This window comes from Ixodes scapularis, unplaced genomic scaffold (genome assembly GCF_016920785.2).
Source record: "Ixodes scapularis isolate PalLabHiFi unplaced genomic scaffold, ASM1692078v2 PGA_scaffold1__304_contigs__length_218370807, whole genome shotgun sequence".
In the NCBI taxonomy this organism is placed as follows: Eukaryota; Metazoa; Arthropoda; class Arachnida; order Ixodida; family Ixodidae; genus Ixodes; species Ixodes scapularis.
The window spans coordinates 127,915,384-127,987,472 of NW_024609846.1; the positions used below are offsets into that span (position 1 = coordinate 127,915,384).

Below are 72,089 nucleotides of genomic sequence, written 5' to 3' on the forward strand. Positions count from 1 at the left end.
AAAAAGAAGAGGGACAGAACACACATCATCCCGTTCAGTGTTGGCACTCCTTTTTTTGTGTCTTCTCCTTTCTGTCTTCCTGCGCCTAAGATTTAGTAATGTTTTAAATTCGCGGTCTTGCCTGTGCCCTGATATGAGACAATGTCTGCTATGTTACAAGTGAAGAGAGATGCCTAAATTGTTGCCATAGCACCCTATTTATAATGGCATGCAATAGCGTTTTAAATGTTTGGGATGTGTATGTATGTTGCCATGACGAAAATTGTATAAATTATAGGAGGCATGTTGTCTCTACAATGTTGTGTTTTATAAACTTTACTATAACTTACCTAATGCAGCATAAAATGCCCCAGGTTAACTTCTTTGCCTTCCTTTCTGCCCCTCCTTCTAATGCAGCAGTAGTCAATACTAACCATTCATGTTTTTAACTTTCCGTGACGCATGACACATCATTTCGATGCATTTCTACTACCCGCCATTGCGATAGGCAAAATATTTGCCTTATTTTTTTTATCTCTGCCATTCCATGTGCCATAAAATGCTGAGCATGTGCTCATATCGCAATAGGTGCCCACCCCCCACTTTTGAACATTTAAAAAGTGATTAAGAACATATGAAGCACCCAGGCCAGTAAATTTCTGAATGTATTGAATGAAACAAGGCGCTCCTCCACATCAACCACATTTCCCAGTGCGCTGGTGCAGAGCGGTGAAGCTTTCCATGCTCACTCTGGTAAGAAGCAATGAAGCTTCACATGAGAGTGCCAGCACAAAGCTGGCTGGATGCAAACTGTGCAACTGCTTTAAGAAAATAGGGGTCCCATCAGACTACAACACTGCTCCTGCACCGTTCTGACTTTCAGCACTGGAACCTGCAAAGTGCCCATCTCATATTTTTTAAAATTATCTCCAATCATTTGATGAGCGCTTTCTCAATATTTTACGGCACATAGCTTCTGGCAGGATTGCCAGTTTCTTTGTCTTAAACACCAGCTGGTGGAGTACCTGCGAAACTCTTAAAAACCCATAGACAAACTTGGGGATTATGATTCTAACCCATTGTTCATAAAGCGATTGTGGTAAGATTTGTTTGTTATACCAAGAGCACAATAACACTGATCTTGGGAAGCTGTTTTTAACCACATTTTGATATCATACATGCATAACATGCCATTTACTGCAAAATTAACAGGACACCTGAGCATGGTAAGTCATCTTGAGGATTTATCATTCTCCTGTTCTTTTTGGGATGAGTTTTGAGTGGAATCCCCTTGCTTGAATGGGAACAATACAAGGCTTAAAATTTCACTGTTAATTATTTTTCAGTAATTTTTAATACATTTTAAATAAACTTTTTATTACTAATGAAAGACACAGGACTTGTTTATACTAACACTTCTTTTTACTGTAGGCTGCAAGTCTGCGAGCAAGTATCAAAACTTGCCAATTTTAAATTAAGGAGTGCACAAATCATTCTTCTCTAAGAAGCTTAAAGGCTTTACTGAAGATTGGTACTCGGATAACTGACACTGCCTCACACTCTTTATAATAAAATGTCATGCTTTTGCTTTAACATTTGTGGTACACTGTTTCCCCTCTAATGTGTGGTACATGCCTTAATGCTTTCTATAACTCTAATGGGATGTCTGGATCACCAAGTGGAGAAAGGTAATGTACTCCAAAATTTATGAAGGGGCAACAGGCTCTCAGAATTTATTGTTAAAGGTTCGCCTTTTGCCACCAGATTTAAAAAAACAAAAACAAAAAAAACATGTGCACAAGAAGTGGCGCCGATAATGGTAGAAGAGTGGCGTAGTAATTCCGTAAACACAATAATTAGGAGGTCCATCCACCAAGGACACGCTGTCGATATAATTGAGCATCCAAAACAACAATGTTATTCTTCTATGTATTATCATTGGTGCAATTTCCTGCGCTTTTTCCAGTGCGTCATTTGACCGTTAACCAACAAGCTTGCTCTTTTTATACCTTTTGTAATTGACTCTCGAAATAAATTTGCATACTGGTAGCTGTGTGTGTTTGTTTTTATGTAGCACCACATTATAATTCGTTGGGAGTAGTTTATAATAGACTCCGAGACTAATGAAAGAAGTTCAGGCATACTAAGATGTGATTCTCAGTATAGTGGGCACACCTCTGTAATGCAGATTTTTTTGTTAAAGCCAGGAGTGCAAGTTTTATGGAGGTGCTAATAAAACATTTGGCACGATGCATGTGTTGCTGAAAAATTATTGGCCCATTCACCTCGTTTGGACAGAAGGTAAATAAAAAATTATCATACTGACGGACTGCCAGCGCATCGAAGCAAAAGTTTTGCAGCAGGTGAGTAAGGCACAGGCACAAAAAAGGTACGTGGACACGAAACTTTGTGCACATGCCTGTCTGCCCAAACGTAACTTTACATTTTAGCTCTGATATAGAAAGATTTATGCTCCGCTCATAGAAAGAGGTACTTCGCCCATTGCCTTTTTACTTGATTGCAAACAATGAGCTACAACAGCCTTTTTTTAGAAAAAATCGTAAGGGTGCAGGCGAGCTGGTGAATATTAACCATGTTGAATTAACCCGAGACTGGGGTAGAGAAGAAACATCAAAACGTAGAAGGGACAGAAAATAGACAGGACGACGTCTCAAACTCGGCTAACTCGTTTATTTAATCCACCTCCTAATATAGTCTCAATCTCAAGGTCATCTCCACCAACACAAAAGGACGAAGTCTATACAGATCAAGCGCCACAGCCTTCATCACACAATGCAAGAACGTTGACAACGTTTACAGGTCGACGCGATAAGGCAACATCCATCCACCCTCAAACTTGAAGAGAAGTATGAACTGTGTATAGAATAGTAGTGGAAGAGAAGCCACCTGGTTCGGGCCTTCGGCCTACATGCTCTACCCCCGTCTCTCGTGAGCAAAAGAAATGACATTTTTAAATTAACTGATGTCGCTTAGATGAAGTAGTGGTTCGAAAATATTTACTGACACTCTGCTTCCTCTATGCACTGGTCCAAATGAGAGTCGTCTTTGTCCTAAACGATCGAGTGACTTTACATGACGCGAACTTTGTGAAAAAGGCAACCTTCACTGGACAAAACCGCAACACCCGGGGAGCTTCATCTCTAGCTTCTTTACTCCCGGTGTGGTAGCGGAGTCTGCTAAGCATACTTCCGAGGCAGAAATTATTAAAGTGTTAGAGAAATTTCAATCAAACAAGCCGCTTGTGTGGCTCAGAGGTGTAGATTCTTTTCCGGCGCCGCTCATCGGGGCTCTGATCGAGGCATCAACCACTTCGGTCCACGACGAACACTCGAGCAGCGCAGGTGGGTACAAAAACGAGGTGCTCGCCCTCGCAAGATAGCATGATACCGCTAGCTTCCGCCGGTTGCGAGTTGCTTTTCACTACGCGCTCCGACACCGGGCGGGATGTACTACAGTCACTACAGTTCACTCTGGTGCAGAATATAAGTTCTGTAAGCAAGGCGCTGCACAGAGCCGTTAGGTGTCAGCGGAAATCCCGATGCCTTCTCTCTTCGATTAGGTTGGCGCTCACTCACCTGTTATTGACAAAAAAGGAAGTCTAATTTCCACGGAAGAGAGACTACCGTCTCGATTACGGGAACGTTTTTATCAGTTTCTTATCAGCCTCAGTCACGTCGCACTCAATCGGCGACCACCGTTGCTTTGTCGCCGGTTGTGTCATCGACCGCTACCGGCTGCACCGCTGCACCGACTGAACCAGACTGAACGCTTCACTTACACGCCTTCAACGTCGTTTCCAATGTTGTGACGTAACGGTTTGCTGATTGGTGCAAATGGCTTACATAAAGTTCGAGCTATAACCGCTTGGGGAATAATTGGCACTGGCGGCAGCCCTTGCACCTCCCAATGACCCAACTCTCCCAATATACGGCTCTGGGCACAATGGACCTTTAGCGCCATCTCTCGGCGGCCGCGAAAAACATCGATCCTCCGCGCCATCTTTGACGCTTCCCAACCGTCCTTGCCCTGCCTGCATAGCGTTCTTTGATCTAGATTTCACAATGTTGCTTCTCTAAGATGAGATGGAGACGTTAGGCACTTCTCAATTAAATACATAAGAAATTTGTGTTTAGAAAGTAGCGTTGCTTTTGTTTAGAAGGACCGAAACGACAACAAGATTAAAGACACAGGGAAAACTGTTTGCGCACACAGCGTGACAAACAATGAACGAAGTAGACTCGTGTAAAAAACAAATAGCAGCGACTTTTACCTTGAAATTACTATAATGCATGAAATGCGTTACAGGGAATTGGTAAATAGGTGACAAGACGTGAAGTTTCCCGCTAAATTTAGCGGGTAACTGAATTGGTGTGTAGGTGCCGTGACGTCAGGTGAAGTAACGTAGCATCACTTTCCTTGCTGAATTTAGCGGAAAGTGCATGGACGAACGGACGGACGTACAGCATTTTAGGATTGGGCGTAGCCTTAAAAAGCATTTCATGCTTCAAAGGAGAAAGGAAACGATTTTTCTGCGTTCGCTAATTACTATTTAGAATCACTTCCTAACGTTAATAACTGAATAAACTTGTCTTCGTTTTGCTCTCTGAGCATTGGCAGTGAGCAAATAAATTCGAGAAATATGAACATCGTTTATCCCCTCAACTCGGAGCCAGAACTAGTGGCCACATGGTCTGATGCCTATTGGCCTCGGGACCCAGATTGCATGGTGTGGAAGCGTCTTTTTGTTTATCCATGCTTCTCTATGAGCCACGTGGAGATTCCCTGTGTCCACAATACGGCTCGCGACAAAGCATCTACAATAGCGGCACAGAGCACGGGCAAGGGTAGGGGGCACGAGCTTTTAGCAGTTGAATCCAATGTGCTAGCGTTGCATTGGTGCCTCCCATGACTTCGGCCTCGCGTGCGTAGCGTTCGTTTCGCTCCAAGTAAGTGTAAAGCAAAGCGCAGTCCTGTTGTTGACCACATGAGCCGTTTCGATCCAATCTCGAGGGGATTCCTACGCTGCCAAAGTTAATCATCGCCACGCGCTCGGGATTGCAAAGTAGGAAATGCGTGCTGAGCTCCAGGCATTGTTAGAGTTCGATTATTCTCATAACCGCAGTGGTTGGACACGAGCCACTGTACCTGAGTGTCCGTCAAAGCATTGATTGTTATGAGCCTAAGTCGAGTTGTCACGCATTTTTCGTGTCCAATCCCTGAGCCGCGCTCGACTGTTTACGCGGGTGGTTTGAATCCCGCCATTACGTCATCAAGCTTTGCGAGGGCAACACTGGAAGAAACAGTCCCCTTTTATCCACGCAATTTCACCGCCACAAAGAAGGTTCTGAATCAGTGGCGGCCTGTACGAGCATACTTGGGCCAGAGTTGGACCAGTACGTATCTGCAAACTCATCAAAAATCCAACCCAATATTGTTTCATGACCCCTTTGAAAAGTAATGAGCCGTAGTTGTTCCGGTGCCTTCACTGTTGCTGTCGTTTTGGCCGTCGTGGACGTAACCAGAAAAACTATGTAAAGGAGCTTTCATCAGCCATTAATGCAATAATGGGAAGACTTATGTGTGAAGAGAAATTGACCGAGGCCGCGGTAGAGGCAGGAGCCGCGCGCCCAGCCATTTCGCCACTCGGATAGTCCCAGTAAAACGCTGCGATGATTCCAAGGCTCGCTGAAGAAACTTCAAGATGAAAAAAAAAAAAAAGCGCAGTGCGTAAATTTACTTCGGTTCGCTTCTCAAGCGGTATACCGAGACACATCAGTAGTGCGACATCACATTTCCTTGGCAGGGCGCTGCCCGTAACCTTAAACATGGGTCGCCTTGTTTAAGACTACAGACGAAGGTTGGCGCAGCCAATATCCGACAGATGGCGCGCAAATCAAAATAAGAACTATTCCGCCATTGCGTGTGGCAGGACTTGAAATCATTACCGTGGGATGATACATTTTCATCATCGATTTCCTCCATATTTTTCAAGTAGCTACTTTCCCTGAAATTAGGTCCTCGGAAAAGTTAAGTTGTGCAGTATTTCATAAGCTCACAATATGTAGCATTGAATCGTAATTTTTACTGGTATAGATTGTCGCCCACGTTTCTTGCTTGAACATGCATCATTTGTATTTTTATTTTGGAATAATATCAGTAATTCTTAGAGTTCTAGGAGCGAGGACTAAAATTGCTCAAACGTATTCTATACTCCGCCCGTTGCATCTTTAGTCGGAGCGCAGCCGATGCCACGAGATGAGAAAAATAAAGCAAAGTTAAAACTGCAACATCACCTAGACCGTCATCTTTCAGTGCCGTCGGTTCAGCATATCAAGCCCAGTGAACAGTGAATGTGTGTCTGTCCGTTTGTCTACTATACAGTCACTGGCACCTTAGGAAACGCAAGGTTATTTTATATCTTCAGGCTTCATGGGTCCCATGACGCGGTCTTAGATGTTCTTTTTGGTTAACCCTGTATTTTTCTAAGCTGCCAGTGACTTAGTTTTTGACTTCCCTTTGTCATTTTCTGAAACAGAATATAATAGACATCAGGTAGGTTACAAGGTTGTTTTTCTACAATGGTGACGTCTCGTTAATTTACGACAAATTTGGAGCTTTGTGGAGATATCAAAGGCAAATACAAACACAAAAATTATAAAAAAATAACAATTTTTTTTTTAATGCAGCCGACTTCTTGTTGAAGTGAAGAAAAATGTTTCGGGCGCTATTCGTGCTTTTGCTGTGAAAAAAGGTGGCATGGTAGGCGAACGGAAATGGGGATTTTTCGTTCTTCAACTGTTTTTGTAAGGGAATGACCGCTATGACCAATTATAATTAACGTTTCTTTATTTGGCATGGAAAGGTATCAGCATACCCGTTATTAATAAACCCTTTATTTGCGCCAATTGCCAGAGCGCTCAAAACTCCACACTTCTTCAATGATGCAGTATAGAGGTTTTTTGTGCGACACAGGGGACAATTACAAGCGAGTAGACACGGACAAGCGCTTGTCCGTGTCTACTCGCTTGTAATTGTCCCCTGTGTCGCGCAAAAAAAAACTCTATACTGCATCATGAACCAACTAGGCCAACAACAAGTTTTAATTGACTTCTTCAATGCTTTACCCCGAAAAGTCATGAGAGCACAGCAGTCTAGTGGTAAGCAACCGTGGCGAAAGCGAAACGGAGCAAACCTGTTCGAACCTCATGAGATCACGTTGAAAACGAAGAAACTTTTGGCGCTGCACTCGGTCGTGGATACGTGACGAGCAGAGCGTCGGTGGTTCAGTGGTAGAATACTCGCCTGCCACGCGGGTGGCCCGGGTTCGATTCCCGGCCGACGCAATTACTTTTTGCCTCTTTCGAGAATTTGTGGTCATCCGTCTAAGTTCCACATCAAGGCCGACCGCAGCCAATTTTCCGATTCGTTGGATCCAATCGAACTCCTCCACAGATGGCTAGCTAAAACAGCCTCTCAGCTGAGACTGGGCGAGAGTGCTTTCTTTTACCCAGTCTCAGCTGACACGTCGTTTCTAGCAAGCCGGCCCAGATGTCTATCCTGAAGGCGCTCTTCTTTGTACGTTTCCCACCTCTCACTAATTCAATCCCGCAAAGTAAAAACGTTGCAATCCTTCGTCTTTCTTTGTGATTGGTGGTTTTACCGTGGTTGTAGCAAACGCGCAAAGACGCCAAGCGCCATGACGCTGGACTTCTGAGACCGCGTCATTGCGTCCATCGGATCGTATAGCACCGGCTGCGGTCGTGATTCGTTATTCGGTGTCAATTATCGGCTAATGCCTCAACGTCATTGGCCACGGAGAGATAATGAGATGTTTGGGACTGGCCGAAGCCTATACGTTTTGAAGTTCTCGTTGACTATATATAGTATTTGACTGCGATTTGGCATATGGTAAAACAAAGTACACTCTACTTTAATGAATTCACATAACTTTCTTTCGCTATACGGCACCACGTTAGTTTGCGAGAATTTCGAGGGTTGTATTACTCATCGACTTTGTTGAGATATCTTAGGCAAATTCAAGCGCAGAAAATACAAATTGCAATATTCTTTTATGAGTAAAGCCTGCTTCTCGTAAAATTGAAAATAAATCATTTCGGGCTATTCCCGTGCTTAGCTCAAAAAGAAATGGGCGAGTGGAAAAGGTGAAGAGTTGTCATTCCTCAGATTTTGCTGAGTCAAGTACATCTGCGATCAATTGTAATTTTTTTTTTACTTGGGTACGAAACAGTGTTAGCATGTATCTTCCTTAAAGACATCTCAGTTACGCTAATTCTTACAGCGCTCAAAACTCCAGGCGCTTCTCAAATCGTCTCCAAAGTGAGTTCATAATGAGACCATAGCAGCCTGAGTGTAAGCAACCGTGGCGGTAGAGAAACGGAGCAAACCTGCTCTCATCTCAAAACGAAATCACCTTGTGAACGGAGTAACGTTTCGCCGTTCAATTGGTCACGACAATAACAAAAAAAAAATTTGACTGATCACGAATTTTCGGCGTACTAGGCGTCGGTGGTTCAGTGGTCTACTCGCCTGCCAGGCGCATGGCCCGGGTTTGATTCCCGGCAGTTGCAATTTCCCTTTCACCTTTTCTGAGGATGTTAGTGTAAAAAGGTGCCAAAAGAAGGCCATCCAGTCATATTTTTCAAAATGCAATGGTCGGTTTGGTGGGTTTCAGAAAACGTTTCGTGCTCGCATTCGCAACACACCCCACGTAGAATCACTTGTCGATCAGCAGTTGACATGCGTCGTTTTGTTTTATTTAGTCGTTATGTATTCGCTTTCTAGGAGAGAGTGATAACAAATGTGGGTATATAACAGGCAGCCACATCTAGCTTCACTTATAATCATGTACTTTCTTAAGTGTATATTATTATAAAGCATTAGAAACACACGACAGGTCTTTACTTAGCTTGACTTCCAACGTCTTCCAAGGACAAAAAAGGCTTAAAATTACGCCAAGTTTAACCAAACTTGAACGAACTTGTAAAAGCTACACTTTTGCGAAAGCTCGCGAAGGGAGCAAACCAGTCTTAAACGAGGTAACCTGGAAAGCTAACGGCTCGAATGAATTGCCTTTGACTCGGAATGCAAGCGTCGGTGGTTCAGTGGTAGAATACTCGCCTGCCACGCGGGTGGCCCGGGTTCGATTCCCGGCCGACGCAAACGTTTTTATTTGCTGTTGACGCCTGGTTACTCTAGGTCTCTTGAAATACCTTACACGGCACAAGCTCGGTGCTCCGCCCGGCTGTCCGTTTTTACTTTCCCAGACGCGGCTATGAATTTACAACATGGTTTTGGTCAGCTTCTACGTGGCGCGTAACATTGTGATTTACACGTTATCATTAGGCAGCATTTCAGCCTTTGAATCCGGCTGCTTTTTTATGCCTTGCCGGAACCCGTTTCTGGTAGAGTCACTGACAGCTTCAGGAACGCGCAAGGCGTGGATTGTTATGATTACGCCTCTTGCTTCATGAGCGGTTCTCGGAGATTCTAATCGGCTGATGTCGCAATCACATTGGCTTCGAAGCGATAATCAGATGCCCGGGACACGCCCCGCCCTGTTTAAGCTGATTGTTATTATAGTGTGTCACGACGACGACTGAACTACACTCTAAAAAAAGTCTGTGCGTCTACTTTCACGCACACAACTCGGAGTACCAATCACCACAACCTCGGAGGCAGCTCAGGGAGTGACGATGCCGAAACATATGTTTAGCCCCAAAAAAAGCAGTCTGAGTTATGACATTAAGCAATGTAAAACGTCACGCTTGCATTGGTTAATGTCACAACTCAGACTGCGTTTTTTGATCTAAACATATGTTTCGGCATCGTCATTCACTGAACTGCCTTCGTAGGCTGCGGTGATTGGCTCTCCGAGTGTTGTGCGTGAAAGTAGACGCACAGACATTCTTTAGAGTGTATTCCACCAATGACCGCGAAATGGCCTCTACACAATTTTTTTTTTTGTTTTTTATTATATCCGCGAAAGTGTGAGAATGATACTGGGCCATGGTTCGACCGCCCGCATACACGACCCAATGTCTAACGGCCAAATCTAACCAAGCGCCTGCCAATCATGGCATTCCTTGCGTTCGCGGCAGGTCGTGATTAGCTGGCAACTGGTCATGTTTGCCCATCCCTTCCAACGCGTCGTACGAGCTGTTGGACGTTTGGTTGTGCATGTCTAAGGTCCAACCTGGCCTCCAGGAAGCATCACTTCTTGGGAACAGTGAAAGGAAATCGGCAAGCGATCTTTGTCTCCAAAGTCATATATAACGATTTTAATGCTGCATTCAAGGAAGTGATCGTTTCAGTTTGTTCACGAAATATTAATCATTCGTAACGAGAGTGCAAAATAACCTATATTTTGATCAACTTTTCCGGCAAATTTAGCGGGGAAACTAAATTGGTTTATAGGTTACGGACATTATGGGGATTAGGCGTTTTTGTTCAAAGGCATTTTATGCTTTAAAAAATAAACCTGAAATAAATCTGCGAGGACGTTATATTGCGATCATCAATTAGCTGGGAGCAGTTATGCAGGCCTGAGTGTGACGCACAACCAAACAGGAGGGACTCAAACTGTAACCGAAACCCTAACCTAAAACCGTTGAGGAACGCAATTTTTTCGGGTATGTAATGGAAACGACACCCCTATTTTCATACGGCATGAGACGTAACCGCAACATATGAATATTAACCGGAAAACCATTTCTGAAGTCGGGTTGGCACAACTTCCATGAACAACAAATTGAAACCTTTGGTTAGGATCTTCAGCTACCATTGGTGTTTGCAGACGGCGTCGGAAGTGTTGTCTCCCGTTATAATTAAATTAAGAACTGAATTTTAATTGCACAACTAATTAACAACTCAACTTCAATGGACGTGCGATTGGTACAATAGGTCACATTGTGTCAGTAGTGTCCTATGCCTGTTTCGTTTACAGCTTTTTTTCTCAAAGTATGAACATGTTAGGAGACTTGTGCTCGTTACTTGAAAGAAGTAATGGATTACAATTACAAATTACCGAGCCTCAAATGTAAGGAATTGCCGTTACGTAATACTTTTGCTGAAAAGTAACGGATTACTTTACTCGTTAGTTACAAATTACTTTTATGTTACTTTTTCCGTACAGTTATCCAGAAAACAATATAAACAATTTTGATATAAAAAAAATGTTTTGCAACAGTGCCTTTCATTTCTCGTACGCCCGGATTATGGCAGCCCTTGTAAAAATGAAATAGTTTATTTAAGAAAAAGAGTGTCGGTGCACTCCGTTAACCTGCAAGCTGACAAGGCACAAAAGCTGCAACCATGCACACCCGCCATCCCGCTAGCCTACTGCCCCTCAAAATGATCTCTGGAACTGTACAGACAAACCTAGCGATGTGCATGCTCAGTAGCAGTGTCTACCTCCGCTAAAAGAATCTGAGCTAAAGAAGCCATCCACGAAAGCTCCCTTTTAACTCGGGTGTTTCGCCTGTTATTCACAAGAAAAGAAAAACTTGGTTCTAACGTTACAATGTATAGCCAATGCGGAATGCAAGTGTCCCAGCTTACCTCAATGTGTTTTTAAAAATTAGAGTTTGTTGTTCTTGCTGATGACAATGTGTGTTATTTTGGCAAGCAAAGTATGCACTGAAACTCTAGGTTCCCGTTGTCCTTAATGCCCTGAATTGTGAACATGTCATTGTCACGTTCGCCCGGTCCGACACGCGAAACGATTGAGACAAGACCAGGTGAGACAAAGGCATGTACATACGTAATAAAATAATGAAAGGAAATCAGGAGGTAGTTATCAAACAATAAAGAGAGAAAAGGAAAAGTTCAAAGCAGACCGGAGTCCCCGTGGTCAAGTCCCCACAAAAGCTCGACTCACGCCTGATGTGGCGGGGCTTCAGGAGCGTGGCGGGGCTCGTCGTGGCCTCAGGAATCGGAGCCTTGCCGGGTTCTTCGTGGCTTGAGGAGCTGTAGCGTTGCTGGGCTCTCAGGAACCGGAACGGGGCCGGTTTCGGTGAGGCTTCAGTAGCCGGAGCGTGGCCGGGGTCTCAGGAACCGGAGCGGGGCCGGTTTGTGTGAATCTTCAGTAGCCGGAGCGTTGCCGGTTTCAACAAGCGACGGGTCAGAACTCCCGCACCTGCCCGTCGTTTCTCGCGATCCTCTTCTTCCTCTCTTCTCTTCTTTTTCTTCTTTTCTTCCCAGCTCCACACCCGTGACAACTTTGAGAAGTTCATCGTTGAACTTCTTCTACACCGTCAATCTTGAAGTCCATTGGCAAAGTCTCGGACTGACGGTAATTCCTGCCGGCACTTGCGCAGCACTCACTCTTGGCCTGGGCGATCTCGAGCCTTGGTAAAGACCGTATCCGTTCTCGTAGCACTCGCACGCGCAGCACCAGTCTACACTTTTGACCGTCCCCGATGTAACATAGTTCCTTCATTTCACGCTCGCGCACAAAGTACGAAAAAAAATCATGCGTGAAGAACTTCGAAATAAAACTCAACTTACATTAAATCCCGTCACTTTTCCCCCCTCAAAAAAAAAAGAGAACCATGTTTGCACTTCGAAACCAGTAACTCGATCCCCGTATTACCCCATGCGCTATCGAGCAAGAAAAAAAAATAGGCACGAGGACATTCTAAGTCTAAATTCCTCATTAACATCCAACTAAAGTAGTCTGCACCTACATTATCTTTCCCCTTAATGTATTCGACGTGGAAACTATAGTCTTGCATCTTCATGCTCCATCGCATGACTCGACTGTTGGTGTGTTTAGCCTTATTTAAGAATTCCAACGGCTGGTGGTCAGTTTGCACTCGGAAATGCTTGCCATATAAATATAGTGCAAACTTCTCAACGGCCCAAACTAGTGCCAGGCATTCCCTTTCAATCGTGGCATAGTTCTTTTCCGCCTTGGTTAACCGTCTGCTTGCGTACGCGACAGGGTGCAGTATGCTATCTTTTTCCTGTAGAAGGAGTGCTCCCAAACTGACCCTTGAGGCGTCTGTACGTAGCACAAATTCCTTGTCTAGGTCGAGAGCCATGAGGATGGGAGGTTTACACAATTCCTCCTTCAGGCGCTTGAATGCCCTTTCCCGCTCGTCGTCCCACTGCACCTCGTTGCGAGTTCCCTTTTGGGTCAACACTGTCAGAGGAGCCGCCACCTCTGCGTAGTTAGGAATGAATTCCCTGTAGAATCCAGTCAAACCAAGGAAGGACCTGACCTGTCGTTTTGATGGCGGCCTTTGCGCCTCTTGGATCTTCGTCAGGATCTCCTGTCTTGGGGCTACTTGGCCTGATCCTAATCTGTGGCCGAGAAAGCTGATTTCGTGAAATCCAATTTCACACTTTTTTGGCTTGACTGTGATTCCCGCATCGCAGTCAATACTCTGCCCAACCACCCAGGGTTGGGCAGAGTATTTCTGCCCAACCCTGGGTGGTAGCAGACGCACAAAGACGACGAGCGCCATGACTATGGGCTGTTGACCCCGCGTTATTGTGTCCATCGAATTGTAGCACCGGCTACGGTCGTGAGTCGTCCTTCGGAGTCACCTATCGGCTATCCCTCAACGTCATTGGCCACTGAGAGATAATCAGATGTTTGGGACTTGCCGAAGCCTACGTTGTTAAGCTCTCATTGGCTATATAGCACTTGACTGCGATTTGGCATACACTCTAAATAAATTCCTGTGCGTCTACTTTCCCGCAAAACATTCAAGGAGCCAATCTTTGCGATCTTCAAAATCAGCTCAGCGAATGATGAGGCGGAACAACTATTTATACCTCGAAATTTAGTCCGCGCTTTTGCATTACGCAATGCAAGCATGACGCTTTGCATTGCGTAATGCCACAGCGCAGACTTCATTTTTAGGTAATGGTTGCTCTGCCTCATCGTTCGCTGAGCTGATTTCGTACATCGCAGCGATTGGCTCTATGAGTGTTTTGCGGGAAATTAGACGCACAGGCATTTTTTAGAGTGTATGGTAAAACAAAGTGCAGTCCACTTTAAAACACTCACATCAGGTTCTTTCGCTATACGCTGCTGCGTTAGTTTGAGAGAATTTTGAGTATTGAGGGCATATCTGCTCTTCAGAATGATATTAGCAACGTCACCCGCGGGTGCAATAATTGGCTTATGGAACTTAACACCTTTAAATGTAGATCCATGAGGTTATCCCGTCAAAATAAGATTTGTCCCTCCTACTGTATTAATAACTCCACCTTGATTTCTGTGTCCACCTATAAATATTTCAGTGTTCATATAACTAACGATCTCTCCCGGAACATCCATGTCGAATATATCACTAACAACGCTAATCGCTTATTAGGCTATTTCAGAAGAAACTTTTCCCTTGCCCCTGTTTCACTTAAAATTCTCCTATATAAAACTTTAGTGCGCACAAACCTTGAATATGCAGGCTCCATCTGGAACCCTGGCGTATCCCTAGCATCATCCATTGAATCCATTCAAAATCGCTCCGCACGTTTTATATTCTCTAACTATCACCGTACAGCCAGCGTCACATTCGTAGAAGCATCTCTACATTTGCTCAACCTCTCCGATCGTAAAAAAAGAAAAAAAAAATTTGCCTCTGCTTTTTTCAGAAGATTTATCACTATAACCCAGCACTTCGAACCTCATTATTTGCAGGACCATCATACATATCGCCGCGCACCGATCATCCACTAAAAGTAGGAATCCCCTACTGCATCACCTCCACCTTTTATGCCTCCTTCCTGCCCCTGACCGGCCGTCGACTGGAATCGCCTTCCCGCATCCGTAGTCTTACTTACTGACGCTGCTGATTTTAAAACCGCCATATCTGATGTTCTTAATAATTTTCCATAGCGATTCTGTACCTTGTGTTCTGTTTTTTGCGTTTAATTTTCATTGTTCACTTTATATTGATGTATAATTCCACTCCTCTCTGTAATGCCTTCGGGCCCTGAGAGCATAATAAATGAAATGAAATATAACTCATCGACTTTGCCAAAATAGCTGAGACAAATTCAAGCTCAGAAAATGCCAAATGCAAGATTCTTTTATGAGTAAAACCTGCTTCTCGTCGAACTGAAGAGAAAGCGTCGTGGGTCATTCGCGTGCTTAGAGCGAAAAGAAATGGGCGAGCGGAAAACATGAAATGCCGTCCTTCCTCGGGTTTCGATAAGTCAGGTACATCTGCGATCAAATTATAATTAGTTTTTTGTTTCACTTGGGTACGAAAGAGTGTTAGCATGTTTCTTCTTTTAAGACATCTTAATTACGCTAATTCTCACAGCGCTCAAAACTCCAGGCACTTCACCAATCGTTTCTACCGCCAGTTCATAAAAAGACCTGACTGTAAGCAAGCGTGGCGGTAGAGAAACGGAGCAAACCTGCTCTAATCTCAAAACGAAATGACCTTGTGAACGGAGTAAAGCTCCGTTCACACTCTTGCGACCGCGTATTCAGAGAGAACAGACCGGTTTTTAAGCCTCTTGCGATCTCTTAGGACCAGCTCCGCTGCAGCGCATCCGGTCCTAAGAAGTCACAGAAAGCTTAAAAAACGATCTGGTCTGTCTCGGTCTTACTCGGTCGCATATGTGTGAATGGCGCTTAACGTTTTGTCGTTCGATTGGTCGCGGAAATAAAGAAAAAAAAATCGATTGGTCACGAATTTTCGGCATATGCAGCCGGTGGTTCAGTGGTTTACTCACCTGCCACGCGCATGGCCCGGGTTCGACTCCTGGCAGTCGCTATATCCTTTTCACCTTTTTTGAGGATGTGAGGTTAAAAAGGTGCCAAAAGAAAGCCATGGAGCCATATTTTTCCAAATGCTATGGTCGGTTTGTTGGTTTCAGCTAAAGTTTTTGTGTTTGCATTCGCAACTCACCCTATCTTCCCACGTAAAATCCCTTGTCGATCACCAGTTGACATGCGTCGCTTTATTTTATTTTGTCGCCATGCATTTGTTTTGTAGGAAAGAGTGATACCACATGTGGGTATATTACAGGCAGCCACATCTAGCTTCACTCATAACGATGTATCTTTATTAAGTGTATAATATTGGAAATCATTGAAAAAACACGACAGGTCTCCACTTAGCTTGACTTCCGACGTCTTTGAAGGACGCAAAAGGCTGAAAACAAGAATCCGGAACCGAGCGCCATTCAAAGCTTTAATGTTTTCCAGACATCTCAAAAGGCCGAGATTACTCCAAGTTGAACTAAACTGGGACAAACTTGTGAAAGCTTCACTTTCGCGACAGCTCTCCATAAACACTAATAACTTACATTGTCAGAGATTACAATAGGAAGTTTTTATACTCTCAGCACACTGCAAAATAATAATAATGCAGTACAGTCAGTGCTATACGCACAACCTTCTTAAACATGATGTGTGTTTTTCGTTTATGACTCACCCGCATTCTGTCCAAGTTCATATATACAGTGTGGAAGTCAGTGTAGTTAGACATAATTTTAAAAAATTCAAAGCCGTTCACAACTCCCTGTAACGCAGAATTAGAGCGCAGCTCTTGAGGTGGAGGAGGGAAGGATACTGAGGGGAGGGTATACCCCTCCTCGTCCTCCTTCTCCACCTCCTCCTCTCATTCTTCAATCTCTTTTGGGGGGGGGTCACGTGACCTCAGACATCGGGGGGAGGGGGGTCACGTGACCTCGCCGTTACGCTGACGGCGCCGGTGACGTTGACGCCGACGGCGACGCCACTCAAGCCGGAAACGGACCCCTAAGAGCTGCGCTCTAAAAGTGCTACCCATAAAAGTACGTAACACCAAGTGCTCCAAACACGTACTATTTAATTGAATTATGCCAGGTCTCAGAGTTTCCAGTTGTCTGAAAATTCTTGTTTTTGAAGAAACAGGACAATTTACTTAATAATGCAAAATGCTATAGCGTCGACATAGCACATGTGCTGTATGCCGCGAGATGCCCAAGACGACGAATTGTTCTTATGCAAAAATATTACACGGTTGTTTTTATAGCTGCGGATATACAGCAGCTGCCTGGCTATTTGTCGTCCTTTCCGAAAGAAAGAAGGGAGCAAATCTGTCTTAAACGAGGTCACCTGGAAAGCTAACGGCTCAAATGAACTGCCTTTGACTCGGAATGCAAGCGTCGGTGGTTCAGTGGTAGAATACTCGCCTGCCACGCGGGTGGCCCGTGTTCGATTCCCGGCCGACGCAAACGTTTTTATTTGCTGCTGACACCTGGTTATTCTAGGTTCAGCACCCGGCTGTTCGTTTTACTTTCCCAGACGCGGCCGTGAATTTGCCACATGGTTTTCGTCACCTTCTACGAGGAGCGTATCATTGTGATTTACACGTTATCATTTAGCTGCAGTTACCAGCAATTGAGAGGTCTGTCTACATGTTCATATTCTCGACGTGTTCCTTCTGGACTGAAATGCACTTGTGCCTTTGGATTCGGCATCTTTTTTATGCCCCCCCCCCCCCCCCCCCCCGGAACCCCTTTTTGGTAAAGTCACTGACAGGTGCAGGGACGTGCAAAACGTAGATTATTATGATTACGCTTCTTACTTCGTCATTAGTTCTTCGAGGTTATTATCGGCTGATGCCGCAATCGCATTGGCTTCGAAGCGACAATTAGATGCACGGGACACGCCCCGCCTGTAATTATAGTGAGCCCATCAGTGACTGCGAAATGGCCTCTACGCAGTTTTTTTCTTTTTGTTTTGTTTGTTTATTATATCCCCGAAAGTGTTATAATTATTCTGGGCCAAAGAGTAAAAATGTCTGTGCGTCTACTTTCATGCACAACACTCGGAGAGCCAGTCACCGCAACTTTCGGAGGCAGCTCAGGGAATGACGATGCCGAGACATATGTTTAGACAGAAACGCAGACTGAGTTGTGACATTCAACAATGCAATACGTCACGCTTGTATTGCTAAATGTCACAACTCAGGCTGCGATTTTTGTCTAAACATATGATTCCGAATGGTTATTTGCGGAGCTGCCTCCGTAAGTTGCGCGCTGATTGGCTCTCTGAGTGTTGGGCGTAAATGTAGATGTACAGACTTCGTTTAGGGTACAGGTTCGGCCGCCCGCATGCACGACCAAATGTCTAACAGCCAATCACGGCATTGCTTGCGTTGGCTGCTGGCAGGGTGTAAGATGGACAGGTGGGGAAACGGCCCATAGAAGCCTACCGCAGCGCCGTGACCGGATTGTGTTCTCGTCTGCTTGCAGGTACCCCTGATTTGCGACAGATGGCGCTGTGGCGAGAGGAAAAAAATTAGAATCGGATTTGCATGAAACTCCATGGGAGAGCGCGAAAAATAAACTGATAGCACGACAGTCCTTCATTGAAAATACACGAGAAACCATCTCCGTCAGTTGAGCCGGTCGCCACCGGTCGCCCACCCAGAGTGAGAGTTCGCAATGCTCCACATAGATGGCGCCACAGAAAAAGAGAAAACCGAGGGAGACACAATAGGGTCGCTCATTTGGCTCTCGTTTCCCCACCTGCCTATCTTACACTTTGGCTGCAGGTCGTAATTAGCTTGCAACTGGTAATGTTTGCCCACCCCTTCCAATGCGTCGTCCGAGCCTTTGGACGTTCGGTTGTGCATGTCTACGGTCGAAAAAGGCCCCTAGAAAGCATCACTTGTTCGGAACAGTGAAAGGAAATCGGCAAGCGACCTTTGTCTCCAAATACATATATACCGTATTTACTCGAGTAATAGCCGCACTGTTTATGAAGAAAACCTGAGGGTTCATTTTTCCGCGGAGCACGCGGATTTCCAATCAGCTCGATCGACAGCATGACTCCAGCGGTTCACAGGACAGAGATAACGTCTTCGCGCGAAGATACCATATGTGAAGATATCATTTGTGTGGAGAATCGTGTGCTTGATCTAGTCATTCGCAATGTTATTTATGCACAACGCGATGATTGACTGTACACATTAAAAATTTCAACCCCCATGTTCGTGTTAAAAGGGTGTTTTTCCGAGCTCACACCCTTCCTACACCATTTTTACATGATTTTTGAATATTCAAGGGTGTACGGAAAGACCTACACCCTTCGTACATCCTTTTTACACCCTACGGCTACCGAAATCGTGTTAAGAGGGTGTTGCGGTGGTACACCCATGATTTCCGAATCGTCGAACTCGGAAACCGCCGAATTGCAGACATACGCGCCGACAGCAGAAGTCAAGAAGCAGCCTGCTCAATTTAGAGGATTTCGTGAAGTTCAGGTAAGCACAATGGGCAGCTGACATCCAAGCCAAGCCAACGCCCAAGTTGTTTTCAAGCCAGATGAATGCCGGCGTTGTGTACAAGCTCCTTGGTTGTTTACGTGCAAGCAACCACGAAAATAGCATCGGTTACTCACGCACTTCTGCTCAGAATGGTGAGACCACATCGGTTCTATTACGATACATTTCGTCTCATCCTGAGATGTACTAAAGCGAAGGCTAGACGTGCGAGACGGTTCGGGCTCACAGCTTTACTGTGAGCCTGTACCGTAAAGGTCGGTTCCGACACTTGCGTTTGAGTGTGTTTGTCTGCGTTGCGTTTAGAACCGAAAACGAGTCACCGGCACATCTGTGCTTCGTATGAAGCGTGGATTCCAATTCAAAGAATCATCTTGGCATGCGATATAAGCAGCAGGGATGTCCTGGTTTCTCGCAGCCGCAACGCGGTCAAACGCAACTGTTTGAACCAGGCTTTACGTGGTTGTCCTGGGCTTGTCCCTCGCGCTTTATTCTTTCGATTTTAAGTATTCATTTTCAACTCGCTCGCTTTTACCAGTACTAGTAGATACTCAGGCTGCACTAGGGTTCGTGCAGTGCGACCATCTAGCGATGCTATGAGCTTGTGCTCGAGCCTTGGCTTTAATGCATCTTAGTGGGGAAGGCAATCATCGGGGATATATGACACACGATGATGCCAAGTCTGTTCACGGCGGACTCTCGTGCTGTTATGATTGGAGGAGAAGGGGCGTGTAAAATATTGGCAAATGGAACATGGTTAGCGACAGCGCAAATATATGTTGGAAAAAGTTCAGAACGTTGAAGTGCAGCAGCCTGAAACTTTGGAGTTAAGCAATTAGAGAATCGTTTGAAGACATCTTTAGAGGTTCAGCCTTCTCTCCCCCCACACCAATATCGAAGGCTGCTAGGATATTGGTTCAGGCTAAGCCCTCTGTCTTTCAGTCAGCGAACTCGAGCCATTCCACCTGACCTTGTTATTTCATAACAGATATGTTAGAAAATGGAATGCAGATTTTCTTTACACGGCCAAAACATAAAGTGTTATCAAATAATACCTGCCATATTCATATTCTACATTTACAGACCGGGGCTGCCCCGCCTGTGGAGGGTGAAGATGCGAGTAGCCTCGAAGCCCACCAACAGTGGCTGTGTGCTGAGAGCGAAAGCTGGTGCCTGACGAAGGCCAGATTGATCTTCGAAAGGATGCGACTGCCTGCAAATGGCTACATGCGTTGATATTGATGGGCATATAGACTGCACAGAATGCTTATCCCTACCTGATGGATGCTAGGAGGGTATGCATTCCATATTTTTTTACTGATCTCTACAACAATTGCTAAATTGCGCTTCCCCGCTCCGTGATTGCGGCTGCCGGACGACCATCTTGGGACACGGAAAATTAACCTTTTGGAGCGTTGCAGAGGCTGGCCGGCAGCGTGCTGCAGACATGTTTTTTGCTCGTTTGTCGTCATTGGGAGCGTTAAAGTGGCCCTGCAATAACGTTTTGACTGGCTTTTAATTTGGACCGAACCTGAGCGCACTGAACGTAGTAATTTAAAGAAACTTTTCTCAAATTTCGCTTTATTTTAAAAGTTATAGGCAAATTAGACTTACAAAAACAAGCAAAAAATAACATCCTTCATGGCGTCGTAGGTCCTGGCTTGAGTGGCCGTGAACTAGTGAGCTCATCGAGCACTCACGGCTGCCGCACTCAGTGTCGACGGCTCGAGAGGGGGCCACTAAAGCACGTGTTGACTAGGCTGTATGAAGTGGGCGGCCAGGGCAGCTCGCATTGCATTTGCCGCGCGATTAAAGACTAATTCGGCATAACACTTCATTGGCCACAAACGACGGTAAACACGGGGTAAAGATCAGTTCAGAACGGGAGCCACTTCGCGCTGCCATACCGCCAAAGGGTCAAATCGCCAGCCAAGCCCGCGCCGAAAGCCTTGGGAACGCTCGGAACCGGTCGGATCCTCGAGTTGGTATACGACCGCAGCGCCACCGCGTACATCCGGGACCTTTCTAAGCCCATTGTTCGTCGGAGCCTCATCCCACTACGCCTTTCTAGTACAGTAAAACCTTGTTATAACAAAACGGGATATAACAAACTAATGGATATAACAAAGCAATCATAATTCCCCTTGCTTGCTAATAGTGGGAAGAAATGGACATTGGCTATAACAAACTAATGGTTATAACGAAATAATTACGACCGCTCCTTCAACTTTGTTATAACGAGGTTTTACTGTATGCGCCGTTTTTTTCACCGCTTGGTGGCGGGTTTGTCGACGGGTCTTTTCTTGTTTCCGTACTTTATAAACTGCATTTGTTTCTTTTCTCATCTAAATTACTGAACAAAAACTACTTTCATACATAATTGAAACGGTTCGCGACACTTATATTTTGTATAGACTAAAAAAAAAGCTTTTAGCGGCTCTGACCAGTAGTAAGCCCAGGACCAAAGACGTCACATATTCCGCGCTTTCGGCAACGCGGGTCGCCCTCCTAGGTGGAGGAGGTTTCCGCGTCGTCCGGTTAAAACATGACTCACTGATATTTAGTTATTCTCTCCGTGCCCGCTGGCTTACCCAAACCCAAAGAGACGTGGAAACCGCAAAAGAGGTAGACGCTTAAGTATGATTGCAGCTCCCCTTTAAATCCACACTCCTTTACTCCTACTCTGACGCTCCGAGTTTCATACTCCAGGCACAGCAACTAAACGGCGCATGGCGTACAGGAGCGCGACACACCGAATCTATTGACAAGCCGCACAAGCTCCTTCCCACCGCACGGTTCTGACGAACCTGGCATCCCGTTGATACGGGTGGGAGAAGCCAAAATTATTTCGGTGGTAAATTAATTAAACCCAGTGTAGAGCGGCAGGGTACAAAGTAAAAGAGACGACGACGTTATGAAGTTTCTACGAACGCTTAAGTATTTCTCAGAGGTTTGGAGACTCGCTTCGAGCACGTGCGGGGAAAGGCATCTTGGCTGATCTATTTATTGACCGTGCAAGCTGTTTATATTTGAATAAAGACAACATTCTTGAACTCGTTTGTCAACGCACGAAACCCTCACACTTGCTAGATATTTCGTGGTTCCGTATTGCAGCGAGACGGAATGCGATGGAAGCTGTTGATGTGCTATGCCGATACCGGAACACTGTCGTTCAATAGATAGCACGTCAATTCGTTTCAGGCGAGACATGAACATGATGTTTCGGCTTTCCATTCGAAGTATCTTGATTCTCTGGGCAAAGCATACTAGAAAGGACAGCGCTCCGACTGTCTTCTCATCTCAACAACTTTTCTGTCGCTGTGCGGTCGGTAACCTTCCGTTCAATAAATGAATTAGTTTTCAGGCGAGATGCACGAACAAACCTTTCCCGCAATGCTAACTGATGCTTCGGCTTTCCAATCTAAGTATCTTTATTCGCTGCAGCTGGACTAAGCAGTTTAAAAAGGGAAGCCGTCCCACTGTCTTCTCGGCAACTTTTCTGTCGCCGAGCTATCAGCACGCTCGTTCGATAGATCACTTTGTTCTCAGGCAAGGCACATGAACAAACCTTTTCCGGAATGCTAATTGCTGTCTTGGCTTTCAAATCAAATTGTTTTTACCTGCTGGATTAACCACTAATGGACTGAAAAGGAGCAGCTGTCCGGCTATGCCTTTGTTTCAACAATCTCAACAATGGCACAGCCATCTTGTTTGTGGACGTGACATCACGGAGCGCAAAGAAGTCGCTTGTGCTCCAAGAAATGCTCGGAGCACAAAGAGCACGCTCGAGTGTCAGTCTCCGGCGGCGCTCCCCTCTGTTTAGTGAAAGGAGCGCCAAACGCTCGCAATGTGTAAAGAATAAGAATTTCCTTTGAAATCGCATACAATTTTTTGCAACAGCGCGGCACCGCAAGAAAAAGGCACAACTTGTCGAACGTCGAGTCTCGCCCGTCTTGCGGCGTGATCAAAGCTTCCTTGGCCTGCCAAACTGCTGCGTCTCTGTGCCTTTTCACGCTTGGATACTTATCAAGAATCGATGCCATGGCAGAGCTTTGAAGGTATGTCGCACATAGGCGTCTTCTCTATCACCCAGCTGTTCCAGCGAGGTGCTATCAATAGGAAACGAAATCGGTGGTTGCTATTATGGATTAACCATGGCTATGTTCCAAATCTACTCAAATGGATCACACGACAGCACAAATAGAGCAATGCTGTGGAAGAAGGTAGGTTTTCGAAGGCAAAAGTATGAAGCGGCGATATCTGAAGTTTTTCAAACGTGGCCCGTCCATATGGTTGTGTGCAATCTGTCGTCGTCGCCATAGCCTCCTACCCCTCCTTTGTCGCCACTGGATCATGCCCGCTTCTGGACTGCAAGTGCCGCAAGTTACAAATACAGTCGTAAGAGTAAAGTAAAATGCTGCTCCAGAGGCACATGCATCTTCATGCTCTTTGCACTCACAAAACAAATCCACACGGCGTTTATTCTTGATCGTGCGAAGACAAAGATGCAGCACTTTGGCATGCCAAGGAAGCTTTTATCATGCCGCCAGAACGGTAAGACCTGCGTTAGACGAGTTGCCCCTTTTTCTTGCGGTGCTGAGCTTTCGTAAAAATTTCCACGTAATCTCAAACGCAATTCTCACCATTCAGGGTTTTAACAAACTTCTTCGGTAAATGATAACGAACGAGCAGAAAACATGTCTTCAGCTTACTGCCGCCCAGCCTCCGCAACGCTCCAAAAGGTTGACTGATAATCTTTGTCCCAAGGTGGCCATCCGGTGGCCGCACCTGAGCTGCAACGACCAAGCGGAGACACGCGATCCAGCAAATTGTCGTGCAGATCAATGGTATTGCTTGCACGGCGTACTATTAGTCTTCAGAGCAAACACAAGTGTCGCTGCGGTCGCCACGTCTCGATTGGGTCAGGTGTACCGTGACGTCTGGTGACGGACTCCGCTTCGCGTTCTGGCATCTGGCTGGCTTCCCTGCGCCCGTTTCCTCACGATCGGAGGTTTGTGATCATGCTGACCTACTGTTCAGCGCTGCAATGCAATTTCCAAAAAGAAGCTGGTATCATATTCTACCACCCGAAAACTTCGAGATTAAAAAGAGCATGGACAGTCAGACTAAGGTTGGGAAAGGCACCGTCAACATCGGCCGTTGTGAGCTGTACGCACGTTGAGAAGCGGGGCTTCGTTTACCCAGTGTAAAAGGCGATGGGTGAGACTTATGCCGACAGAATTTTCATAGCTTTTCCAACCGTGTTTGTCACGTTTACCCTTATAATTAGGTTATAAGTATGGAAAGCTATCGGTGAAGGCAACTCCGTCGATGAACCCCCCCCCCCCCCCGCCCCCTCCACACGATATAAGGCAGTTGTGCAAGGGGTTGTGGAAGCAGCGGTGTAAGTGTTTCAGACACTGAAATTCTGTTCTTTGCAGATTCATGAGTTAGGCACGAGACACATGCGCGAAAACTCCATGCGATCCGACGTCCGATCCGACAGTACGACTGCCTGATCCGAAAAATTTGGTCGCTTCAGGCGTCAGATCGGCGATCCGACATGCGTCAAACGCGCCAGATAGTTTTGCACGGCGGACGGATTGTCGGATGCGTCCACCCAATGACAGCACAGCTAGCGCGAACGTCATGATGACATACTTGGTCTGTCGGGACGAATAAGAAAACGGGACGGGCGACGGGAAGCCGGACGCGTGGATCCCGCTGATCCATTCGAGAAAGATGGCCCCGGCAAAGAATGCACGCACTAACAAGAACGAGCTCCTAGCTTCGCTCGTGCAAGCTAAACCATCAATCTGGGACCAGAGATCTATGAACGCAGACCTCCGCTGGAGTGCTTGGAAGTTGGATCTCCTGGGCGGAGCCGAACGGATCGTTGTGTCGCTTGCAAGATCGGAAGTGTGTGCGTGAGTCTCAATTCGGAGCGGCGTTGGCGTTCGGACTGTCGGATCGGACGAGTCTGCCGTCCATTTGTCTCGCGCTTTAGGAGAACATCAGACCCCGCTTTGCGGGCATACAAATGGCATTTAAGTCAAAGGCCTTTGAGCGGTCTCACTTGTAATTTTCTCCCCATGGCCCAGAATATATTTAACATGTTGCTCGAGCAGAGTGCAGCTTTTTCGCTGAGACGTTTTTGTTTAGAAACAAAGTTGAAAAAAACCTCTTAATTTATTCAAATCATCAGCAGCGTTGATTGTGCGGGATGTAAATATATTGCAATGCTCCTGCAAGTGTGGTGGCATTTCTTCCTTTTCATATACCATCTGTGATTCATGCACTGTCTGCCCTGGAAACCATGCTCAGAATGTTGGCTGAAGTTTCGCCTGCAGCTACAGACCATACCTCAATAAGGCCGCATATAATAATTCACATTTCCTACGTAAAATTCGCAAAAAAAACCCCCCAAAAAACCGAAAGTAATATGCCGACAGCTAACGCCGTCTCGGCCTTTGTAGGGCGAGTGAGGGGGTAAATTTTGTCCTCAGCAGGACGTCACCCCGGCTCGCTGTAAAAGGTCGCCACCCAAACTTCTCGGTGCTAATACTCTCACCATACAATGCACCTGTTATTTGTTTGGCCCCTGGTCATGAAATCATTCTCAGTTTGCCATTCCATCTCACCGAGAGCCCGATTTTGGTCATTGAGGTCTCAACCGGCTTGCACTGAAGAAGTATTAGCGAGTTCGTTTCACGGCACTCGTGCCCACGCGTGTCCACTCGCAGCGTGGAGCGGGTTCGTTTCAGCCGGCACTCCACAAGTGGTTGCACTCTCCGAGTTCGTTTCATTGCTGACACCCCACGCGTGCATGCACTCGCTGCACTGAGAAAATCGAGATTGCGCCAAAATGCAATCTCGTCGTGCCTCGCTCCGGCTAGGCCGGCAAGGTGCTGGAGCAGATGACGAAAGTTTGTCTGCTACGATGTGTCGCAGAACTGAAAGGAAAAGAAGTAGATTTTCTGATAGAAATTGCGTCCCGCGGGCAACGGAATCAAACACGAGCTTGAACTGTGAGCGTCTCCTATTTCATGAAGGAAGCAGTTGACAAACTGTGCTTTATTTGGAGGTTTTAAGTCGCTCTGTTGCCATAAAAACGCTGAAATATACCAGTGTGTAAAGAAATGCTCAGAACAAATGCATCAGCGGCCCCCGAGATGTTTATCACCAACGTGTGCGGGTGAAAAATTGAACATTTGTCGACAAAACTGCCCCAGCAGAAACTTTGACTGCCCAATAAGCATCAGAGAAAGCTAAATTTAGTGATTTTACCTGAGGCTTGGGCAACATCATCATGTTTAACATTTACCTACTTCAGCTAACTTGCCCCGTCTTATTTTGTTCGAGAAAGCTCTCGTTCTCGACGCCCTCACCAAAGCTAATATCTGATCCACCTGTAATGACGATCGAAAACCGAAAAGTTTTGCTGGGTATTCCAGCAGACTAGTTTTAAGGCGTACCCTTTCAGTGGTCCACGCATAATGCCATGCTGAAATGAATCAAGCTTCTGCTCGGACAGCATCATCCATTTTCTTCTGTGTAAACGGTTATGAGAATTGAAAGATCGCAACCAGGTGCTTTGTAGACAGCTGGTTGCGGAAATTTACGCCGTCTGTAACTATCCCTATGACAGCCGTGTTGCTTGAAGTCATCGCAACTATAAACTAAAGGCTGCAGCGACCAACGTTTCTAGATAAACGTTGGTAGCGACTGTACTCTCGCATTCCCACCCATCACTCCGAACAGCAAGGCGCCAGTTTCGGTTTGAGGTCGGTATTCTTTCTACAACATAGATGGCGGCAGCATCAGTCTTCCGCACTTGGTGCATTTGGCGAATTCGTTTGAGTCCAGTTCTCAGTGCAACACTCTGCGAGTGCGATGCATTCTGGGAGAGAACTCGAACGGTGCCAGTGCGTGTGAAACGAACTCGCTATAAAATACCGCTACCAGACGGATCGCCTGCTAACATGAGGGAATAATAATGAGTTTGTTTGCTACTAGGTAGGTATCATTCTCTGACAGAAACAAAACGACGAACAGACTGGCAAGTCATCTGCGAACAGAGCCAAAAAGGGACAATCGTCTGCTATGAATTGTGTGCTGTGCAGAGTGAGATCAAAAACTAATTGAAATATGAAACATCGGCTATTTTACGGATGCAATTGTCCTGTGCTTCGTTTGGCTATGCTGATTTGTTTTCTGGCTGTGTGTAACTTGACACCCACTGGTGCTAAAACAAGAGCTTGGGACTAGCACCCACCTTACCACGATATCAATCTCACTATCCAAAAGAGTATTGGATTTAATTACTGAGTGCCTTTTCCATTGACAAGAAGGCCCCAACATTTTTTAAGAATGCCAGTAGGATTTTGTTGTTGCATCTTTATACTCGCAACTCATTCACTTTGCCTATTTCGTTTTTCTAGCCTGGCTCAGCTGGCAAGCTGAGCAGCGAGACTGAAACTGTACCAATATTGTTTCCGGTCAGGCTGTCCATTATTATTTATTGTTCTTCCCTTCTATTGTGATATGTTTGCACTGTAGTCATAACAGGGGCTTGAATGGTGGCTCCTACTTTCTACACATGGGTCCTAGGAAACATTTTGTAAGTGATGAGGTGCCGACAATCATGGGCGTCAGCAAAGTGGCGGAAAAGGGGGGGGGGGGGATTATTCTGAAGGGGTGTAGCTTTCAAACCTATAACTTTGAAAGAAAACAAGGTTTGCCCCCCTCCCCCCTCTTTTCCTGCAAAACGTACTGCAGATGCCCATGCCCGCAATCTAGGCCAACGGTTCTGGAAAGAGGGTTTGTGGAACCTCTCCGTAAAGGCATTTTAGGAGTCCGCAAAACTCTGCCGGCAATAATTTTTTTTTTTAAATATGATTTGGGGCATTGAGTTGAGCCCAGTCCGGCCATGGCACATTCACCGCTCCGGGAGAAAAAGGAATCTACAGAAGAATACCTCTTTTCACTCTTCCCCCTTTTTATTCTTGGTAAACACGTTTGCAGTTCACCCCCCCCCCCCCTTCCCCTTTTTTTACACTGCCTGGCGTCTCCCATCACTTCTGCCAGTCCAAAAAAGGGTTTGCTTGCCACGATTGGCGGTTTCCTTCCTTTCTCTATAGCATCCTTTCTGCTAAAGTGGAAAGAGTGTAGACGGAGCTTCTTCCCCTCACCGTACCGTCTTAACCTGCAACATACTATACTCTCGGGAACAAGATAATAGCCTTGTATCTTTTCTGCCGCCACAAATGCTGTGCTTAGCATGTTTTTGGCAGAGGCTTTTGCTGCCACCACATGCCACGCTATGAAGTGGAGTGCCACGGTGTGTGCGTGCCACCTGTCGCATAAAGCAGTGCACTTTCAAGCTGCGTGGATGCAATGACGGCAGAAAAAACACCAGCAGAGCGGACAATACAGAGCATGTTTTTAACAGCACTGGTTAATTCCCAATAAATCACAATCCGAATCATTACTGTAAAACCATTTATTTTTGCAAATCGGTCACAGAGGACATAATCGCGGCCACTAAATTTTGCGAATTATAGACGCCTGCATTCAAACTCTTAAAGAGATTATAAAAGCAATTTCGAAAGTTTATTTGACGTCTGAAATGGGCGTCGGGCTCATCTCAGACACTGTTGACCAAGTTCCAGCCCGAACAGAAGTTTGTGTGCCGCACCAATCAATTAAACAGTTGTGGTAATATTCGCGCGGGGACGATGCCTGAGACCCCCCCCCCAAGACGGCGGCAGAAAGGTGAACTAAAGTGCGCCGTCAAAGCGTGACGACAACGGGCTCCTCGTCAGGCGATTGCTTCAAACGATTTAAACGAATGATTCGCTCTTGGTTTACAATTCGTTAGTGAGATGTCATACAAAAAAGTAATTTGAATGTTGGATAATTTTTTTAAAGCTGTAGTTCGGAATTAATAAGTTTCATAGTGTGTGTAGGAATAGGTTCCATAGCATGTGTAGCGTGTGGGATGACAAGGTTGAAGACTTGTGGAAATAAATGACAGCTGTATGCTGTGCTGGTTTTGAGACGATGGTGTGTATGTTCCTTTTTGTTTCCTTGTCTCAAGGAAACAAAATTTTGACAGCAAATTTTGAACCCTGCTTGTGCACACCTTTCTGATCCAAAACTGACTTCGAGACCCAGTAGGTTTCAAAGCCGGTTTCAAATAAGAAAACCAACGCAAAAGTCAACTTCGAAACCTGGGATGTTTTGAAGTGATTTTTGGCATTAGTTCCCAAAAAGATATGTCATCAGTTTGGTGGCCGGGAGCTAAAAGCATTTCATGCTTAAAATCATACTCACCAGTGCGGCCTTTATTATTCTCTGACTGAATCAATTCTGCTTTTATATGCAGGAGGGAATCATTTGGCTTTTCGAAGGCTTGACTGTGGTCATGGCGGCCCACTGGCTTTTCGGCTTCGCCCATGGCCTGAAGACGTACAATACGAGCTGCCTTCTTGAGAGGCTTTGTCTTATTCTAATCTACTCACAGCTATGGCAAGTTGCAATCAAGGTGATTAATACAATCAAGAAAACATTGCACTATGTGATTGCTGATCACATAGTGCAATCGCCAAAGTCTGTGAAACTCCTGCCAGGGTTGTTTCGATTTTCGAAATCATTAAAGGCTTTGTTTGTTTTTCTTGAGATGGCAGCTGCAAGTTGTGTGGCTCACCTAAGTATGCTTCAATTCATGACCAGCTTTATTCGTTTATATTCATCACATTTCTCTAGTCCTCCGTGTTGTTTCCTAGTCATCAAACTAGGTATTAGGCACCTGTATGGAGTAGTTACATTTTGTTTTTACGTTTTTATCAAAACGTTTTGTGTCACCCTGTCTGGAATTCATCACCCTTACTACGAAATGTCAAATTAATCTCACGTTGAGATACTTTTTAAAAGTGGAGATGACCGGCATTAAATGTTGTGTTTCTTTATCACTCCTGTTCATACTTTGTATATTACTTCAGTCAAAAGGCACCACCAGTGTTCAATATGCCCCGTCCGAGCACAAGCTTTTCAGCCTGGATAAGGTGAGCGTGAGTGAGCACGTACTAAGCAGTACCGAAGGTAATGAGCGTGCACTGCTGCATTTTCAAAGTTTCATAAATGCTCTTTTTTAGAAAAAAATTAAAGCCAGGCATTGTTGTGGTATATTCATAACATTGTGGCTTTCTTGAAGAATGCGGGCATTCTGAAGGTGTTGCCGAAGGCTTGCCAGGGTGACAGCGCGGTCGAAGGCGACAAGTGCGAGCTAGTACACGCTCTATCGCAAGCTCTTGTTCTGCGAAAGCGCTTCTCAAAGTCGCTCTTGCATGCCTGTAGCCTTTGCTGCCCTACAGTGGTAATGGTAGGCAACTCCGGCTGACACAAGAAATCATCCCATCGCTGCCACACTCCATTTCCCTTTAAAGGGCTGGTGAACCGAAATTTGGATTTCAGAAAACGATGCAGAAGCCGTAGGCGGGACGCTAGAATCCCTAAAACACTACTCGTAGTCACAAGGCGATATCTCGAATGGACGGCCGTATTTTTGGAGAAAGAGGTTGAGATTGAACGAGGCCGATGAGGCGCGTGACGTCAAGATATCTCGTTTTCTCCTCTCTCTGCTTCGCCCCCTCAAGGCGGCGAGGTGGAGAAGACGCGAGGTCGTTCCCTTTCCTTCTCGTAGAAACAAGACAAACAAATCTGTCAAATGCGCCTCCTATTCTTAAAAATAAGGTCATCCATTCGAAATATCGCTGTATGAGTGATGTTTTGGTGTTTGTAGCATCTTGTTACACGCTTTTGCCGCCGTGTTTTATGGAATCCAGATTTCGGTTCAACATCCCTTTAAGTGCAAGTGAAACTGAAATGCCAAGAATGAGCACGTTGTCCTGAACGACAGTTGCACTGCACAAGCGCGCATGCTTAGCAACATTCAAAGCATGGAGCTTGCTCTTAAAGCCTCTGCATCAGGCTTCCTGTTGCAGCTCGTGGTACCGAAGCAAGCTTTCGGGCAGACACTTTTTTATAAGCAGAAACTTCACCTGGCACCGCAGAGCTCCGACCGGTACTCGGAGTACTTAATTGCGGTACTTTAGATAAAACAGAAGGGCAACAGGTGAAGTAGAAACTTCACCTGCACCGCAGTGGAGTATTTAGTTGCGGTATTTTAGATAAAACAGAAGGGCATTGAGCAGTGCAAACTACGATTATTGTCAGGTAAGAAGTATTCAGTTGCAGTAATTGTTTTGCTTTACATACAAAAAGGCTGGAGTATGCTTAAATGCTGGGCTAGCAACCAATTGCTACCAGGGGCCCTATGCTACACGACGGGACCAAGCGGAATCAAGGGACCGGGAGCCATCCAGCGACCTGGATGCAAAGATGGGTTCAGCTTCCACGGGGTTGGTGCCACCTGGATCTTGTCCCAAAGGACCAGCAGCAGCTGGATAGCCTCACATTGCGATGCGGGGATTGGGATGCCGAGCGAGCTCGGGGCATGCCGCCCACTCAGTGTGAGGGCCAGGTGCTCCCACTGACTGGCTAGGTGCATGTTGATGAGTTCCTGGAAGGTGTTGTTTACACTTAGCCGCCGGAGCTTGGCGTTCGACGCGTACGGTAGCACCCCCAGTGCCAGCTAGTACCCCTTGCGAATAATCACGTCCATCTTGCCCTTACCTCTCGACAGCAGGTTGAGATACGGATTTGCGCAGGCGATGTGGGTCACGACGAGTGGTTGGGTCAGCCGGATCAGGTCCGACTCCTGGAGCCCGTGTCTGTGACTCGTTATCCTTCTCACCATGCGCATGACTTGCGTGGTTGTCTTGACGAGTCGGTCGACCGTGTACTTGGCTCCGCCGTCCCGCTGGAGGTGAAGGCCCCAGGATCCGAACCCGCTTCACCACCGGCACGGGGGTACCATCCTTTAACGTGAGGCGGATGTCCGCCTTCTTCTTCTTCGGGAATTGGCTTGCCCGCGCGGAGGAGCAACAGCTGAGACTTATCGGGGGCGCGCTGGAGGTTGCCGGCCTAGAGGTAGTTCTGCACCGTCTCAATGACTTCTTCGAGGAAGTCTTGCCTCCCGCTGTCCGATCCCGACGTAGGCCAAATCGTCAGGTCGTCCACATAGAGTGGCATAGAGTGTATGCTTCATCCGGGGAATCCGTTCCAGTAGAGGAGGCGGCTTGCACATCGCCAGGTAACGAGGTGGGCGACAGGACAGAGCCTTGCCGATTGCCCTTGCTCGGTATCGGGATGGTGCTTGTGCGGATGGACTCGATTCCGATGGTGGCCATCCAGTTGCTCAGGAAGTCCCGCACATAATCATACATCCGGGGCCCGCACCCAGTTGAGGCCAAGTTCTCGAACACCAGCGTGTGACTGACGTTGTCAAAGGCGCCCTTTATATCCAGGGCCAGGACCGCCCGCGTTGTCGTACAGGAGATTCTGTCAAGGATATCCTCCTTGATCTGAAGCAGGACATCCTGCGTGGAGGTGTGACCAGAACCCGAAAATGGTGTTCATGGTGGCATTGAGTTCAATACAGGATGGTCCCCTCAAATATCGCTGTAAACAGCTCATCAGGGCATGGGCATTTAAAAAACTGAAATGGAGTGTCCAGGTCTGTGACGCTCGGCGGTACACCTGATAACCTCTATTTCTTTTGGATCCTTTTCAAGGGAGTATATTTTCCACTTCGGGGCACTTTTCTTGTTTCTGGCACTTACTACTGCAGGAACTGTTTCACCCTCACTTTCTTCTTTGCTTTCACAGCACTCATTTGATGTTAATGTGGAAGGGAATTGGCCGGATTCCACTCTTCGTTCCTACGTAAAATGTGCTGGCGTCCAGTACCTGCCACAAAAAGGGTACTTAAGATTCCAAAAATAACTAAGAGTGTGTAAGCATATGGTGCCAGCATTTCTTTTTTTTATTTCCAATGAGCAACATTATATTATGCCAAAACTCTCCCTAAATGCACACTGCATTTCACAGCGCGCTAAACTCTGCCGGAAAAATCGGCGCCTGCACGCAAAGGGGCGTCGTTTCCTCAGCAGTGTATTTTACCTTGTGAAATTTTAAGGCGCTCCTTTCTTTTGCAGCTAGAACATCCTTAAAAATACTAAAAATGCGTTCGCCACGGACGACCGAGTCTTCCGCTGGCAAACGCTGTCGTTTGCATACGATACGCCTTGAAATTTTCACCCCATGGTCGATCAGGCGCCGATTTTTCCGGTTGCTTTCCCATACCTTGAGCCACCCAGAAACACCGCGCGCCCCCGTAGATCAAAAAAAAAAAAAGAATGGAACGGCATTGAGTGTTTTGTTTACTTACCGACTTCGTGCGTGGACCGCGCCACGTTGCGCTGCCTGATGCACCAGCGTTTCGGAACTAATTCAGTTGACAGTTCCCTCCGAAGATGAAGCCACTGAAGCCACGGCGGTAATCGGACTGGTAGGCTGCTCCCTTTCGAGCGGGCGGAAGAAGACTACGAAGAATTCGGCAGCGAACGGGCGGAAACTCGGTTACGTACAGCTTCAGTAGTCGACGCTTTGTTTTCTCGATTGCGTTCGCGGCGTTCACCGTGGACTCGCGCACTCGGCCGTAGCCGAACGGCCGAACCAGCTGGACGGCTGCCGGCGCGCGTACCGACAGCGTCGCCATAGCAACCACGCCGCGAGTGTGGTTGCCAGACAGAATTCACACGATTTTTTTTTCTCGTTACTCACGTTGAGTTACTAGAAGTTAGGCGCGTAACATTATAATACATTATGCTGTAAGAAGGTATTAAGGGATATGTGTACCTACCTAAGACAAATGCAGAAACATTATTATTGAAAAATAAAATTGGCGTAATCTTTTCATATCTTGATTAAGACTAGTGTGGTCACTGGGCTAACCGATGCGCGAAATAGGAGGGCATATATACCGCACGGGGCACTTGTTGGTTTGTATAAGTAGGATGTGTGTACTATTTGTTGCGTGTTGTGCAATTGATCAGTGCTTGTATACCCGTGTGTATGTATAGTGTTGTGTGTATGTCCGTGTCGTAAGTGAATGTAACCGCGCGGTGGGCACCAAACAATTGCTATTTTCTTTTTTCAAATGTTGATCACTTTTGTTTTTCGTCGCTAGATGGGGGTTGTCGCCGCCCGATTTGAAAAGTGTGGCGGTTGGTGATCTATAACTATTAGAGGGCTGGATGCTATTAGTCCATCCGTCGTGCTGATCGCTCCGAGTTGTTCGGTTCCGCTGGTAGCTGTGTCGCCGTGTTATGCTGCCTGATTGCAACAAAAGGAGGTTAGGCGGCTTCCCCAGCGCGTGTTCTAGGTGCTGAATGCCGCTGTTCACGCGCAAACGTTCATGAGTTGATAACGCACGTAACAGAGGTGAGCACAGACAACAGTTCATCGAGAGCCACGCGGAGCGCGAGTGCGATACCTCCTAGCCGCTGTCGACAGAGGGTGTCGGAGCGATTCGTTGTCAACTTGTCGTCCATGGCAAGTGGGCGTTTTGTTCAATAAAGCCAGCCTGTCAGTGTTTTGTAAAGCTATCCCTTCTTTATAAGCGCTTCTGATGCGATGAAAATGCGACCGGCATTGAGCAGGCCGAGCGAGACTTCGGCGACAGTCTCGGCGGTTCAGTCTCCAGCGGTTTCGGCCTTACTCGTATTATTTGCGGTGTTGGCGTTTGGACATAGAGATGTTTGGAAAGTTTTTTGCGCCTACAGATGACACCAAACGAGCGTGCGAGCCGTATGCTCTTGCTCCGGCGAGAAGCCGCGTACGGCTCGCCAGGCTCGTATCGCCTGTCGCATACTGGCCGCCATATTGTTTTTAGGGTGTTAGCAGTTAACACGATTTTCACCACCTCCGGCGGCTAACACCCTTACACGAATAAAGGCGTTAGCCAGAGGACGAGCCATTTACACGAATAAGGGTGTAAAAATTTTAAGTGTGTATATGCGCTTTAAGAGAAAGCAGAAGGGTCATTCCACGCCAAAGGAGACGGCAATTTTCGTCATATTTTTGATATGCTTGAAAAAAATAATATGAATAATGACACATTTGTAAGTTAGGATGGCTAAGTTTGAGGGCTCAATTATGTTTATTTTTGCTGACGTCATGCTCCAAAGTGCAAGGAATTTGAGGAAACCTCCTGTATTTAAAAAAAATTGCTGAAAAAAAGCTATTCTTACCACATAATTTTACGTTTGCATGCAATCGAGCATAAATATATTCTATCTTCCCTTGAAAGGAAAACACCTTACGCCGCCATTTTGGGTCCAGACAGGCACTCCAAACCGAAAACAATTTTTAAGATTTCTTGATTTTTTTTTAGCCAACTTGAAATTAAAATTTGACTAAGAAACGTTTTGCACTTATTTTTCTGTACCTTATGCTCGACTAGGTTGCATTACAACAGTAAAAAGTTATTCGGACAGTTTTTAATTAAATGGTGATTATGACATGTTTCTTCAAAAACGGCCCTATAGAGGGTAAAAAAAGCCATGTGGGTAACGGCGCTCGCATTTTCTGAAATAGCCAAAAGTTTAACCGACCCCATCTGTTCAACATATAAAAAAATTGGAAAAGTACTTTTTGTTATTTTGGAGAAATTATTTTTTTAAATATGAGGCAGAACGGCATCACCTCCAGGCGTCCACCTCGTCGGGAACGCACGCCGTCGTCTGCTAAGGTCGAGTGAAACACTGCACAGGGTACTTAATTTCGTTAATTATATTTCTATAGCTAAAGCTGAGGATCTTGACATTATGACATGTCTATTTATAGTGACTAGAGAGTGCATTTTTTTTTCTCTAAACTATATGCCCGGGTGCGATTGCAAGTTGAATAGCGACAACTCGAAATATTGTTTGGGATACTTTTTATCAAAGCCGAAACAAAGCACATTTGCAGCTCACCGACGTTTTTGTTTCTGCTTATGTAGATAAATATAAAATATAGTCAAGAAATACTATATCACATTTAGAATATCAGCGTTTCATTAGCTTTCAGTTTTTGTCATAGGCTAGAACGCTGCGCGCGTCTGGAACGCCACCGGTGTGATCCGTCTGCTGCGATGTCTTAAATTCGCATGGAAAACTCTTCCTGAACGATGGACGTGGGTGTTATTTTAGCTACCACGTAATAATATTCTTTTGGCACGCTAATTTGAAGGCTTTAATTCCACTTTACATGTACTCAGGTGACGGGAGACAAAGCCGTCGTCTGCTAACCGAGTTTGTGAATGCAGACGGTTCGTCAGAATTGGTTAGCAGACGACGCCTCTTCTTTTTTTGGTCATACTGAGTTTGCTTGTAAAAAATTAAATAGTGAACGCTAGAGATCGTCAGCGATGCCGAGCGATAACGGTGATTTTCTTCCTCTTGAACGAAAAGGTATCGGGGTGCAAATACATATATTGCAACTGAAAAAAAGAGAATGAAACATTAAAAGAAGCAGAACATTAAGAGTGGATATTCAGGCTAACGGCCATTCGAAGGTTATAACACAACAGAAGAATGTTGCGTGTTTACCACTTGTAAAATATATGTACCCCTATATATATAAAAGTTCTGTGTTGTGCTCCTATCAAAAACCCCTAATATTAGTATTCGCTTGCCCTTTCTGGTATAATGATATCTTATCTGAGTGACATCTGTATATAGTATTTCTGGACTATATATTACATTCATGTACATAAGAAAAAAAGAAATCGATGAACTATAAATTAGCTTTGTTTCGGCTTTGATAAGAAGAACCCCAAACAGTATTTGAGTTGACGCTATTCAACTTGCAAGGGCACCCAAACATATTGTTTAGAGCAAAAAAAAATTATTCCCCTTCTAGTCACTATAAACAGACATGTCATAATGTCAAGATTCTTAGCGTTAGCTATATAAATATAGTTAACGAAATTAAGTTCCCCGTGCAGTGTTTCGCTCGACCGCACCAGACGACGGCGTGCGTTGCCGACGAGGTGGACACCTGGAGGCGATGTTGTTCTGCCTCATATTTAAAAAAATAATTTCTCCAAAATATCAAAAAGTGCTTTTCTAATTTTTTTATATGTTGAACAGAGGGGGTTGGTTAACCTTTTAGCTATTTCCGAAAATGCGAGTACCGTTGCCCACGTGGCTTTTTCTTACCCTCTATATGGCCGTTTTTGATGAAAGTGACATATTCATCATTTATTTAAAAGCTGTCCGAATATTTTTTTAGTATTGTAATGCAACCTAGTCGAGCATAAAGTTCAGAAAAATAAGTGAAAAAAGTTTCTTAGTCAAATTTTAATTTCAAGTTGACTAAAAAAAATCAAGAAATCTTAAAAATTGTTTTCGGTTTGGAGTGCTGTCTGGACCCAAAATGGCGGCGTAAGGTGTTTTCCTTTCAAGGTAAGATAGAATATATTAGTGATCGACTGCATGCAAACTTAAAATTACCTGCTAAGAATAGCTTTTTTTCAGCAATTTTTTTTAAATACTGAAGGTTTTCTCCGATTCCCCGCACTTTGGAGCATATATATGACGTCAGCAAAAATAAATGTAATTCAGCCCTCAAACGTAACCACCCCTACTTTCAAACGCGTCTTTATTCATATTATTTTTTTCAAGAATATCCAAAATAAAACGAAAATTGCCGTCTCCTTTGGCATGGAATGACCCAGAAGCAAGGGCCTTGTTCATAAATACTGTGGCTATTACTCGAGCATATACGGTAATGCTTGGAATGCTGCATTCAAGAAGCGATCGTTTCAATTTGTATACGAGATATAAATCAGTCCTATCGAGAGTGCAAAATAACCTACATTTTTAGAAACGTACCCGGCAAATTTAGCGGCGTAACTGAATTGGTTTGTAGGTTACGTGATGTCAATTTTCCAGCTACGTTTAGTGGGTAAACTGAATTGATGTATAGGTTACCTGTCACCAATTTTCCCGTCCAATTTAGGAAAAAGCTAAATTGGTGTTTAGGTCACTCAATTCCCTCGGTAATTTTAGCAGGGAAATGCACGGACAACGATCGGATGGACGGACAATATAAGTATTAAGGTTTCCCGTCAAAAAAAAAAAAAAAAAAAGAATCTGCGAGGACAATATTTTGCGGTCATCGATTAGCTGGAAGCAGTTATATCCAGTCGTGGGTGTGACGCACTTCGAAACAGGTGTTTGGTTTACCAAACACCTGTTTGGTATACCAAACAACTACCAACCTGTAACTGAAACCCTAGTCTAAAACCGTCTAGGAATTAAATTTTTTTGGGTATGTAATGGATAACAATACCGCTATTTTCATACGGCATGAGCCGTAACCGTAACCTTTGAATATTAACCGGGAAACGATTTCTAAAGTCAGGTTGCCAAAGCTTTCATAAACAACAAATTGAAACCTCTGGCTAGGATCTTCAGCTACCATTGGTGTTTGCAGACGGCATCGAAGGTATTGTCTTTCGTTATAATTGAATTAAAAGCTGAATTTTAGTTGCACGACTAATTGACAACTCAACTTCGGTGAACGTGCGATTGGTACAATAGGTCACATATGTCAGCAGTGTCCTATGCCTGTTTCATTTATAGCTTTTTTTTTTTTCAGAGTATCAATATGTAACGAGATCTGTGCTCGTTACTTGAAAAATGTAATGGATTACAATTACAAATTACCGGGCCTCAAATGTAATGGATTACCGTTACATATTACTTTTGGTGAAAAATAACGAATTACTTTACTCGTTAGTTACAAATTACTTTGACGTTACTTTTTCCGTACTATTATCCAGAAAACAATAAGAAAAATTTTGGTATTCAAAAGAATGTTTTGCAACCAGTGCCTTTCATTTCTCATACGCCCGTATTATGGTAGTCCTTGTAAAAATAAACTAAGAGCGTAACTGCACAACGTTCACCTGTAAGCTGACGAGGCACCGAAAGCTGCAACCACACCCGCCATCCCGCTAGCTTACGGCCTCTAAAAATGATCCCTGGTATCGTACAGACAAAGCTAGCGGTGCGCATGCTCAGTAGCAGCGTCTACTTCAGCTACAAGATACGGAGCTAAAGAACCCATCTACAAAAGCTCCCTTTTGAGTCGGGTGTTTCGCCTGTTATTCACAAGAAAAGAAAAAACTTGGTTGTCACGTTACAATTAGCCCATGCAGAATGTATAGTGTTCCAGCTTACCTTGATGTGTTTCCCTACATCAGAGTTTGTTGTTCTTGCTGATGACAATCTGTGTTTTTTGGCAAGCAAAGTATGGACTGACACTCTAGGTTTCTGTTCTTATTAATGCCCTGAATTTTGAACATGTCATTAAGAGATGGCCATGGAGACGACGGACACTCCATGACCGAAAACACGACCAGTCAGAGAGGAAGTGGCGGTTAAGGGTTATCGATCGTTCATCGGTTCTCACTTTCAAACCAATATTCGTGGAGGCCAGGGGAGGGGAGGGCATAGAGAGCGAGAGAAGCCGTGGCCATCGGTCTCATAAAACAATAGAGGATCACACCACTTTTACGCCTTCTCTCTCTCTCTCTCTCTCTGTCAGTACTCCTTAAAAAACCTAACTCCCCGCCCCGCTTTTATGCTGACAGTCGACTGTAAAGTGAGGAGTGGACTCGACCACCATTCCCAGAGGAGTAAACCGAAAGAAGTATCGTTCGTACCCCCGAAGACGATAATCTTAACCCCGCGCCGGGCGCCTTTCAGCCGTGTCTCAAGAGCGTGCTAGAATCAGTGTTGTACGGAACGGCGTTCCGAAGAACGGCGTTCCTGGAACGCGTTCCTTTTAGGAGGAACGAAGGAATGCCGCCGTTCCATTTTTCATCGGTGTAACTGGAACGGGAACTCGTTACATTTTTACTGGAACGGGAAAAGGAACGGCGTTCCTTTTTTTCGTCCAATGGGTAATTTGTATTTTATTTTTAAGAGGGAAATTCTAAAGGTATGAAAACCATATCTTTACAAAGAGCAGGGTCTCGTTAAAGTTTTGGTCACTTAGGGTTTATTTTGTGTAGTCTTCGCTTGGTAACAGTCGGGTGCAGGAGAGCTAGTGGACATTTGATATTTTTGCAGTGCCCGAGAGTGCGGTACGAAACGCAAAACGTTTAGTCGAAAGAAAAGACACAGAAAGAGGGACGTTTCGAACCTAGCCACTTTCTTTTCTTCCACGAATACTCATACGCCCAGAAATCTAAAGCTGACTACAGCCATCACTGAACTTCCACAAACAGACCTACAGTTACAACAAAAGGACAGGTTATTTGACATCGAACGCACCCTTGTAACCTGAATATTGGTCACTTAAATGATGCAAAACATTAATCTTTACTTCTCCCTTTGTCCCCAACCTTCAAACAGAACAACGAATCTACACTTCACGGAGAAGGACTTGTACTTTTCAAGACTGACCTTCAAAAGCCGTACCCTCTTCTTTACTTGCTCGTCTTGCGGACGGCAACATCGAGAAACAACCGTTAAGTTCGAACAAGGTACTTTGTTAGATTGAAACGTGTGAGGTTGTTGTAAAAAGCTCGTGCAATGTGGGGTAACAGTACATTTGGCTCGTCTAAATCGCCCATCGCAAACAGGAATATGGTAAAACGCTGAGATTTCGAAAGATGAATATACGAACAAAAAGAACCCTGCTGTCGTGTGTCTTCTTCTCCTGTTGCCCTGCCATATCACTGCATTCACATTCGTATGTGGCCATTTAATGGGATAGATTAAAAAAAAAAGCTCTCCTCGATCTAACTAATTATGGTAATCAGAAAAATGCGAATGCAATCGTATATGAAACGAAATGTTCGATTTTCTTAACTGTAACGGGAACGAGTTCTTTTCTCACAGATGGAACTGGTAACGGGAACGTGTTCCAAAAATCAGAAGGAACGAGGAACGAGCTTTTGTTCCTTTTTTTGAGGAACGTGTACGGCACTGGCTAGAATACAGTAGCGCACATCAGGGACAAAGATAATTCGACCTCCTCGCGCGTGGCTACACCGTCTGTCACGCGAGTTGCGAACCCGCGAATCCTGTGGGTACGGACCCGCGTTTGATGTCTGTGCAGCTGGCGGGAGGCGTCGAAGATGTTGGAAAGGATGAAACAGTGTAAAATACAAAAACAAATAAACAGGAAGAGCTTTCCCCTGTGCAGAAGAAGAAGAAAAACACGACGGAAGGGGACGGAGAGCTTACTCGGCGTTGTCTCACTTAATCTGTCTTTCGTATATTTGTAGAAGCCTTGTCCGTTTTGCTAGTGGATCTAGTGACCGGTCATACAAAAATCGTGTTTTATTTTCGGCTAATCTCCCCATCTTGATGTTTTCTACTTTGTTGAATTTGATCTCTTTATGCTGCTGGATGTTCTGCTCGTATTGCTCCAGTTACTGTGTTTTGCTCAGATTTAAAAAAAAAAAAGTAAAGTGTACTTAAAGTAATCTGCTACCAATATCTTGCAAGGAAATTACATTAAAATTACTTCGGGAGAAATGTAACGTGGCAACTACAAAACTCCTTGAAAAAGTAACGTATTACAAGTAATACGTTTCTTGTAACGGATTACTTCCCAAGTATGGGCGTAACGTGCGACAGATAGCCTGCAAATCAGAATAAGGTATGTTCCGCGATTGGTTTTCGGATGATTTGAAATAGTTACACTGCGAGATACAATTTCATCATCGATTTCGTCCATATTTTTCAAGTAGTAAATTTCGCTGAAATTAGGTCCTCGGGAAATTTAAGTTATGCAGTATTTTATGAGCTTACAATATGTACTATTGAACTGTAATCTTTACTGGCATGTATATTCGCCCACGTTTGTTGCTTTAACATGGATCGTTTTTATTTTTATTTTGGAATAATATTATATGCACTTCTTAGTGTTCTAGGAGCCAGGACTAAAATTGCTCAAACGTATTCTATACTCCGATCGTAGCATCTTTAGTCGGAGCGCAGCCGATGCCACGAGATGAGGAAAATAAAGCAACGTTAAAACTGCAACGTCACCTAGACGGTCATCTTTGTGTGTCGCCGGCTAAGCATATCAAGCCCAGTGAACAGTGAATGTGTGTCTGCCTGTTTGTCTGCTAGAGTCACTGGCACCTTAAAAAATGCGAGGCTTTTTTGTATGTTCAGGCTTCATGGATCATGATATGCGTTCTTAGATTTTCTTATTGTTGAACCCTGCATTTCCCTAAGCTGTCAGTGACTTAGTTTTTGACTTTCCTTTGACATTTTCTGAAACAAAATATAGTTCACATCTAGTAGGTCACAAGGTTGTTTTTTGCAATGTGACGTCTCGATAATTTACGACAAATTGGAAGTTTGGTAAGGCATTTGCTTTGTGAAGATATGAAAGGCAGATATAAACACAACATATAAAAAATAACCTATTAATTTTTTATTATAGTTAAGCCGATTTTTTGTAAGTGGAGGAAAATGCGTCATGGGCAATTCGTGCTTTTGCTGTGAAAAAAGGCGGCATGGTAGGCGAGCGGGAATGGTGATTTTTCGTTCTTCATCTGTTATTGCTAAGGGAACGACCGCTATGAACAATTATAATTGACGTTTCTTTACTTAGCGTGGAAAGGTATCAGTGTACCCCTTATTAATAAACCCCTTAATTGCGCTAATTGCCAGAGCGCTCAGAGTTCCAGGCAGCTCTTAGGTGAATTCCACCGCCGGGTCATATCGAGAGCACAGCAACCTGATTGTAAGCAATTGTGGCGAAAAGGAAACGGAGCAAACTTGTTCGAACGGCATGCATGACGGGATCACCTTGAAAACAGAGTAACCTTTGGCTCTGCTTAGTCGCAGATTCGCTATACGAGCAGAGCGTCGGTGGTTCAGTGGTAGAATACTCGCCTGCCACGCGGGTGGCCCGGGTTCGATTCCCGGCCGACGCAAGACCCTTTTGCCTCTTTCGAGGTGTCGCTTACGGAAACTGGACGTCTATACTCCGTTCCACATTAAGACCGACCGCAGCCAACGTTCCGATTCGTTGGAGCCAATCGAACTGCTCCAGAGCCGGCTAGCTAAATCAGCGTCTCAGCTGAGGCTGGGTGAAAGTGCTTTGTTTCACCCAGTCTCAGCTGAGACGCCGTTACTGGCAAGCTAGCCCAGATCTCTATCCTGAAGGCGCTCTTCATTTCGGTACGTGTGCTACCTCTAGCTAATCCAATCACGATCAGCAAAAACGTTGTAATCCTTAGTTGTTGTTTTTTTCTTGTGCCTGATGGTTTTACCGCGGTGGTAGAAGGGTTGGGCAGTATCGCGATACAAATGTATCGTGATAGTATTTCAGAAATACATTTTGTATCTGTATTTCTGTATCGCGATGCATTTTTCTTCACCAGTATTTGTATTCCTGTATCGAAATACATTCGAAATGTTTCTTTGTATCGCGATACAATCAGGATGAAATGCATTTCGTTACATTTCTTGAGGAAATACTCCCCCCCCCCGCCGAAAAAAACAAAACAACAAGTCCGAACGCATTTTATTTTTGCCTCTTGAAAATTTGTTGGCCCGCGTCCTGTCCAGTTCTTCCTTCGTTTTCGTCCTTGTCCTTTTTTGCGTATTAGACCATGATGCAAAACTAACTAACTAACTTCCTTATGAAAATTTGTGGTCATACGTCATGGGGTTTGAATGCCAAGGCGCGTATCGGGAAGTGGACGTCTATACGCCGCTGCACATCAAGGCCCGACCGCAGCCAACGTTACGATTCGTTGGAGCCAACCGAACAGCTCCAGAGCCGGCAAGCTAGAAAGAACGCCTCAGGTGAGACTGGGCGAAACTGCTTTTTTTTTTTTTTTTTTCCCCAGTCTCAGCGGAGACGATGTTTCTAGCAAGCCGGCCCAGATGTCTGTCCTGAAGGCGCTCTTCTTCTTTGCACGTTTGCTACCTCTAGCTAATCCAATCACGCACAAAAAAAAGTTGTAATGCTTAGTTTTTTTTGCTTTTTTTTTGTGCCTGATGGTTTTAGCGCGGTGGTAGCAAACGCGCAAAGACGACGAGCGCCCTGACGATGGGCTTTCGACCCCGCGTTATATTGTCCATCGGATTGTAACACCGGCTGCGGTCGTGATTCGTCCTTCGGTGTCACTTGTCGGCTAATGCCTCGACGTTATTGGCCATGCAGAGATAATGAGAAGTTTGGGACTGGCCGAAGCCTATACATTTTGAAGTTCTCGTTGACTATATAGTACTGACTGCAATTTTGCATATCACTCTAAAAAATGTATGTGCGTATACTTACCCGTAAAACCCTCAAAGAGACAATCTCTGTGATCTACGCCATCAGCTCAGCGAATGATGAGGCGGAACATCTATTTTTACCTCATAATTTCCTCTGCGCTGTGGTGTTACGCAAAGCAAGTTTGACGCTTTACAATGCGTAATGCCACAGCGCAGACTTCATTTTTAGGTCTAAACCAGGGCGTAAGATAGACAGGTGGGGAAACGGCCCATGGAAGCATACCGCAACGCCGTGACCGGATTGTGTACTCGTCTGCTTGCGGGTACCCCCGATTTACGACAGATGGCGCTGCAACGAGAAGAAAAAAAAATGGAATAGGATTTGCATGGAACTCAATGGGAGAGTGCGCAAAATAAACCGAGAGCACGACAGTCCTCCATTGAAAATCCACGAGAAACCATCTCTGTCAGTTTAGCCGGTCGCCACCAGTCGCCCACCCGGAGTGAGAGTTCGCGGCGCTCCACATAGATGGCGCAACAGAAAAAGAGAAAACCGAGGGGGACACAATCCGGTCGCTCATTTGGCTCTCGTTTCCCCACCTGTCTATCTTACACCTTGGTCTAAACCTATGTTTCACCTCATTATTCGCTCAGCTGATTTTGTAGTTCGCAGAGATTGCCTCTTTGAGTGTTTGGCCGGTAACTAGACGCGCAGGCATTTCTTAGAGTGTATGGTAAAACAAAGTACAGTCCACTTTAAAAAACTCACAACACGTTCTTTCGCTATACGCCGTCACGTTAGTTTGCGAGAATATTGAGGCTTATTTAACTCATTGACTTTGTCGAGACAGCTGAGACAAATTCAAGTGCAGAAAATGTAAAATGTAAAATTCTTTTAGGAGTAAAGCCTGCTTCTCGTCAAATTTAAGATAAAGCGCTGTGGGCCCTTCGCCTGCTTAGCGCAAAAAGAAATGGTCGAGTGGAAAAGGTGAAAAGTTGTCCTTCCTCAGATTTTGCTGAGCACATCTGCGATCAATTATAATTATTTCTTTTTTTACGTGGGTACGAAAGGGTGTTAGCATATTTCTTCCGCAAAGATATCTTACCATCATACCTCGGCATTCTCACTCATGAGTGCGATCACTCACGATCACTCACGCTCACCGTCAGATTTGAGGTGATCGTGAGTGAGGCCGCGAGTCCCGAAAAATTGTGAGAGTGAGTGTGAGTGGGATCGTGAGTTATGTGAATTCATGAGTGTGAGTGTGAGTGTGATCGTAAGTTATGTGAACTCATGAGTGTGAATGTGAGTGTGAGTCCTGAGAGCTCATGAGCCTGAGTCTGATTGTGAGTGTGATCGTGAGTACTGAGAACTCATGAGTGTGAGTGTGAGTGCGAGTCCTGCGAACACATGAGCGTGAGTTTGATCTTGAGTGTGATCGTGAGTTCTGAAAACCATTGAATGTGAGTTTGAGTCCAGAGAACTCATGAGTTTGAGTGTGAGTTCTGAAAACTGATGAGCGTAAGTTCTGAGGACGCATGAGTGCGAGTGTGAGCTTGAGTTCTAAGTGAGGTACTCATGAGCGGGAGTTTTGCGATCTCTTGAGTGTGATTGTGAGTTTCAAGGCTCATGAGCATGAGCCTGGATCAAGACGTGAGTCGTACCGCTCATTCACACTGGAAGCGGATCCGCGTTCGCCAAGCGGTTGCGAACGCGGTTGTAGTATAAAGATCCAGTACTTGATGCCGTCGAGCTGCACGCGCACTTGATGCCATCGAGTGCGCGTGCAGTTGTACTGGATCTTTGTACAACCGCGTTCGCAACCGCTTTGCGAACGGATATCCGCTTCCACTGTGAATGAGCGGTTAGGGCAGATATGAGCCCGGTGGTTGCATTAGTCTGCCTGATGACGTGAGAGCTGCCGGGCCATCTTAGTGTGCGAGGAGACTCCCGCTTCGCAACTACTGTGTGGGGCTCAGGGTTGGTTTGGGTGCGGCTCGCCTGCTCCTCCGCCATGTAAGCGCGCTGGGTCCTGTGGAGGGTGGATGAAACGAGGGGGGTGCTTGCTCTTGCAGGCTCCTCCTTGCCAGCGCCCTCTGCAATGTCTCAACCATCTGTGGAGGGCAGAGGGAGTATGGGGGAGGCGGGGGGGGGGAGGGGGTCGCTTTCGTCTCTCCTCGGCGTTCGCTCTCCGCTTCTCGGCAGACGGCGACACGCCAACGGACTGACGGCGCCTCGTGGCGGTGCGGTAACGTCGGAGTTGGGGAAGCGCTCCAAACGGTTAGCGCTCCTCTCTCTGTGGCATAGAAAGGCTCGTGTGGATTTCGGCTCCTGTTGCCAAGTTGGTGCCGGTGCGCATAGAATTTTATGATTGCGTCAACTATACCGTTCGCAGCGCGGCGACAAAATTAAGTGACTCGCCATGACCCTCATCATCACCCAATCGAACAAACAATTTTATCTTTCCGCACACCTCACCGTACTTTTCGCATATGAGTTAACACTCAAAAAGTGCAACGAAGGCGGTGTCATGATAGATCTAACCTTCGAGTGAGATGTTTTACATTGTGCGATATCGTGCTTTTATGTGTCGTTCGGGGCAAGATAGCACAAGCGCATGATATCCAGCCAGCAATGGCCAGGCGAAGCCACGAGAGTGCTGCATTCAGCTCCACAAGCGGAGGTGCCTCTGTTAATGGGGCGGCCAGTCTGCCCGTCAGGCCGTGGCGAGCGGCGGCGACCCTAATTTCAGCAGTTCCTGTGTGCACGTGCGCGCCATGTCCCTGTTTATTTTATGTTTGGAGCATATTCTAGAGTTGTCATTTGAACACCAGTTTGAGTTGTCTTCATCCCTTGTGGGGTCCCTCTATAATAATCGCCACCCGATCGGTCTGAGAAGGCAGCGAGAAGGCAGCGAATGGGTTTACTGCACTTCCCGGTTGCCCGTCTTCGAGAGCCGGCAGTCGGACCCGCCGGCCATAGTTGTTGCCCGTCGTTCATAGCTCTCAGTCGGAGTCCGTGTCCAGGCCTGCGGATCGTCCTTCCCACGTCAGCGCTGCGTTGGCTAACTGTTCCGGGCTATCACAGTCAGAGTCTCGCTGCAGAACCACTCCTGGACCGTCATGGTCTATAGGACGAAGGGCTCGCCATTTCCGCCAGTCCTGATCCGAACCTCGCTGGTGGAATGCTCCGGGGATCGACATGGCCCGGACCAGCCAGAACGGCCCTATCGTTCCTGCTCGGCCCCAGCCTCGTGCAGCACGCTTTTCCTCTTTCCTCGCCGGCTGGCCCCCGCTCGCGCCTCGCTCGGCCGTCCTCTTCTTCTCCCGACGCCCCTATGACACTAGAATAAAATGTGGATAATTAGAACCGAACTCTGCATGCTAGAGAACAGTACACAAGCCTGGTGTAAAAAGGCGACAGGCAACAAAGTGCACGTGAGAAGGATATTTACGCTTCGCATGAGCTTTTTCAAAAGAAAACCTTTTGCGTCCTATTTTTTGCACGCCGTCACATTTTTTACCAGACTCAGGATTAAATTTTGTAGCCGAAACAAACAAAACATTTTTTCTACGAAAATCCACTATTTGAAAACTTGCAGGTTTGGAAGGTTTTGGTTGCGACCGCGCGTGCCGAACGGCTAGCGCGGTCGCAAGCAAATGCACGCTTAGTACTACGAGTACCGGAACGGGGCAACGGGCATCTCACCTGAAGACCAGGGGCCCTAAACTCGTCAGACACAAAGTTGCAGCCGAAAGTTGGCGGAGCGCGCCGAATGGACGTCGACGAGAAAAACGCCAAATCATCGTCGTGATTGTCCAATCGGCGCGCTCCGTCAACTTCGGCTCCAACTTTGTGCTTGACGAGTTTAGGGCCCCTGATCGCCTGATCCTCGATGACACAGCGAACAATCGGCCCGGTTTTTCCCACCGTATTTCTCTATGTGGCTGTCTCAGAGACTCGTAAAACAACTTGTTTAATATGTTATTTTGCCGAGTAGTCTGCAAAACGAGTTTGCCAGACCACTTTCCAAACCTGCACATGTATTTTCGTTCAATTCAACAATTAATGTAAAATTCACTTACTTGATGCGTCGCACTGCAGTAATCCACTACTGTCGCCGTGTCGCTTCCCAAAATCTTGAAGGGAAGCGGTAAAGTTTGACGCTTGAGTCACCTTCGCGACTGTGGCAGTCTTTCACGCAGCAATAACGACGTTTATTTTTTGGGGAAACTCTACGAATAGGCGAAATGTCACAGGAACCTGGTGAGGTCATGGAGACGTGAAGTTGAGACTTACTTTTACGAAAAACGGTTCCAAAAAGGCTCACGCCGATCCGAAATGCCACGTTCACACGCGGTTCCTAAACGCGCCCGACCGCAGTCCCCGTGCGACCCGGGTCGCCCACCTGTCTCACTTCAATGAATCTACTGGCTCCACGGGATGCGTAGAATTCGCCGTGTGCCGTGCTTACACTGACATGGCAAGACACTGAGAAGTAGAGGACGGCGGCGCGCGGCGCCGCAACGTCGCGGCGCCTGCCCCACGGCCACGACCGGGTTGCCTGCGCTCCGGCTGGGCGCGACTGCGAGGCGCCAATTGCCCGGGCTGCTCGGGCTTCGTGCATGACGCTGTGCTCCCCTTGCCCGTTGTTTACTCATGCTGCGTTTTTACGTTATTATGGTTGAATGTATGGGTACTCAGAGGGTGGTAAGAACTTCTTGTAAAACAAAAATAATATATTTGAGAATCAACTTTTTACAATTAAATTGATTAAATTCTAAAACACTTCTTATCGCTTGAAGGCCTATGACACATATCGCGATGATTCAAGCCCGTAATGAAATTTTACAATGGTGTAGCACAGGGCAAGATTGATCAGCGGGTCGTTGAAGACTTGAAGTACGCTAGTGCGTTGAATGAATACTTGTCAACCGAGCGACAGAAAACCTGTCTTGAACCGATGGCTACAGAAACGACGCAGGTTTGACAATTATGTAACATAAATTATATTTCTTGTGAATGTGCAATCAAATGACTAGAAAAACCGTTTGTCATAATTTCTGCCAGTTATGAAAAAAAGAATGCCACTAAACTTCAACTTCCCGAATGTGCTGCTAATTTCCGGGAACTAAATGCGCAAAATAATGTTAACTATTGTGTATAAGAACACCGAGCAGTTCAATTTTGATTGTTCCCGCGTAAGCTGTTGTGGTCGCAAAGCTGTCACACTTCATGTCGTGCAAGCACGCACACTTAAAAGGACCATGAAGACACGTGCACCTTCGATATTTTATTTTACAATTGGAACCCACTGAACGCAAAGATGGCTACAAGACGGCTAAAAGACGTCTTGGCAAGATGTACAATACGTCTTGTAGACATCCTGGCAAGACGTTATATAGCCCAAGACGTCTTGAAACGTCTTGTAGCCGTCTTCTAGTCAGGCTAACGCCCCGTCTTTCTTGGGCTACAAGACGTCTTGCAAGATGTCTTGAAGAACTCTTGAAGACGACTAAAGGACCTGTAGATAGGTCTATTTAACATCTTAAAAAGGGATATAAGATGTCTTTTAGCCATCTTTTTCTTAGCTCATGCACCATTATTTTGGCTTACAAAACAAAATGTCTTAAAATTTGTCTTGGCAAGGTCTACGAGACGTTTTGCAGACATCCTGGCAAGACGTCATATAGCCCAAGACGTCTTGTAGCCGTCTTCTAGTCGGGATAATGCCCAGTCTTTCTTGGGCTACAAGACGTCTTGCAAGATGTCTTGAAGAACTCTTGAAGACGACTACAGCACCTCTAGATAGGGGTATTTAACATCTTAAAAAGGCATATAAGATGTCTTTTAGCCATCCTTTTCCCAGCTCATGCACCGTCATTCTGGCCTACACAAAAAAAATGTCTTAAAATTTGTCTTGGCAAGGTCTACAAGACGTTTTGTGGACATCTTGGCAAGATATTATATAGCCCGGACGTCTTGAAACGTCCTGTAGCCGTCTTCTAGCTGGCATAACGCCCAGTCCTTGGGCTGCAAGATGTCTTGCAAAATCTACCATAGACGACTTGAAAACTATTACAGGACACCTAGTTACGGCCTGGATATTTTAATCCCAAAAAGCCATACGGCTTTGAATAGCTAAACTCCTTATATAGTGGTAAGGACGAGTACTGAAGCCGATTCGTACTGCAGCGACTGACTATGTGAGGGGGCTAACGTCAAAATACAACCATGACTTACCATGGCAATCAAGAATTGCAACACTAATTAGTTGCCTTAGCGGCTTTCAGTCTTTTGAGTCAAGTCTTTGCAATATAGTCAAGCGCTGTTGCAAAAAATAGGCCTTTGCACCAAGCTGGTGTGAATAAAATGACATGGTTAAGGTAGTAAAGCATAGCTATTGCATGTCTCTAAGTACACCACATATTGAACACCTGTCAATCGCAAGCTCTCAAGTGACACAGCCATAGCTACGGACCAGTAAGCAAATGATTTTTCTCCTGTTCAAGAACTGTAAAAACATGTTTATTAGTAAAGTAGGTACGTAAATATAATTGAAGCTTTCAATGCACTGCTTATTAGTTTTAGAACAATAAGAAATGAAGTAATGGCCTGCAATCCAAATGACTTGTGGAAGTTTCCGGCTGACTCATGGAAGTTTCTTAACTCTCAGACTCGCGGAGGCTTCCTGCAATGAAACGAAAAGTAAATTTTTATGAGTTTAATATTCCCTGTTGTTCCCAGTTTTATAAAGGTATCAAGTGTCTAAGCATGCATTATATAATGTACCTATAATGTGCCCATTGTTAATACCCCATGTTTTGCTGCCTATCAGGAATTTTCAAGATTTTTCGGATAGAAAGCTAATTTCAGAAACAAATTTTGTATGACACTGCTAGAAGTTTCCTGCGAAATTTCAAAGCAGCCCAAAAATGACTGAAGTTTGCTATAGAAGAGAAGTCCAGAAAACCATTTTTTAAGATTTGAGAATGATTCTGCTAGCCAAAGTACGCCACGCCAAAGTACACCACAAGACCAACATGAACTAGTACTTTGTTTTTTGCAAAACAAGGTAAAAAAACAAGGAGCAATCTACAAAGCAATTATTTGCAATAGTATGCCAACAAAGTGACTCTATGATGTTTAAATGCAAATGCCGACCAATTTTCCGGACTCGAAGGCAACCCGAAAAAGCAGTCTAAGAAAGCTATTTTAAAGGCCGACGACCAGACTCGAGATTCTGCAAGGCAAAAGACCCTCCTCTCCACGCCTTCGGGCGAGGGAAGCGAAGGATGGAAAGAAGGGACCAAGAGGGGCGGGCATGGGTGGAAAGGGTAGGAGGAAGAGGAGGAAGCGGGCGAAAAGTGGAAAGCGCGAACTGGTCGTCGGTCTTTAACTTAAATGAAAAAATTCCATGCAACCTCTGCATGGTATTGCCCACTTTCCACTCGTATGATGCCAATATTAAGTTCTCATGCTACTTCCACTTCATACTGGTCGCTTTCCACATGTTTGGATGATCGCAGTGCCAAGCGTTGCTGAGGCCATTGCTGCTGCATACAGTAAAGATAAAGCTGGTATGATTTGGAGGCTACATTTAGCTGACCAAGCTCGCTTTACTGCTGCACCTATCTGCCAAATATACTCGCTCGAAGAACACGGGAAGAATGGTGGACAGTAGTTCTTCTCCTGGTCGTGGTAGGGAAATGCAAACACGAGAAGATACAGAAGTATGGCCCCCAGATGGCGGCTATGTTGGATATAGTGGAACTGGAATATCTGACCGTGGCCCAATCCAGCTTTTTCATGCGTAAGACGGGGATTCGAGGCTACGAGACCAAACAACCAAAATGCTTGCAATGAAGCATACGGCGACTGTTTGTAAGTATAAATGAAAAAAAAAAAAAAAACTTCCGAAAATTTGTGCAACGAGGCGTACGGTATCCTAAATTTCAGTCAGTGCTACACATTAAGTTTCATAGTCATAATTATACAAGGCTTGTATTATTAAGTTACTTTTAAGCATGTTTTCAATTTGCCACTTCTCAGTCAGCAGGAAAAGGGAAAATGTTTAAATGAAATAATGCTTAAGTACCATACCTTTTTGTGGCGCTATTTACGCATGCTCGGCAGTTCTTCAGCCAACCCTTGGCTCCTGCTTCAATTTCTTCAAGCGTTGCACCACTCAGGCCTTTTATCAGTCTGACTGCTTCTGTAAATGGGGAAGATATGAAAATCATAACCAAGTGCGTTACCCTGGTGCAATGATCACGGGAGATATGAAAGCCTACCACCACTGCAAATAGACATGGGTGAATATATGAGTGTTCTGACCAGATTAAATGATATGTCACCCTTTTGTTAATGACTACCGACATAGGCTGTGCCGATTCATTTTGTCCGGCCTGCCCCATGCACACTGCATGACACTGCTAGTGCGAACACGAAATTAGCACTTTTTCATTGCATTTTGCTCATACAGAATATTGATGCGCCCCAAATAGTACTTAAAGCTGGAGCTCAAAATTAGCACTTTCCCCCACACTAGCAATTCTGATGGCAGGTATCAGTTACATAATTGAAACAAAGAAAAAGACAGCCCATTGCTTGTCCGTGCTAACTGTGACGTTCAGTGCACAACATCAGAATTTGCTTGAATGTGCCTACCGAATTACTTGTTTCAAATTCCCTGACCGGTGTTTCTCTCGAAGGAGTGCTTCTACGACCGAAGAACTCTGACCTGCAATTGGTCCTATGCTCGCCATAGTTGCTAAATTATGGAGCCCAAGTGGCTGTTCCCTTTTAATGGATGGTTGCTTGATCCGCCTAGTGACATTTCTGGCAACATTACTCAGTGCAGACACGCTGCTGCACGACAGTTGGGTTTCGTTGCACACCGCCATACCACTTCCATATGTCATTTTCCCTGATTTAGCTCTTAACTAAAATTTCCTCGACTTTTCCATATGGTTCAAAATTCCCTGACAATCCCAGGTTTTCGAGATTAGTTGACACCCTGTATAATACATGAAGACGATTTACAATTTAATACAATTTATTGAAATTTCTTGTCATGTTGCTGTTGGCGTGTTTTACAGTGAGGGTTGTTTCAATTATTTGGAGCGGCACATTTCCAGAAATAATAATAATAATAATAATACTTTATTTTGTGCTAGTGTCCAAAAACAGCTGCAATGGCCTTGTTATTGGTACACTATAAACAAAAAATTAGCTTCACACTAAAAACAAACAAACAGAAAACACAGCAACATGAACAAAAGTAATCGTCACCTTAAAAACGCAGCTAAGTGAGCAAACAAAATACAGGAACATCAGAGGTCTGTAGAATGAGTATATGGCATGCTAAAAGCGAAACAAAGCTTAGCACTAAGAAACAAACGAAGTATATATAGAGGTTACAATCTTTTTAGCATTGATAAGAAATTATGTATGTGCATATATGTTCAGATCCACATCATGAAGTTTATTATACAAGTGCGTAATTCTAGACATGGGTGAGGAATCATATGGGGTATTAGGGTAAAATGGTAAAATCACTCTACTACTTCGCGTCGGTACGTGAAAGTTCACGGATGATAAGAGTGATTGCTATCAGTCCGGCCAGAAGTTACATTATGTAAAAACACACATCACGAATGGTACGATTTAAGCCGAAATAGTTCACAAGTGATTCATAATTATATTAACAATGTTGAAAATATCTGTCATAAGCTGTTCGCACCAGGCGCTTCTGAACTCGCTCAATTTCGTTGCTCTGACTAGAAGACATTCAAGTCATTAACGAACCAAGGAACAAAATAAATGGATCAAACATGTAAAGCTAAAAAAGTATGCTTCATTCGTGAAATTAGCCCCAGTGTACGTAGGGAAGTACCCACTATCGAAGTGACTTGTTCTTTAAAAGTGAGCCGGCTATCAACAACAACGCCAAGGTAACGCACAGTAGAAACACTCTGTATGACCGTTACACCCGGTAGTGTGTATTGAAAACCAAGCTGATCGCGCTTCGTGGACAATGAAATAATTTTCGTCTTTTGTGGATTGAAAAACAAATTATGTGAGCACCACCTTGACACGCTACTTATATCTTGTTGCAATAATGAACAGTCCCCCAATATCACGAACTGATGAATATAGCTTGATGTCATCAGAAAACAATAGAATCTTAGCATATTTAACTCTTCAGTATCATCTAGAACAAGCACACGTCAAGTATCACGACGTAATACCGCTTAAAAGTTTACGAGATTGGCGAAAAAGCGCATCCAAACGCTGAGTCAAACGTCATCGCGCAGAATAATTGTTTCGTTTGTTTTGTACTAGGTGGCGCGAGTAGCAAAACAGGATCCGGACCGCGCATGTGCCTTTGTGCGCCCGCACTCTCCTGGTTGCTTCATCTGAGCTCAGCGACGATGGAGGTCGGATTTGCGTGGAGCAGACTACACTTGTAACCCGTCGTACGGGCTGGCGCAGATGTTTGGACCACATGGCCACGTGGTACGAACAGTCGATGACGACACGGAACCAGTATAGGCATCCGCAATTAAAGTTTCGGTTTCACTTTCGGGTTTACGCTTAATAAGGATTGAGATAAAAATAGTGAACTTTCTGGGAAACAAATGACGTAGAACCGTGTTTTAGTGTTTCCCAAAGTATAATCATTTATTATACCGATATTTTAAAAACTGATAACTCAATCTGTCATCTTTGACACCGTCTTTTTACGATGATAACTCAATCTGTGCGTTCCAAGCATTCTAACAAACCCAAAGTGCAATCCTGCACGCCCTGTGGTCGACGAAGAGTGCTTGTCGTCTAATTGCAGGCGATGGCTTCCCCTGAAGCCATATAACAGAGTATCCTCAGAATGTGTGCTTATACTCTTTTCAAAACGAGTTATAATAACTTTGTTTAGAACCTGCGTGGATTTTAGGAACTTCCTTGGTCTAGAGAATGCAGTACACCAGAGAGATGTGTGCTTTTGTATTGCCCTGAGATGAGTAGGCGGTTTTATTTTTTAGAACTTGAAATATGTAATAACTAATATCTTTTGAAGAATAAGATATAAAAAATGACCTTCAGATATGACTTCAGGGCCGCTTTAAGGTGCAACAGAGTAACACATGCGTTTTCTAGAAACTTGATTTAATCTTACCAGTTGCAGGCAGAACTCCTGGCTTGCTTTCAGCTTTTCCTCAATTTCATCAACATCTGCATCTGTTTTCAATGGTAGTGAAATACAGGCTTCTTCAGCTGGCTCACAAGGTTCTTCTCTTTCCAACAGCTTTTTGGTTATTGTTTTCAGTTGCTTGTTTACGAGGGGAAGCTCTCTTGGTATAAGACGTGAGAAATCTGAAAACACAACAAAAACAAAAAGCGCAAACATGTTAGACAACAGATATAATGGAAAAAATTGGGTTGTGTGTGTGTTTATACAGCCTAGAACTTGGTCTGCCTCAGAGGAATGTAGTGTCGTTTCTGTTATCCAAAGGAGGGCACAGAGAGGAGCACCAGCTCGCTCACTTAAAGATATAGAAGCTACTGCACGCGCTGTAGCAGTGGTCTGAAACTCATTCGAGCGTGGGGGCCAGACAGCGCACACCGGAAAGGTCGCGGGCCAACGTAAGACCGGGGGGGGGGGGGGGGGGGGGGGGGTTAAAAGTTTTAAAGGGAAAAGACCTCGCTCTCATATACTTTTTGTAAAATCACAGTTTTGCCGGTGGCGTCTTTTGATTTCATTTGTTTTGTGACCACTTTGGGCCCTGCCCTGATGTGAAAACAAGAATTAAAATTACAGCGTCCCGCCAGCGTGCTGGCATTTTTAATGGAACAAGAGAAGTACACCGTCGTTCCCGTTGCTCAATTCGCGCAGGAATTAACCAAGCTCAACATGTCTCTAAAAAATTGTCAGCTAATTTGAGAGTTGTTGCTTTTCCGACAATTTTTTTTTTTGAAGGCGAGAATCCTGAGCTTGTAGCTCTATGTTTGGCAGCTGCTCCTGCTGATCGTGAGTTCGCGCAGCCGAGATCCATCCTTCAATGAATGGCTTGCACTTGCAGCCTAGTAGCGGAATCGTTGTTCGTTAAAAAAAGCTGGGAGGTAAAAAATAAAATGAAGCAAAGGGCAAATGAACACAGATAAGTAAAAAATATGTGAATATCTTAAAAGAGCAGAGCTACTTTTCGAGCGAAAATGAATCGACGAGATGAGATCACTATGGTCAAATACGATATTCTGTATGGCGCATTCCTAGCGCTCGAGACATGGGAATCGGGACTCGTAGCCGGTTGCCTGCGGGCCGCGTCCCAGCGAGTCGCGGGCCGCATGCGGCCCGCGTGTTTTAGACCCCTGCGCTATAGCATCCACTAGCGCTGCTACTTAAATAGCAATACATCAGTTGCACTGACGTAATTTGGTCCTTTTTTTTGGGTGGCCGAACTTCCTCGACCATAGCCTATACGGTACCTATTCTACAAGCAGGTCGTGAGTGAGCAGAAAAAGTCAGTGCAGCTTGCACCGCATTAACGACACGCTTCTGCCACCAGCGAGGAAGGACATGACGCCACGTACAGTCCACGCATATAAACAGTACATTTAACATTAGGTTAAATATGATCATTAATAACTGCCACTGATAAGAAACAACACATCTGTATTCTGGACGAACCACTACTGTAAATTACTACTTTGGCGGGTGCGGCAGCTTGCAAATTTCACAAAGTGCCAGCTTTGGCACTACGTTGCAGGCACCGACATTCCCAATTGGGATCGGTATGATATATATTTGTATTCATGAGGTGACATCTTGGAGCAAGTCATATTTTGTAATTTGTTTTTCCGAATTACGAGGTTCGACAAAAATAGGCACCTGTGAAAATTAAGTTGTTTACAGTATATTTCTCTTTGTAACTGCCACCTAAGCAGCTACCCAAGTAGACAAGATCGGAACATTTGCAATGCGACCTGCTGCTACATGCGCAGTATCCGCGACTCCAACTAACTATAGGTGGCGCCACTCATTTTCCAAGATGGCGGGTTTAGTGAGGGTCAGAGATGCGTGCCGCTGTTGAGCCCGTCTAGTGTGCTGGCTTCACTGAGCGACATAAATTATTTCTGGTAATATGAGGAAGCTAATGTTTTATGAGCGCAGGTTACCCCTTTAACCTGAAAACAAGAACGGTGTTTAGCGTATTTTTTACGGAAGGATGCGCGTTTTAATTCTGGAGCGAAACCGAAACTTACCTCTATTTTGGATTTAATTTCTCGATATAGGCCTTAATTTCGAATTATTTCACGACTCAAGATGTGTCTCACATCGTAATTATTTACTTAGAAAAGTTGTTCGCGGAAACTTTATTTTGTGACATATTGTTCGATCCAGGGTGATAATTGTAGTTGCTGAAAAAATCTGTGCTGATATCTGTGCGTTCTCGCAGCCTTTCTCTCGCTCAGATAATTGTCATGGGAAATAATGACAATTATTCCAGCACAAGAATAAGAAAATAATTCTAATTTTTATAATATGTCCACGAAACGCATAAACTAATAAACGCTGCTCTCACTGCAACAACCCAAAGACGGAATCCGAGTCAGACAGCTGAAGTGTGTGTGTGTGTGTTTATAGCACCGCGTGACGTGTAGGACTTCATATTACATCCATTGTTTGACTGTTTGTCTATCTTGATAACTATGTCAGAGTTTTTCATATGCTAAAAAGAAAACAGAATTATACCTTTCTGGAAAGACTATTATTGTTAAATAGCGTATTCTCGCGATCTTGGCGTTAATTGGAGGCATACTTTGCCGCGATTTGTATTAATAATAATAATATTAAAAGTCACATATTTGAATAAGTAATTCTTCAAGTTCTAATATAATTTGTTGCTTATGATCTAATTTTAAACGCGCGAAGAAATATGACAATAAAAACTGTGCTAATTATCATCACTGGTTTCAGTTGCTGCATTTTAATTACCAAAAAAAAATAGTCTAAAATCAATGAAAACATTTTAGCGAATGTGAGAAATCCATGTAAAATTACATTAATTGTGAATAAAGTATATTGTGCTCAAAGTCGCGACTTTTGACAACCGGCGAAACGCCCAAAGTCGCCGCCAATAACCTTCCAAACCAAATGCCCAAAAATATTAAAAAAAATAAATAAAAAAATTAAAAAAAGAAAAAAGCTTTTTTTTTTAATATTAGTTTTTTAATAACATTTATTTACTTTTGTATTTGCTCGCCGTTGTTTTGCCAATCTCAACCTTTCCAGTTCGAAGGAACGCCTACCTGCTTGCACGTCTGGTCACTGCAGCACGTTTCGTTGGCGTTGGAAGCCGGTGAAACAGTTGTGTTTTAATATTGCGTATACGAGCGAACTCAAGTCCTGTGTGTTCGCGTTAGCTTTACGTGTTCAACACTGCGCGTGCGCGGAGCCCGAAACTGCGGTCTTGGATGGCGCATGGCGATGGGGCGCACGCACAACGTGGGGCACGGAACTCTAACGCAAACGCATACCGCTTGCGTTTGCTTCTATGCGCAATACTAAAACTCTCCAGTAAGGTACAATCCCATACCGGCTGCAGCACTACGTTGGGACAGTGAAAAGTCTTGTTTACATTCGGAAACGACATTTCGCAAGCCATGATCGCGAGCAGTTCCGCCATGCCCGCTGAGCAGGAGAGCCGGGGGACCCTCACTAGAGCGCTTCCCGTTTCCGCCGTGGGAGGGCGAGCGTCGAGCTGGAGACGCGAATACACAACAAATGCAGTTGTGAGCACTGTTAGTACCATTGAGTCACAGCTTTGTGAGCCTGACTGTCTGAAGACGAGTATTCCTTCTCTGAGACAGACACTCTGTACATGTATGTGTGTTAATTGTCTGAAGACGAGCATTCCAACTCTGAGGCGGCTCTGTACATGCATATGGGTTAACATTGTGCAGCTCCTAAACTTAGCAGTGCTTCCGTGTTATGTGCTGTGCTGGAGGGCTCTCCCAATTCGAACAAATTCAAATGTGAACAATGCCTTACAACAGGCATTGGCAACGTTTATTGTTTGCGGATTGGGTGATGGTGTAACACACAGGCTGCAGTCCGATGCTGGCAGAGTGAGAGGGGACCATTAAGTGCGGGTTTTACTATGGTTTTTTTGAGAAAAGGCTTCGGCATGCTGTCCTCGTTCCTTACTCGGCTGTGAAATGCTCAGCATGCAGAAAAGCTCTCCTCTGCGAAATACTGTACGCTGTGCATACTTTCATTCTCCAGAGACTCAGTTTCTGTGTTTGAGTGATAAGCGGTGAAAAGGTGTATACTTTAAAATGAAAAAATGAAAGCCGCTTACAACTCCCTGTAACGCCGAATTAGAGCGCAGCTCTTGAGGAGGAGGAGGCAAGGGCACTGGGGGGGGGGGGGGCTTAAACTAACCAGGGGGGGGGGTCACGTGACCTTGGGGGTCACGTGACCCCCAATGCCGATGTCATCACTGACGTCACTGATGACGTCATCAGTGACGATGACGATGCGGGTACCGATGACGTCATTAGTGACGTCACTGATGACTTCACCAGTGATGATGACGATGACGATGCGAATGTCGGTGACGTCATCAGTGACGTCGCTGATGACGTCATCAGTGATGATGACGATGGCGATGCGGATGCCGGTGACGACATCAGTGATGTCACTGATGACGTCATCAGTGATGATGACGATGACAATGCGGATGTCGGTAACGTCATCAGTGATGATGACGATGACGATGCGGATGCCGGTGACGTCATCAGTGATGATGACGATGATGATGTGGATGCCGGTGACGTCATCAGTGATGATGACGATGACGATGTGGATGCCGGTGACGTCATCAGTGATGATGACGATGACGATGTGGATGCCGGTGACGTCATCAGTGATGATGACGATGACGATGCGGATGCCGGTGACGTCATCAGTGATGATGACGATGACGATGCGGATGCCGGTGACGTCATCAGTGATGATGACGATGACGATGTGGATGCCGGTGACGTCATCAGTGATGATGACGATGACGATGTGGATGCCGGTGATGTCATCAGTGATGATGACGATGACGATGCGGATGCCGGTGACGTCATCAGTGATGATGACGATGACGATGTGGATGCCGGTGACGTCATCAGTGATGATGACGATGACGATGTGGATGCCGGTGACGTCATCAGTGACGATGACGTCATCGGGGGGTCACGCGACATCGGCGGGGGTCACGTGACCTCGAGGAGGGGCTCACGTGACCTCAGGGGAATCACGTGACCGGGGGGTCACGTGACCTCGGGGGGTCACGTGACCCCCATGAGGTCACGTGACCCCGGTGGGGGGCTCGCGCGGTGCATTATGGGACATTTCCCATGATGCACCGCGCGGTTACGCCGACGGCGACGGCGACGGCGACGGCGACGCCGCTCAAGCCGGAAACGGGCCCCTAAGAGCTGCGCTCTAAAAAGTGAAAGCCGTTTACAACTCCCTGTAACGCCGAATTAGAGCGCAGCTCTTGAGGAGGAGGAGGGAAGGGTACTGGGGGGGGAGTCAAGTGACCTTGGGTGGGGGTCACGTGACCTAGGGGGTCACGTGACGATGACGATGCCGATGACCTCATCAGTAACGATGACGATGCGGATACCGATGACGTCATCAGTGATGATGACAATGACGATGCGGATGCCGGCGACGTCATCAGTGACGTCACTGATGACGTCATCAGCGATGATGACGATGACGATGCGGATGCCGGTGACGTCATCAGTGATGATGACGATGACGATGCGGATGCCGGTGACGTCATAAGTGACGTCACTGATAACGTCATCAGTGATGATGACGATGACGATGCAGATGCCGGTGACGTCATCAGTGATGATGACGATGACGATGCGGATGCCGGTGACGTCATCAGTGACGTCACTGATGACGTCATCAGCAATGATGACGATGACGATGCGGATGCCGGTGACGTCATCAGTGATGATGACGATGACGATGCGGATGCCGGTGACGTCATCAGTGACGTCACTGATGACGTCATCAGCGATGATGACGATGACGATGCGGATGCTGGTGACGCCATCAGTGACGTCACTGATGACGTCATCAGCGATGATGACGATGACAATGCGGATGCCGGTGACGTCATCAGTGATGATGACGATGACGATGCAGATGCCGGTGACGTCATCAGTGACGTCACTGATGACGTCATCAGTGATGATGACAATGACAATGCGGATTCCGGTGACGTCATCAGTGATGATGACGATGACGATGCGGATGCCGGTGACGTTATCAGTGACGTCACTGATGACGTCATCGGGGGTCACGTGACTTGGGGTGTCACGTAACCTTGGGGGTCACGTGACTCCCCAAGGTCACGTGACCCCCGATGACCCTTCGGGAGGGGTCACGTGACCTTGGGGTCACGTGACCTTGGGATGACCTTGGGGTTCAAGTGACCTTGGGATGACCTTGGTTACGCCGACGGCGACGCCGCTCAAGCCGGGAACGGGCCCCTAAGAGCTGCGCTCTAAAAGCTTACCTGGAGGGCTTGATGAGGGTGGGACCATGAAGTTGCCTGCAGCTTCGTAATCACCTCTCTCACTGGAATGTGAAGCAAAAAGAAAACACTAAAGAGTGTTATCAGGGTGTTTTGACTGCTCGCTTCGCTCGCGGTGGCCCACTGAGCCCGAGCACAACAAAGCGTTCAGTACACCACCGTGAGGTACCATGGGAGCAAAATTTGTACCTATATTGTCAGAGTGTTTCCAAATAAAGCCACAGAGAGCACTTGCAATCTAATGGTAGCACCAAAGGAACAATACATGTAATAAAAAAAGGAAAGGAAAAGGATTTAGTGTTTCGACACCTCCTTGCAATGTGGCGACTAGTGCAATCGATATGGCCTAAAAGAGAGGCATCTGCCCCCCCCCCCCCCATGTGCATCAATTCCAAACATAGAGCAGGATCAATGTCCAAGATGAAAAATGTTTGCTCTTTTCCGTGTTAAAATTAAATACTTATTCTATCGGAACAAAAATAATAAAAAGTTAGAAGTGTTAGTTTATACCATGCATAAAATATTCAAGCAACTGCATGGGCGTTGATAATCTGAGTTGCAGATGCACAGAAAAAACACCCACAGACCCCTGCTTTCTGCGAAAGTTAGCGATGCGATGGTACATGACACCAATTGGGCAGTTGAAAACGCCCTGACAATTGGAAGCACCTTCCAGCATCTACAGCCAAAAATGTCACTGATCATACGTTTCAAGCTGTCATCGATACTCTGTACTGTTCAGATTAAGCACAGAGCGTACAGTCGCCTTATCCAACTGTTGTTCTCCTTTAGCCCCACGCCCCTTTGCAATGCCAGTGGCAATGAATGTATTTGAAATAAATGAAGAAATAAAAAAATTCATAGGCCCTATTGAAATTTGTTTCGTGTTCAACGCCACCTAGTTACTTTAAAGATAACTAAAATAACAAAGAAAAATAAATAGTATCATTTTGCAAATAGAAATGCTGATTTTGATTTTAATGATGAACTGAGATGTTGAAGACATCTGTTTTGCTTTCTTGGCAAGCAAAGAGTGCAAAGCGTCAATTCGTGCTTGATTGCGAGACAACACATTTGAAAACGGTCTCCCACATCGCTGCAACTCGAACTGGTTACCAGCAAAAACTTCGCGAAGCAAGCGGAGGTCCTTGTCAACCTGAAATCGTTTCCGAGGCCTACACTGCGACGCCTCTGCAAAAGATGTGGTTGGAAGTGACTGGCGGCAGACACCTTGGATTGAATGACAAACGTAAGCGGTGCCACCCTCCCTCTGCTTAGTAAACTTTTCAGCAGAACGGAGCCTGCGCTCCTATTGCCCGTTGCTGGCTAGGCGTTGTGGGCATGCGCAGTAGCCTCCTGGCTCGGGTGGCGTCGGCCATAACAACAAAATCGCTACAAAAGATGTTTACTAACTAAGTCTTCACTAGAAATTCCCTATGTCTCAGAACCTTGTTATCCTCGGGGACGGCTTTTCTTCGCAATGCAGTCAAAGCTACGAGCGACCGTGACCTTACACAACCAGGGCACTGATCGAAGCTACATAAGTGCTCTCTAGCTTCACTTCCGGTATGCAAAGAAAAGTTGTCCCCAAGTATAGTACCTTCCTCACGGGCATTTGGTCTGGTCGAGGTGAACACTAAAGTAAACAAGTTAATCATATCCGCAAGTCCTGCACTATCAGTAAGAGGTTCTTTTTAAAATCAGGGCTCTGGAAAATTGTCTCGCTGAACCAATGCTCAATTTCATAAAATATTGACATGTCATACCTGTCCTTAAATTGTGTGAGTTAAGTCTGCATTTGATTACATTCATAGAATGCTTTCTATGTACAAAATTAACAGACATTGCTCTTTACTTCGCTTCTCCATTACAAAATATACAACATTCTCTTACCTTTGATGCCAGAAAGGTGGTGATGAGGCTCCTCCGATTCCTTCCTCATGGTCAGACTCATCCAATGCATCTGCATCTTACAAAAAGGAGTCAGTGTTTTATATGGCAGTGAAAGCCATAACCTTCAGATTTCACATTAATATTTATCATAACCGAAAACACCTTCTGTGTCTTTGGTGTGTCTGTGGGTATTATTTATTTGAATTTTATAGTTCAGATAACTGGCAATATTGCATAAATTAAACTCCAATAAATTTGAAACGTTATATCACTGAAACTTTACTGGCAGAAAACTGTGATAAGTGCCAAATTTGCAATAAAAAATAAGATCAGAAAACATGGAGTCCTAGGCAAAACATATCAATGTACAATGTTGCCAAAGTTCTAACAGTTCACATAAAAACTGAGCACCTTGGTCACTTGATGTTGCCACATTATCAGCATCCTCCGCTCTCCTTAGTTTCGATCTTGCTTTCTGGAAAGTATCTAAAAAGATAAGCAGACAATGAAATAGCGTATTTCACAACCGAAGACTGTCAAAATCCAAAGTAGAGATGGCATATTTATATAGGGTTGCTCAAAGATCAAATGAAGCATTCATCTAAGAAAGAGATTTGCTTACTAGAATGAAGCATTCGCCTAAAAAAAAGATTAGCTTGTTTAATTCCCTCCTACAAGAAAGGTGTAGGCAGTTAAAAGTGTTCCATAGCACATTGATTACCTCATATTAGGAAAAATCAGGTACATGTGGGCTCGACTCTACTTCGAGACGGCAAGACCGCTCAAAAAAAGTGAGAGCAGCACAGACGCCTAGAACTATCGAAATTATATTAGCTCCCAAGGCTTCTTATTTTATGTAATGGGCTTCAGTTTATGTTAGGAGTACCCACTGATATCTTTGTGGTTGAGGATTGAGAATAGTAGTCACGAGAAATGTAACATCAGATTTATGACCACGGTAGTTAGCCAAATTCCCTACATTTTCTGACTTCGGTAGACACTCGGCTAAAAAAGCATAAAAAAGACAGAAAACATGTTGGCTTGCCTACCTTCCTTGCTCAGGATGACAATGCTGTGCCTTGTGTATGTCAAATCTGGGGACTCTCTGAGTTTCACGGCTTTGATAGCTCTTGATGCCCTAAACTTCGACGGCCAGAGGCACTCATTTCCATTGAGCCAATTCGACGGGACCACGTCAACACTGCTATCACTCAAAAAACGAACAACTGCAAACATTATGTCTGAAATGATGGAACAACAAGGTCATACAGTCGCAAAATGAAAAAGGAAACCAAATGTTAAAGTTTCATCAGTTTCTAAAAAAACTGCTGTGCCATCTACAAACACGCCCCCCTGGGTGCATTTGCCACAGCCAAAGTAGCCCGAGTGCGACTTGATACCCAACAAGAACGCTTTTGCTGGAGCATCACATACAAATCCCCTAATGTACACCGTGAAGAGCTGCCCAGAAAAAGGGAGCCCATTTGTAAGAAGATTTATCAAGGTCATCAATAAATACCGAAAGGTACTCATCGACTAAGGTTGGCTTCGCGTGGCCATGGTAGCAACCAACCAGGAACACTCCACTACCAGTTACGTCCGGTGTTTTCCCAAGTATTGGCCAAAACTGACTGTGCGTGCTCTTTGTTAGTGGAAGGCCGTCAACATAGAACATGATGCCGAGCCGAGCGGGTACAGGCGACATGTCAACCACGTGTGAAAGTAGAGCCCTCAAGCTATCTGCAATATCAAAATGGCAGTAGGATCCTGGAGGCACGCTCGTGTTATTAGCTCTGCGAGGCGTGGCCAACAGAGTTCTAGCGTCGCCTGGTGTGCCCGAGTAGCACGGGTGCTCCTTCAGCTCTTTCGCCAGCGAGGAAAGGGCCCTCTGAGTAATCTTATGCTCTCCAGCCCATTGCGCCAAGAAACGTCTCAGGCGACGCTCTGGATCATCGGTATCTGCCGGCTGCTTATCGGAGACGCTCTCGGGAAGAGAGAGTTGTTCGGATAGAGCCTCGACCTCCTCACAACTTGAATCTGTCTCGCTTTCGGTTATGTCTGTAGACTCACCAGTGGACGACTCTACAGGGTGTCACAAAAGAAAATTTACACGGTCTCTTTAACCGCAAAAATAAACTAAGCGTCGCCGAACGCTCATTCTCCGCCCAAAGGTAGAGCTAGAGGTCACAACCAGATGCCAAAGTTTCAGCTTGATCCGATAAATTAATCAAAAGTTATAAGTGATTTTCTGAAAATTTCAATGGGAAAATGGCGGCCGACGGAGTTTTCAAACACATGGGGCTCTATGGCACCAGAAACCGAAAACGGGCAAAATTGGGCTCCATTTTCCCATTGAAATTTTCAGAAAATCACTTATAACTTTTGATTAATTTATCAGATCGGGCTGAAACTTTGGCATTTGGTTGTGACCGCTAGCTCTACCTTTGGGCGGAGAATGAGCGTTTGGCGATGCCTAGTTTTTTTTTGCGGTTAAAAAGACCGTGTAAATTTTCATTTGTGACACCTGTAGTTCACTCTCGGAGTCAGAACTGGAGGATCCATTTCCGAACTCTAGACTGTTGTCATCGATTGTACCGCGGGTGCAAACTTGGGAGTCGTTTTCACTCCCGGAAGCATGCTCTGAATTAACATTAGCAGTGCCAGCTGTAGTAGTCTCGAAACTGCTCAAGGCGGTAGCACGGGACAGCTCTTCGGTAAGGCGGCGCCTCTTCTGCCACCGCGACAGATGTTCAAACAATTTCCTTTTCTTTGGATGCGGCATATTTTGATTACCTGATCTGTAGTGGCGGCTGATGGTGCGTTCGACTCAGTGTGGGCCACACGGGTTGCTTGCCTGAATGCGCAGGTAGCGAAGCAGCTAGAGGCTGGAGGAGATGACGCCAGGGAGTTCGTCTCGAGGAGCGCGCCAAAGCAAAAGCGAAGTGACCCTTTCGCAAGCAGGTAGACCCAGACCGACCAAAAAAAAAAAGGAAACGAATCCAAGAAATACGCAGTCGGATGTCTTTTTATTAACAACTAAAATGTTCACATTAAAAATAAAAATATATTGAACACTTTTGAACACATACGGATCTTGCTCGTTGATATGGGCCCTATTTATTAGTGTCGTGACGTCACAATGTAATGCGGTCCGGTCCGCTGATGCGGTCCTAGCGTCTATTTTGTCCCGCGTCTTCTTTTGGGTCCCTCGGTTTCCGGCTCATTACGCACCACCGAGTCATTGATGTGCTCGTCGCGACAGTGGCGGTGGTCCGGTACACACTCACCTCACCACCCCACCACTCACCTCACTATATATGGTGCTTCGAGCTCGGTCGGTTCCGTCCAAGCACCGTGGTGTGTGCTACTTTTGTTGAGTGTTTCGGTAGATTGTGTGTTGTCATTGTGCTTGTTTTAGCACCATGTGCTTGGCTGATGAGTGAGCGTCCTTGGTGAGCGTGCGATAATCGTGGATTGTCGACGGGCGCGCGCGCCCGACCGCGTTGCGAAACGTCGGCGAAGCTTTCGCCGAGATAGACTCTCGAATCTCGGCGTCGGCTGGCTGGCGACGGACGTTGCACAGAAGCCTGCAGAAGCCTTCACGCCAGCTCCCGTATTTGCCGTGGTCCCCTCGTCCCGTTGTTGCCCCAGTCGGATCGCTCGGGATGGGTTGTATGTTCGCCTGCCTGCCGTTGGGGCGTGTGTCATGTAGTGTATCCGCTGGTCAGTTGGTTGAATGTGGTTGTGTTGGTGCACATTTTGCCAATGTTGTTCTGTTTATTCTGTTCGCTCGATTGAGTGAGTCGGCGCGTCGACGTGGACCTGTCTCGGAGCCGAGAAAGTGCGTAGGCCTAACGATACGGCCGCGCTTGGTCTAGTTCGACGGGACGGACGTCGGCTTCCCGTTTTAGTGTCATATCCGTGAGTTCCGACGCAAAAGTCTAGTGATTAGGTTTGTGCACAGGACATATTAGCAGCGGGTCGCTGCGGCCTGCGGCACCATCTGCTTCTTTTTCGTTGATGTTACTTTCGTCACGAAATAAAGGTTTTTCTACGCAAGTAATCTTCGCTATTTGCTCGATTTGGAACGTACCACAGCGCTGAGATACGAACTGCCGCGAATAGACGCGGACGGACCATTCCTTTCGCAACGTAGCGCGGCCTAGCGAAGTGGACGACGAACACCGTCCGTTTCACGTCGTCGGACGTTACGTTTGTACTTACCTGTACAGTTTTCTGTGCGCGATTATGCTGTAAACGTGAGTGACGTCGCACAGAGGCTCATGAGGGGTGGAGAAATTTGTAATAATTAACGCGAAGTAATAAAAGCAATCGTTGATAAGGAAAAAAAGACATACCCATGAAAGACAGAATTATACAAAGAAACTTTTTCGGATATCCCGACGTTGAGATCAAAATGTTTTCGAGATTACAAAAGACGTCTTGTAGATGTCTTGTGGACGTCTATAAAAATATGTCTTCCAGACAGCTTGACAAGGTGTCCTGTAGACGTCTAGGTAAAGGCGTCTTATAGACGTCTAGAAAAGTTATCTTGTAGACATCTTGCGTAGCCCAAGACGTCTTGAGCTCATTTTAGACCTTTCAAGACGTCTACAAGACGTTCTGTGTTCACTGGGGAATAGGCTTCAGGCAATTTTGACAAAGTCATAACTAGGGATGCCGCGAACCACCCTAGGTTCGAATTCAAAAGGTTTCGATATTTTCGAACCGAATTGAGGTTCGAAATCGAAATATTTCGATGTTTTCAACAGTACCGAGGTTCGAATTCGAAAAGTTCGCAACTTTCAAACACCGTGGAGTTTCGCAATCAAAAAGGTCGAAGCTTAAAATTCGGATTCGATTGTTTTGAATATTTCTTTACTTGTTATTCGAGAAATTCGAAGATTTCCAACTTTCCTAACTTGAAATTCTTAGGATCTAAAGTTAGAAAACTGCGAACATTTCGAACTTCTTTGAATCTGAATTTCGAAAATTTGAAGATTTCGATTTTCTTTGGATCTGAATTTCGAAAAATTCGAACGTTTCAAATTTTTATAGACATAAAGTTCGATAAATTTGAAGATTTCGAATTTATTTCTGTACAAAGTTCTAAAGTTCAAAAGTTTCAATTTTCTTTTAAGGCTAAACTCGAAAATAACTTAGAAGGTTTCGAATTTCTTTAAAGTCCAAGTGCGCAAAGTTCGAAGTCGGGTTTTCGCGTTCCCCCACAGTTTCAGTATCAAATATTGTTTTCACGCCTCAGTGGTTTTCATAAAATCAGGTTCAGAAAAGTTCGGGTGTGATATTTAGACTGTGCGAAGTTGGTCAGGCAATTAAATGAGACGTCGAGTGTCCCGGATGTACTGGAATATTTGCCAGTGCAGAGCGACGTGTGCCCATAGAACAGTGATTGTGACCAACAGCCCGGGGGGGGGGGGGGGGGTAATTAACGTGCATCACGCAGTAGTGACCACATGAACGCAATGCTTAACGATACAGTCGATACTCATCCAGTATGAAACGGCCAGGGGAAGGCAAAAGATTGAGGCTCAGAAAAGCTTGAAGCGATCTGGCAAACTGCCTCCCTACCCCCTTGCACGCTGATAGTAATCCGATCGAACGCCGCCCGAGTGCCGCTGGCATATAGTAATATTAGTTTGTGCATGATGGAAAACCATGATGGAATGAACTTTGAAAGAAAAATTGTACGAAGAAAGAAAAACGAGAGGAGAACGTCTCAAACTCAGCTAGCTCAGGACAACGTCGAGTTTGAGACGTTGTCCCGTCCCCTTTTTTCTGTCTTCTTACACTTTTTCTTTCAAATTTCATATCCAGTCTCAGGATTTTGCATCACGATCAACATACACCAGCTCGCCTGCACCTTGGCAATTTTTCAGTTTGTAATTGCTTTAGATGCTTATTTTCCGGGACGGAAGAAACGCCGAGCAAAACGCAACAGAAGCCGACACAACACGAGGTCGAGGAGCGTTCTACCATACCAATGACGTCAGGAAAGTAAAAACTGGGGACGAAGAAAAAAAAAAAAGAGGGGGGGGGGATTTTGGATTGTTAAAGAAAACAATGCGGGGAAAGACGGTGTGGTCGAGCTTATTTTAATCTGAAATTATTTATGCATATGTATAGCTACTGTCGTCCTACACAGCATAAAAGATCGCGTAGATGGTCGTTGTTAGAAACTCGTCCCTACTCGTCACATGCTCAGTGGTTCGTAAGTTCAAAGCTATGTCTTTGCAACCTATATAACTATGCCAATAATAATAAAAAAATGAAACATAACAATAAATGCGGGAATAAAAAGCTGGCGAGAAAAAAGAAACTATCAAGAATCCGCCGTAAGTGTTGTATTCTTGCAGATTCAGAGGCCCAGAACTACGAAACAAGTTTCTCCTACCAAAATTTGTAAAGGCTAAAAGAAACACGTTCCAAAAACGTAAAACGACAAAAAAAAATGATTTTTTTCTTTAATGACGTGCTGAACTTGAACAGTATTACAAACCTTCCCCTATGTGTTAATTTATTCCTCAACGTGAAAAAAAAACAATAAATACATCATTTTGTATTCTGCAGATGTCAATAATATGTACTGTCTGTGGTGTTAATTTAAATGCGAGACGAAAACAATTACCGAGTTTAGGGCATAATCGCCCGTAGCTACATGTTTGGACATTTCTTCGAAACTCATCTTGAACAGCAATATTCTTACCTAAAGACGACACTTACCTAGGCTATACATAGATAAGTCTTAAAAAGTTTAACATCTGTACCATACAGAGCTTCGGCTATAACGTGCTTCAAATATGGAACGAACGACAATTGTCAAAAACCCGTCGTCCTTGCTTGCTCCTTCGGGAATTTATTTCTTTAAAAACAAGCATGCCAGATGATTGAAATAAACGGCATTGTCTTTCGCAAGGAATGCGGCACCGCATGTCAAAATTTGAGAAGAGAAATTACGAATGTACATCGTACGGCTTGAACCCAAATGAAACCGCCCGCCCGTCTTTCGAAGTTCGACGAACTTGAAACTTTTACCCTAAAAGTTCGAAGTTCTTCGAACGTTTGACTTTTCAGGAATCGAAAGTTCGAAAATTTTCGAATTCTTTAGATAAATAAATTCGAAAGTTCTTTGATAGGATGGATGCTTGGGTGAGTTGGTGAACCATACTTGACGGTGACAGCGCAGGGAAAACCAAATTCACACCAGACACTCAGGAAGACAAGCGCGTATGCTTGTCTTCCTGAGTGTCTGGTTTGAGATTGGTTTTCCCTGCGCTGTCACCGTCAAGTTCGAAAGTTCGAAAATGATCGAATTTCTTAGCGTAGGGAGTTCAAAAGTTCGAAAATCTTCAACCATTTTAGTGGAAGAAATTCGAAAGTTCGAAAATCATCGATTTTTTAGTCTATCAAGTTCGAAAGTTTGACAAGCATCCAATTTCACAGCGTAATAAGTTCGAGAAGGATAGAGCTTTTTAGCGTAAAAAGTTCGAAGGTTCGAAAAACATTGCGTTTCTGAACGTGTAAAGTTCGAAATTTCTAAAAGCGTCGAACTTCTTAGTTTAACAAGTTCGAAAATTCGGTTTCCGCCGAATTTCTCGATATGTAAAGTTCAAAAGTTTGAAATATTTCGAACCGCTTGAATCGATCATCGAGCCTTCGGTTCGAAGAAGTTCGCGGCATCCCTAGTCATAACTCATAACCTGTACTGACGCTGGTGTGCCGAAGAAATCACTTAAATAGACCCCGCTAGTATTCGTACCCGTGGCGACGTCTCGAAAAGGCGGGAAGACCTATTTTCCGTGGCGTTCAATTTGTAACATCAGAGTAGGCTCGTAAAGGCCGGTTCACACATCTGCGTTCCGATCTAGAGGAACGACAGAAACGACACGAACGACATGACACCGGGACCACCGTGACACATCATCGCTTGATAAAGCTGCTCTCTGCCATCTCTGTCACGTTCTGTTATACGACCAGAATCGTCCCGGTGTGATGTCGCTCGTGTTATTTCTGTCGCTCGGAACGCAGATGTGTGAACCGGGCTTGAGGTAATAGACCGACCCACCGCCAGTTTCGCTACGCCTCCTCCGGG

The 72,089-nt window shown here is 45.2% G+C and overlaps 4 non-coding genes across 4 annotated transcripts; all 4 read left to right on the forward strand.

Annotated features, from left to right (window-relative positions):
- The first annotated feature begins 7,272 nt into the window (after positions 1 to 7,272).
- Positions 7,273 to 7,343, forward strand: Trnag-gcc. Its single transcript has one exon. It is a non-coding gene; the product is annotated as a tRNA-Gly (tRNA).
- A 1,765-nt stretch (positions 7,344 to 9,108) lies between these two features.
- Trnag-gcc lies at positions 9,109 to 9,179 on the forward strand. Its single transcript has one exon. It is a non-coding gene; the product is annotated as a tRNA-Gly (tRNA).
- Positions 9,180 to 17,130: 7,951 nt separating this feature from the next.
- On the forward strand, positions 17,131 to 17,201 carry Trnag-gcc. Its single transcript has one exon. It is a non-coding gene; the product is annotated as a tRNA-Gly (tRNA).
- Positions 17,202 to 43,108: 25,907 nt separating this feature from the next.
- Positions 43,109 to 43,179, forward strand: Trnag-gcc. Its single transcript has one exon. It is a non-coding gene; the product is annotated as a tRNA-Gly (tRNA).
- The last annotated feature ends 28,910 nt before the right edge of the window (positions 43,180 to 72,089 follow it).